We start from the raw sequence: 72,089 nt of genomic DNA on the forward strand, positions 1-72,089 counted from the left end.
TTAGTCACTCTTGATGAAGTGGACGCAACCCTCTGTCCCCCCAACCCCACCTTCCAGCCTTGATCTCTCATCCTCTATTTTCCACCAGCAACAGTGGCGAGGTTGGTTCTGACAAGTGGTATTTCTACCATTCCCTTGCTTAAATCGAAAAAGAAAAAAAAAAAATACATATCGGTCATGGGAGAAAAGGACTTAGGTCCTTGTCATGCCGACCTATTCTTCGAGAAAAGGTGGAACCACCCTCGGGAGTAGGAGAAAAAGAAAAAGAAAAAGAAAAACGAAAAGAAAATAAAAAAAAAAAACAAAACAAAACTGTTATGGGAGAAAAGGAAGCAATTCCCTGTCATAGCAGGCCTCGTTTCAAGAAAAGGTGGCAAATACCCTTGGGTGGGAAGTTGGCTGTGGAAAAGGTGGCAACACCCAGCAGTCCAGAAAGTGGATTCATCAATGGATATCCCCAGGATCCAATTCCGAAGCTGCCTCCCTTGGTACGCTGTGTCCTGGGCCTCTCTGTAGAGCGTCTAACTGTCCTCTAGCAGACGACATGACCTATCCAACACAACGTTCGATTTGATGGCTACTTCCCTGGGTACGCCTTTTCAACAACTGACAACGCGATCTTCATCGACAATCCCTTAAGTGATGTGAGCTTTCATCCTAACCGGATGGGGAAGTGAGTATGGTTGCCCTCTGTAACTATCAACAACGAGTGAGACAGAGGGTGGGTCGAGAGACCAGTCTTTTCCCTTCAAATCAAATGAGAGGTGAGAAGTGTGAATGAAGTGTTGCATGCACGGGATGGACCTCTCAATGCACAAAGCACAATTTGTTTATGTGCACTGCACCATAAGGCTCCTTGGCCTTCCTTCTCGCACCGTATGCCGGCACAGGGCAGAATGCACAGTTGCACCATCAAATGCGCACAAGGCATACAACCTTTGCACAAGTGACTGTGAGGATAACATCAATGGGTTTCAGGAAAGGGCTGCCCTCCTGTATCTATCAACAGAGTGTGAGACAGAGGGTGGGCTGAGTGTAACTGGAGTTTCTTCAATCAATTACTGAGAGGTGGGATTGAGGGACGTTACGACACTTGGAGTCAGGTATGTTCATGTTTCCCTATGCACCTATGGGATGGGTCTTTGCCGTCATCACAGGACACATCACCCTGTTCTATACACTGCACTGTAAGGCTCCCTTGCCTTCCTCCTTGCACTTATGCCAGATGGGTTGGACGCACTAATGCACCATCAACTGTGCACCCTGGCATACTTCTTCTGCACCATTCCCCCTTGTTGATTCCTAAACCGGGTATGCGATATGGGTTTCAATCCTTATTCCTCGAGTGATATTAGTCCTGGGGCGAGTGACAGTTCTTTCATTCCATTTGAGTGACTGTGAGTTGAGTGCAATATCCCTCGACATCGACTCGATTCGATTCCTTTAACCAGCTACCTCCCTGGGTGCTGTCGCGTGGTCCCTGCCATGAAGGATCTATGCTGTGAAGATGCCTTGGTATCTCCTGCAGCCAACAACAATACAGGATGTGCCATCGACAATCAAACTTGATTCCCGACAACATGGGCTAAGTTTTTCTAACCCTACAACTTCTGTTTCTCAGTGACGATCATGTTTTAAGTGTGGGGACGTTAGTGGATGGTCTATTATATGGTCCTAGGTCCATGTTGCTCGGTTCACCCTATCCGTTAAGGTTTTAAGTGTGGGGACACGTCCCTATGCGTCTACATTGCATACCCTTCTGCATATGTCTCCACCTACTAATGCCTCTATGCCATGACTTGCTTTTACCCTGATGGGGTCCCTTCCCACCCACCTGTCCATTGTCACCCCTCCCTTGGGGCTGTTCCTCCTCCATTTCTCTTTTTCCCTTCTTTTGGTGTGTTTTTATGTGAACGCATTCTACGTTCACCGAAGTCCAAATCTAACCTTATAGCCCTATTCCTCCCTTTGAATTGATCATTTTTCCTTTTTACCTACCCCTATTCCGGTGCACGGTTTTCGAGTTATTAATTTTTGAAGCATTTTGCGCACATTAGCCGGTTTTCCATGTGAACGTGCTTTGCTTGCTTCAGAACCATGATCTGACATCATAGCCCTGACAACCACTTTCCCCTTGACATTTTTTCTTTTTACTTTGTGTCATTTTGATGCACGGTTTGTCCAATATTAATTTTGCAGGTTTTTAAGACTTTTTCGTGCTTTTTTTGATATTTTTCCATGTGAACCTGCCCTGTTTGCATCGGAATTCCAATTTGATCTAACAACCGTGTCCCCCGTGCCTTCTCCCACCTTTTTTCTTTTTCCTCCACCCTCTTTCGCCTTCTGGATTTATTATTATTAATTTTTAAATGTATTTTCGAGTGTATTTTTGGTGTTTTTCGCATATGAACCCCTCCTACTTCCGCCGAAACTGCATTTTGACATGACAAGCCTATACCCTTGTTTCCTGCGGACATTTTTCCTTGTTGCTGTGCATCATTCCGGCGAGCGGTTCGTCCAATATTAATTTTCGATTTTATTTTCGGGTCTGTTTTTTGGGTTTTTCCCATGTGAACGTGTTTTATCTTCGTTGGAACTATGTTTTGATGTGATAGGATTGTTGGGTACGTCTTTCTGCACATTTTTCCTTTTTTCTACACCTCGTTCTGATGCACGGATCTTTTGATATTAATTTTTAATTGCGTTTTTTGATCCATTTTTTGTGTTTTTTGCATGTGAACGCCCTATCTTTCCCCCGGAACTCCCGTTTCACATTTTCCTTGTCTTCCCCCTATCGTCTTGTCCACTTTTTATTTTTACACCATTTCGTTTTGATGATCGGATTGGGAGATATTAAATTTTCTTTATTTTTATGTGTTTTCACGCGACTCGTCCCGCTTGTGAACGCGCGCCTGTTTTTGATTTTACGCGTCTTAACGCGCCCCGATCACGTCCGCGTGCCTCGTCCCATCATCCGGGCGCTCTTTCAATCCCGTCACGGCAAATTGTTTTACCCCGTCCCACGCACGGGCGCGGGACGGGGGTATGCCTTTCTCCCCTTGGGCCCCCCGCCCATTCTTTCCCCTTGGGCGCCCCCTCCCTTGGGCATCCCCATCCATGGATTCACCCCGGGCGCCTCTAGGTACCCCTACCCACCCCATGACCTCCTCCCGCCCATTACCCCTACCCACCCCTACCCTGCCCCTACCCCTACCCACCCCATGACCTCCTCCTGCCCATTACCCCTACCCACCCCAACCCACCCATTACCCCTACCCACCCCATGACCTCCCCCTGCCCATTACCCCAACCCTACCCCGACCCCTCCCCACCCTAACCGCCTCCCTCCCTTCCTCTTCCCTCTCACTGCGTGTACTCCCCCTCCCTTGCTCCTCCTCCATTCCCTCCTCCTCCTCTGCTCCTTTCTCCCCTCCATCTCCTTCTTCTTCCCCTCCTCCACCTCCCTCTTCTCCCCTCTCCCACGACGCGTGTAGCGCCTGCTGCCCGCTGGGTTGCCAGCCCTCCCTGCTCCTGCCGCCCCTCGCCTGGCTGCCCGCCCTCGACAGCGCCGTCCCCGCTTGTGCTGCCGTCGTGGACGCCGTTTGTGCCCCCCCACTCGCCATTGCTTCCGCCCCGTGCAGGCCGCCCTCGACAGCGTCGTCCCCGCCTGTGCTGCCGCTGTGCCCGCCGTGCACCCTCCTCCCCGCCTCTGCAGCGCTCTGTCCTCCCCGCCGTGCCCCCGCAGCCCGTGCCGGCCGCCCGACAGGCCGTTGCCTTCCTTCTTCTCCCCTCCTCCACGTGCCCGCCCACCCACACCCCCCCTCTAAGCCCCTTTCCCACCACCAACACCCCATCCCCACCCAGGCCCCCTGTCACACACAAAACACCACCCACCCCTACCTAAACCCCGCTTCCCCCACCTTTATACACACCCTTCCCCCACCTAAATCCCCCTTCCCACCCTTACACACCACCCTCCCCTCTAAGCCCCCATTCCCCACAAACACACACCCACCCCTCCACCTAAGCACCCCTTCACACTAAACCCACTTACCCCCCTCTAAGCCCCTTTCCCACCACCAACACCCACACACCCTACCCCCTGCAAACCCCCAGTTACACACTCACACCCTACCCTAACCCACACCCGCAGCTCACACCCAAAAACCCACCTACCCCGCTCTAAGCCCCCTGTTCCCCCGCCGCAGCTCACCACACCCCTTCCATAAACCCTCGTCTCACCCGCAGAAACCCTCGCGACGCAGACACACGCGCAGGTGTGTACGCGCGTGTGGATCATTGCGCTTGTTCGTGCGAGTGTGATTGCTCGTGTGCGAGATCGGGTGCGAGCGATTGTTTGTTGGTTGCAGACATGCAGCTGCCATGCAGCTTATTTCTGGGTATTTTCCCAGATTTTTTATTCAAAAACCCGCAAACCCTTAAAAAAAAAAAACAAAAAAAACAAAACAAAACAAACACAAAACAAAACATTGAAAATTTACACAAACTCATTTAAAAATTCTGGAAAACAAATACAGAAAAATCTAGCAAAATTCCTACTATTTTTGCAATCCATGGCCATATTTTTCTCAACCTGCAAATTTAAGAAACAACATTTCCGACCATTTTAAAATTCCAAAATCTTTTAAAAATACCCCACCAAATGAAAATAATTCCTTAAAAATGCTAAAAAATTCTAAATTAATTTTCAAAAAATTCCTAAAAATTCCATTACCATTTTTACTTATTTTTGGACATATTTTCTAAGTTGACAAACTACTTCATGCAACACCTAAATTCATTAAAAAAAAAAACAAAAAAAAAACAAAAACAACACTAAACTCAAAAATCCTTTTTCATCCACATACCCACTAACCCTCCAGAGAAAAAATCCCAATATTTTTGGATTGAGGAGAGCGCATTCGTTGCATTCCCATACACCCACTACCAAGTATTTTCCTTTTATTTTTTATTTTTTTCTCGCTACCCCAAACATCGTGATTAATTTCTTTAAAAAACACAAAAAAATGATGAACCCTAAACACCACCATGGCACGCGCATTCGCGCTAAACACACAATTTTTTTAAAATTAAAATAAACTAGTCGTTCACTTAGCACGTGCTAAGTGTGCTACAGAGGCACTTTAATATTTTTAATTAAAATGAACCAGTCGTCACAAGAGCACGCGCTGGCAAAAAAGCGCTCCACATCACCTTAATTTGAAATACATGAACTTGCATTTAGAGACCCAGTCTGGGTATCGAAGTCCGGGATTCGAATTAAAGCACCGCTTTAACCTAATAATTGGTAATTAAATTTTTAAGAAGGAACCACCGTTTTCTTATTAAGGTTTATCACTTAATAAAAATTCACCCATTTCTTAATAATTTATTAAAATGAACCTTTCATTAAATTAATTCCCCCTCACTGCACTTGATTCCCCTTTTTAATGAATCCGGTTTCGTGGGATGGGTATACGCAGTCTTCGGAGTTCTCTCCATGGTCAAAGTCTGATTCTCAAAAGTTGTGGTCTTGATGTGTGTGGGATATTGTGATATTTTGGTTCAGTTTCTTTGTTACGGTTAAGAGTACGGTGTGTAGTTTTTTTTCTTTATTGCCTGATACGGGGTTTTGGGTGTTTGCATGATGCATGGCATGAAGCTTTCGGTCGCATATGTCTCGAGGTCATGTCGAATTTTTTCTAGGCTGTGGTTTGCTTGGGGATAGTTGGTCGTGTCACGTTTTATCATATTGGTTGTTCTCTTATCCTTGGTTTTTTTTGTTTGTTGCTTTGCAAGCATTCTCCTTAATTGTCTGTGTTTGTGCTGTGTGTGTAACCATCTAAATGGCGCCTTCTCACGCTCCTCCCCCTATCCAGTATGTCCCACTAGTCAGTAGGGATTACTCTTCCCTACTCACTTTTGAGCCTCTTAGGAAGGCGGGACTCGCTGCTTTTGTGGCTACCTCCTTTCCATTGCTTCCAGAGGATCCATCGATGTTTGACGAGTTTTTGGCCTCCTACAGCAAGAAGTCGGAATTGGTCCAGGGTATTTCTATGACTTTGACACCTCGAGGCCTAGGGAAGGCTCTTTCTCTTCCCTCCAAAGGTAAACCCTTTGTTACCACTCGCCAGCTTTTCTCTAATGAAGAGATTTTGAAGCTGTTACAAAAACCCACAAGGGAAATGCTGGATGTTAAGAAGGTGATTAACTCTTCAGGAGTTTCCTTTTCCATGATCACTGATCCTGTGTGGAAGTTGGTCTGTCAGTTTCTCCAAGACAGGTTTATGCCTGCAAAAACGCCATCCCAGTACTTGTCCAAAGAACTTTTCACAGCTTCCAGGATGGTGTTAAAAGGAGTAGCTATTGATTGGAGCACTTACCTACTCACTAAAATGGATCAACATTTCGTCAAAGTCACCAGGGGCAATGTTACTAATGTCACCTATGGATCGTATTTGTTTGCCTTCTTGACCTATTCAGGTTTACAGAAGAGTGTGCCTCCACCTCCTCCATCAGATCCAGTACCTCCTCCTCCACCTTCAGATGAGTCAGAACCCATTGATATAGAGGATGATGATTCTCCGCCTCCCCTGGTCATACAGCGCAAACGCTTGAAGCGGATAGCGGATAAAGCTCCTTCAGTTCTTCCTTCAGTGCCCATTCTTGCTACCTCTGGCAGTGATCTCCCTGGTTATCTCACATGTAATAACCTGTTCAGAGCACATCACGAAGGTTCGTTGGATATATCAGTCCCCTCACTGAACAGTCTAGTCTCGGGAGATGCAATTCCTTTCCTCTGTAAATACATTCAGAGTTCCATTGAATTGTCAGTGACAACCTGTGTTCAACAGCTGTACGCTTCCTTTTATGAAGAACTGATGTAGTCTAAGGACCAGTTGCATAAGGCAACATCCGAGTTAGCCTCTGCTAAGGATATCCTAGCAGATTTGTTTAAGCAGATGGAGCAACAAACCCAACTGGTTGCAACCCAAAGAGATGAGATATCTTCTTTGAAGATCCAGTTAACAAAGGCTCAATCAGAGATTACTAGCCTTTCAGAGGAGAAGGAGAGGATGTCCAAAGAAGCACAGGAGTTGCAAACTCTTTTAGATGTCAAACTTTCAGCCTTACAAACTGCTAATGACATAGTGGAATCACAAGCTTCCCAAATCAAGCAGTTGCAAGATCAACTGGCAAAGTCCCGGTATGTTCCTCCAAGCCCTCATGTTCCCTTCATCCCTTCTCTTTCACGGCAGGACTTGGCAACTCCATAGACAGGCTGCCTTGTGTCCTCTATTCCAAGATAAAGTGGAAAGATTACAGTCCAGAATAGATTTGCTATGGTCTACATTTGAGCAGTTTCAGGAATATGTTCCACCAGACCATTCTTTCTTTGTCCACTACCAATTACAGAAGTTGGCCTTCTACATGAAGCTTTCCACGATAGATTTGCCTCTTCCAGAGGATGGATGGAGTGGGGCTTGGTCTGCTGAGTTGCTGACAGAGGTGGTAAGGATGGTGTTTGAAGATTATGTCACGACAGATACCATGTTGATGTCCTACATGTATCTCCGAGGAGACTTGTTGATTCCAGCTGAAGTGGATATGGCTTGGTATGTGGGAGACGTGGTTTTACAAGCTGTTTTGTATGTCAACCATTTGGAGTTGCGAATAGCTGACATGTTTCAGAGTTACTCCTCCAAAGTGGCTAATTGCCCTGATAATTCCTGGCATTCCCTGATTGATTCTGTGGTCTTGAATCAAAGACAAAACACAGCCCCTACCTATGCCCATAGTACTAATCAACTGAGGGTGGATCTCTTATCTTATCTTTCCAAACATAATCCATTTTGATTCTACCGTTTTTTATGCCTATCATAGAAGATCTCTCTTAGGACCTTCTGTTCCTACCCTCCTGTATTACCAACAAATGGCTCACCGATATGATATATATCTTTCCCTCTGTCAAACTAATTCCACAACTATCTTACCCCTTCTTTTCCAACCTTCCTCTTTTCCTCAAACTCCCATCTTTACATATTGTTCTATTATCGAGGATCGAGTATTTTCCCCTTCTCCACCATGTCCTTCTCCATCCATTCATGTACCTTCTACCTTTCCTATTTATCAGTTAACACCCTTTCTTAGTGATTCACTACGCTTTTCAGCCATTCCTTCTTTAAATCATTCTTCCTTTTATGATTTTGCCTACCCCTCTCTTCATCCACTTTTCCTTATTCCATTTCCCTCTCCTGTCACTTCTATATCTCAACCACCTCAGTTGGTTAGTGACTATGACAGGTTTGATCATCAGATTTCCAGAAGAAGGGGATGGAGCTCGAATGATTCCCTTACAGGACCTCAGATAAACTGGCCAGTAATTCCAGGAGAATGGAGAGCTGTCAGTCAAGCATATCAGAACTATATTCATTTTGCTCAGCAGTATTCATAGTCTGCAGATCCTTCAATGAGATTAACTGCTCACTTTGCTTGGTATCCGGCGTATATGCATAGACATTCTCATAATGATTCCAAGCCTATTTCAAAGTTGTGCATGAATGTCAATGTGAGCATTGATTCCCAGCAGCTGGATATATTGTATTTTCATGCCCTTTGTTTGCCTAGCAGATATCTTGTCCTCTTGGAAAGGATGTGCTGTCTTCAGTTTTTTCAGAATCCTCCCAAAACATTTGTAGATGAATCCTTGTCTATGGATCGTTTCCGAAATCATCAATCTTTCAAGAGGGATCATCTTCATTGATACCTTTTCCAATGTATGGTGGATGCTTTTTAATGAAAATCTCTCTTTTTGGAGGAGTCATTCAGATGGTTGTGTTGTGTGTAGTGTTTGTGTTGTGGGTTATTTTATGTAATAAGATCGTGGTGATTGCCTATTGGACTGGCTTTCGTGCGAGCTACATTTTTGAAGAATTGTGGTGATGGGGTCGTGGTTGGAAAGTTGAAGATGCTGAAAAAGAAGAAGACGAAACCTCTTATATCCTTTACAAGTTTGTTGTGATTTTCCAGTTTGATAAGAAGTGTTAATGTATAAAGGGTTTTCCTTTCGTTGTATTTTTATATCAGATACAGGTGATAAGTTAGGGTCGTGGTTGGATGGACTATTTTTGAATATATATTGAAGATCAAAGTTGAGCTTTTTGAATGAACTTGTATTCCCTTTTTCCTGGGTCGCGAGGATGCTTCCTTATTAAGTGTGGGGATATGTTGAGTGTTGAAATGACATGTTTTTTGGCTGATTTTTGTTGTTTTTGAGAGTTGAATGGTTGATTTTATGAGATGATTGGTTGGTTTGGAAGTGGTTTGAGAGTGTTTTGGATGATATTGATTGTGTTTTGGAAGTTCATGATGTTTATTAGTAGAGATATGAGGTTCTGTGATGTTCTGATAGGTTCTGATTGGTTCTGTATACCTCTGTTTTGTTCTGATTGTCTTCTGTAAGAGGGATGGATTGATGATTGATGAAGATTGAGCTCTTGTGAAAGCTTATTGAATAGTTTTTGAGAGTTTGGAATGGTTTGAGTATGATTTATGAGGTTTTGATGACCTTCTGTAACCTTCTGTAGAGCTTTTGTCTCTATTCTATTCTGTACTGTAGCTGTTTTGGTACTATATTGTGACTGTTATGTATGCTTCTGTATGTGTTCTGTTGGATGAGAGTGTAGCTTGGGAAAGTTTTCTAGCCTTGGAAAGAGGTGAATACAAGTGCAAAAGAGCTAAAAGAAGTGAAAGAAGTAGCTGCTGGGGACTCAAGTAAAGACTGAAGTGAAGTGACAGTAGTGAGCTATGAAAAGACACTGTAGTGGCTCTGATGACTCTTCATATCAGACATACCTCTTGGGAGGGGTATCCACGACCTAAGAAGGATTATTGAGAGTGATTTTGAGAGATTGTAGTGAGGATATGATGTATTATTGATGGAGAGAGAGAGAGAGAGAGTCAGAGATAGCCAATTCTACTAAAATAGAGTGATTGTATGTGAGAGATTGAGAGAGAAGACTATGAAGATATTGAAGATGAATACTATGTAATGTATTTCCATTCAAAGATGGTGTATTCCTTTGCTTTCTTTGTTATATTGATGGATTTTGTGAAGATATTGAAGAATGTGGTTGATTCTATCAAATCCGTGGGAGATCTACATGATGCTGCATGAAGATTTGTTGTGCCTGGTGTTCTTTTCTTCATTGTGATCATATGAAATATAATAAACAAGCTTGTTGATGATACAATATAGATTTTCTTGCAAGAGAATTCCTTTTTCCTTGGTGTTCCTCTTGGGGCTCCACAAAGACTCCCCATTTAGTGCCGAATGTAGTCTTATGCCTATCATTAGGATGCACTTGCACCTGATTGTATCCAAAGAAACTGTCTAAAAAACTGTAGGCCTCTTTGCCAACCGCTCTCTCAAGCATGTGCTTGGTGTACGAAAGTGGGTAATTATCTCTCTTTGTAGCTGTGTCTACTTTATTGTAATTGACACACGCTCTAATCTTTCCATTTTTCTTTAACACGATGACTATGGGGGAAACACAATTCATGTGTTCAATTTCGTAGATGAATCCTGCTCTCATTAGCTTATCAATGTCTTCCTTGACAGCGTGGGCATGCTTTGGATTCATGGGGTACTATCGCTACTTGACCGGTGTTGCATGTGTCATGGGTATGTTGTGAGTCACCACACTCAAGTCTATCCCTTTGAGCTCTTCTAGGGACCAAGCAAAGATGTCGATATACTCTCACAAGAGAGTAACGAGACTTGCTTCATCTTTCTTAGCCAAGTCATCTGCTATAAAGATAGGTCATAGGGTCTCCCCTTCCCTAGATAAATTAACCTCTTTGACCTTGGCGGATCCCCCGATTGGTTTGCTTGCTTGCCTGTGTTGTTTGGCTCCCGATAAGATCACCACCCTATCTCCCTTTTTGAACTTTGTGAATCGCTTTGGTAGGTCTTGCAGTTTTCACTTCTCTTATGTTTGCATTTCTTTAGGCAGCTTCCATTTCTCCTCCCTTAACCGTCGGCGTCTTAGGTGGACGGGTAGGTCCCCCTTGGTGCATCTAGTCTTGGGAGGTTGAGGTATTTCAAGATCACTATCTGAGCCGACTTCTGACTCAAAATCAAACTCTTCATCTTTGCTAGAAGAGGGGCTCTCTCTGGGTGGTCGTAGCTCATAGGGTGAGTTCGTTCGTAGTAGTGGTGCATCACTCCGTTGGATTAGGCCTGCCTAGTCGATTGTGCCTGTGTGCTCCAACCAAGTTTGATTGCAGTCCTTGTATGCCTGATTCCTTTCTCTACTCTAAGGGTACTCTACTTACGTGGTATGGGGTCCATTCATATTTGTTTGATCATACGTCCCCTAGTGTCGTATTCTATAGTATTGATTTCCCTTTCGCTCTCATCACTAAAGGAACAACAGTCCTTGTATTCATCGTCAGAGCTGTCTTTGTCCAGTTGCGCATCATTCTCCAAGTTCTGATATATCTCTTCTTGCTAGTCTAGGATTAAAGCCCAATTGTACCTCAAGTTTAAATCGTATACCTTGGACCATTGCCATTCGGGCTTGTCTAAGAGATCTTAGAGTGGCTTAAGATTCGTTGTTGGATTGCCAACCAATTTGTCAGTCAAGTACCTATAATCTCTAGGAGCTCTCGTCTATTGTTCAGGACTTGGAATGCAACAAGGTTGGGTCTTCCACGCAAGCTTCCAATCACCATCCAGACTAGCACTGAGGGTGTGTCCTTGGGCTCACCAGTTGCCTTGATGACTTGTTCATACTCCTCTGTGTCCGAGAATGACAGGTCAATAGTAGCAAGAACATGCATCCAATCTCGCTTGTCCTCAGGGCACAAGATATACTTAGTAAGGCCCCCATAGGATCTCCTAATCTGGCTATCACCCTTCAACGTGGTGGAGATGGCATTTGGGTCAACCGACATAGTTTTCCAAGTGTTCATCTCTACTCTTACAGCCTCCATTTGATTGCCTAAGAAGATGAAACCATTGCCCCAATCTTCTACGACTCTTGCATTACACATCTAGGGTCAACCTAGTAGGATGTTGTAGTCCACTCCCTTCATGACTATAAAGTCAACAGAGAATTAGATTCCTTTCATTGGCCAATTTTTCAACACTCCAAATGGTCTCACCTTCATTCCATTAGCCAGTGTGACGTTGAACCTGTAAATCTCGACTGGGGTTTTACCCCAGGTTTGGAGTACTACATGGCTTAGCACACTCAATCATGCCCTCGTATCCACAATTCCCTTTCTTATAACATCCCCCAGAGCTAGGACTGGCAGGACTGCATGCATTTCTGTACCTTCCCAAAAAGCATTGATGTGCAAGGATTTAGGCATGGAGTGCAGCATCAGACTCGGTATTTGAATTTCTGTGTCATGCTCATGCAAGTTTGTGGTAACTGGCTCATCTGATTCCTCGACTTCCACTGTTTCAACTCCTGCCATAGCATTGAATGCTGCCTAAGCAGGCTGCCTAAGCTTAGAGTCACAAGGGTAGTCACCAATGTATTAAGGATGTTGCTAGTCGCTTGCCTTTATCCTAATTCAGTGGTTCTTGGCCAATGGCCTTGACTAGTTTTTGCTGGCCCGGAGCATTTAGACTTTATCTAGTCAGCCCTATCTATGGTGCCATTAGTTCCCTTGATTTTGGTCGTGGAAGAGAGATTGTTGTGCTTATGCTTGAGAGATCATCAATCTCATCTTCTAGTATGGGCTCAATATTTTAGGTGCTCTTGGGCCTCCTTCACCCACTCTTTCACCTTCTTGATGGCTTTGGGTTGGCACTTCAGGTTGGGGTACTCCCCGGACCTTAGCACTTCCCTTTTTAGCCGTCCGTGGAGCCAATGTTTCTTCCTCTACATCAATGACTTTCCTTCCAAACAGGCAATCTTGTGGCACTTTCGGTTTCGAGCGTGACCTTAGCGTTTGGTCTTTTCTTCCTTCGTCTCCGAATCTTCTTTCCAACTGAGGTTGTGTCAAGGTTGCTACGCCCTGGCAATGATATACCAACCTGCTTCATCTCTATGTGCGGGTCATGACATGCAATGGGATAGGTGTGACCTCCCCATCGAGTGTCTCAACACTGAACAATCCCAATGGGACCAATGGCTTGTTTGTCAAACTAGAGGATGGCCTCCGCCTAGGGCAATTGACAAAGAGATGAATGATTCCACACTTAGCGCATCTTAGGTCAATCTTATCTCTATTTGCTTGCTCCCTCTTGGGGCAGCATGAAAAAATGTGTCCTGGGTGATTGCAAGTCCAAGGGTCTATGCTCCTAGTCCTCTGCCTCTCCCTCTACCTAATGCCATCACCGATATTGGTCGGTAGTCCATAAGGACTGCATTGCCTTCCTCACTGTACAACACATATGGGTTTACATAAAGCTCATCGCCGCTAGGCTCGTCCACATAGTGGACTCGAGTATCACTCGGTGGGTGGGTCACATAGGGTCTAGGTGGTCTGGGGATACTTGTAGGATTTATTTCCATCCTAGGGATGGATGGCTTAGCATCATTAGGTGCCGTGAGAGCCAATGGGGCTCCCCTTTCAAAGAAGTTCGGTGGCCTATTCGCAAAGTAGGGTTGATCGTAAGGCTGTGGGTATGGGAGTCTTTGAGGTAGTCTATAATGCATGGCATCATGGCCAAACCTAACACAATTAGCGCAAGGTTGTGACCTAGGATCCTGACACTTGACTAGAAAGTGGTTTCTGCCAACACAATGCATGCATTGGACATGTGGGCACGTTGGTCGTCTCATCATCTTCTGTAGTTTGGCTATGTCCATCCAAATCTCTACTATCACATCGACCTAGAGCTTGATACCAAGCCTATAAAGCAAAGACAGAGGTGCGTGAATCCAAATTACTTTGCCCTAGTAAAGGCTAAATTGTTCCAGCTCCTTGAAGCTAAGTTTATCTATCTAGTGGCCAATAGTGAATGGGTTTCGTCCATTGTGGTAGTACCCAAGAAGAATGGAAAGCTGTGAATATGTGTGGACTTTCAGAAGCTGAATTCTAAGACAAAGAAGGATCATTTTCCTATCCCTTTCACAGACCAATTGTTGGATATAGTGGCACACTATGAACTCTATTCTTTCTTGGATGGATTCATTGGATATAATCAAGTCCAGATCACAGAAGAAGATCAATCAAAAATGAACTTCACAATCGAATGGGGAACCTATGCTTATAGAGTGATACCATTTGGGCTCTGTAATGCCCCTGCTACCTTTCAATGAGTGATGATGGCTGCATTCCAAAACCATTTGTATGACTTCATTGAGGTGTACCTAGATGACTTTTGTGTCCATAGCCTAATCCATGAGCATTGGGGACACCTAGAGCAATGTTTTGATAGATGTCGAGGGTATGGGATTTGTCTCAACCCTGATAAATGCGTCTTTGGCATCTCTTCAGGATCTCTTTAGGAGTTCTCTTAGGCCACATTGTCTCTACACAAGGGATAGCAATAGATCCTACAAAGATAAAGAAGATTATAGCTTTAAGAGCACTAACCAACCTCAAACAATTGAGGGGATTCCTTGGCCATGTGGGCTATTATAGAAGGTTCATTGCATACTTTGCAACGAAGGCAGCCCCTTTGCATAAACTCATTAGAAAAGATGCAAAGTTCACATGGACAGCTAAGTGTGATGAGGTGTTCAACACCGTGAAGTAGTGTTTGATTGAAGTACCTATCATGCAACCTCCTAATTGGACGAAGGAGTTCTATGTGCACATTGATGCATCAGTCAAAGGCCTAGGTGCAATTTTATGTCAAAAGGGCCCCTCAAAGTTAGATCAACCTATCTATTATGCAAGCTGAAAGGTGACTATCTGAGAATAAAATTACATAGTGATAGAGCTTGAGTGCTTGACAATGGTGTTTGCCTTGGAGAAGTTTCGATACTACCTACTGTTGACACACTTCAAATTTTACGTGGATCATGAGACCCTATTCTTTCTAATGAACAAGGCCAATGTGAAGGGAAAAATGATGAGATGGATCCTTCTGTTTTTCGAGTTCAACTTTGAAGTGGTTACTAAACCTGGTGATCCGTGTGAGAAGAAGAAGCTTCTATTGGAATGAGCCCCTTACACTCTATTAGGTGGTGCTTACAAGAATGGAAAAGATAAAGTATTGCAAATATGTGTTGTACGAGAAGAGATTGAAATAGTATCGAAAGCATGCGACAACAGGACACTTTATAGGAGAAGTGACAGCCATGAAGGCTTTGCTTGTAGGATATTGGTGGCCGATCCTCACAAGGATGCATATAACTACTACAAATATTGTGGTGCTTATCAATGAATGGGATGTGGAAAATCAGAGTGGAAGCAAGAATTGAAGTGTGCACAAGAGGGAGATAAGAGCTCACAAGTACAAGAACAAGTCTTGTATATTCAATTGCTCATGAAAGTACAACTTGGGTCACTCTCACTCAAAAGTTGATGTAGAACCCTAGGCTGTTTATGTAGCCCCAATTGGCTAGGGTTAGGGTTTTCCCTTCCCCTCAAGACCATTCACACTTGCCTACCCTTATCCACTTCTACATAAGGAGGGTTCATATGCCTATAATCTCAACACCCCCCTCAATGCCAAGTGGCATTGGAATACAAAGCATAAGAGAATGTGCCTCCCCCCCCTTAATCCCAAATTAGGATGCCTTTATAGAACATGCTTACAAGGATGGTTATATGCACAAGGGATACAAGACTCAGAAGAGTCAATCATCTGTGGATTGGGAGGCAAAATTGGCCTCCAATTCCTTAGGTACTTCTGGAACACTAGGACACTTATTGGTAACATGCCCAGTGTTTTTGCATTTATTACACTTCATTTTTTCAGGATACTTCTTCCAGCAATTACTTACAATATGCCTTTTTTAATGACAAAAGGAGCACTTTGCAGAATCTGTATGGACTAACACTTGCTCATGGGAAGTAAATACTGAAGAGCCTTCATTATGGTTCCTCTTCTCTTCATCTAGACATGACTGGATGGTACTTGCCAAAGTTGGGTTTGGGATATTAGTAACAGTAGTAACAAGGGTTGGAAAGACCTTTTTTACAAACTTCAGAAGGATGGCAATGGCATCTTCATCATTAATTGGTGCTTGAACGAAGGCTAGTTGTACCATGAGCCCCTTCATATGTGAAATAAACTTACTTAGATCTTCTCATTATTTATACTCCAAGCTAAAAAATTCAAATTTTAAAAAAATCTTGGAGTTCTTTCTTGTAGCGCCATAGAGCCTTTCAAGCTCATCCCACTTCTCCTTTTGGCAGTGGAGATTTGGTCAATATAATGAATTAAGGATTCATCCAAATGAAGAATGATGATGGCATGAGCTCTTTCCTCGTCTTCTAGATCAAGGGGATTTGATGGCTCAATAACTTTGGTTCCTTTAATGAAGGGCCAGTAGCTCTATTCCATCATTTTATATTTTACTATGACTTGCCAAGGATGGAAATCTTTTCCATTAAACTTGTGGATTTGAAGCCTGACATCTGCATAGGCCATGGCCATTATAGGAAGGTCTTACCTATTGCCTTAGGCAATGGCAATGTCTAGTCCTTTATAGGTGGCCAAGTACGAACCAAATAACAGAATTGATAACCCTACAAATGATAATCAACTTTAAAGCTGTAAGGATGAAAAAGGTTGAAAATCATACATATATAATATATCAAGGTAAGATTTTGGCAGTCCTATCCTTCAAACAACCCTTGATTTAAGTTTTATTGTTTTCCTAGGTTGTTTAACGAGGTGAACTTTGATTGGGGACTTCCAACTCCTCCCCACCTTGTCATTTAGTATACAAGCATTTGGTTGAGCAAGGTCGATTAATGACTTTGACACTTAGTGAAGAGTCTGAGGAGATTTTAGTCATATCAATATTCATGTTCCGATATAGGGCAGTAGTAATAGTGTCACTAGATGCCTTTTCAGTGCTTAGATGCACTCATCTCAAAATTGAGATATCTAGCTTGACTCATTACTGGTGTTGAGAGCAGGCTTCATGGTGAGCTTCTGATGTCTTTCAAGTGTTGAAGCTATTCAAAAATTAGGAATACACTTTATACCATGTGCTTCAGTGATTAAAATCACTGTTAATTATTTCCAGATTGAAAAAAGTGGAAAAATAGAAAGCTTGAAGCTTCTTGGCTATGGCTGCAAGAAATCCACAGTTAGGGTTTTGCTTACGACAGCCAGTAGAGAAGGAATTAGTTCAAATACTCTTAGAGGGAGATGGCTCACTAGGGGGGCTAACAAAGCCCCATGATAGCTACCAACATTGCATCTTTCTCAACACGCACATTAGCTTGAGATGCGACGCCTACAAATTGTCAAGATTGTGGGAGAGAAGGAAGGAGTCTCACTTGTAGCTTTCTTGCTTGCACAATGGGGGAATACCCACATAGGTGGAGGCTGAAAACTGTTTTCCTCTTCTTAGTTGTGTAAGCCAAAAAGAACTCTCATACAAAGAAATAGAAGAACCCTATATATGGGTCTCAAACCAAACTCAACTAACTAAGGTGGCATAATAGCTGAGCCACGAACTAGAGTAGATAAGGATAGCTATCATCTAGCTATTATTCATGGGCGGTGTACCAACCACATTTGCAGCTAACAAGTCGGTAAACATAAATGCACAACGGTCACCCTGGCATATCACGAGTGGAGCTGGATATCTCAACACAAATCTGTGCTAGTTTTGGAAAAAATGTAATGCGGCCCTCCACTTCACCTAATCCCTACCTTTGATGTGCCACATTGAATTGTGTTGAGTGTTGAAATGACTTGTTTTTTGGCTGATTTTTGTTGTTTTTGAGAGCTGAATGGTTGATTTTAAGGGATGATTGGTTGATTAGGAAGTGGTTTGAGAGTGTTTTGGATGATATTGATTGTGTTTTGGAAGATCATGATGTTTGTTGATGGTTCTGTGATGTTCTGATAGGTTCTGAATGGTTCTGTATACCTTCTGTTTTGTTCTGTTTTGGTCTGTTTTGATCTGATTGTCTTCTGTAAGGAGGGATGGAGTATGGATTGATGAAGAATGAGATATTGTGAAAGCTTAGTGAATGGTTTGTGAGAGTTTTGAATGGTTTGAGAATGAGTTATGTAGTTTTGATGACCTTCTGTAACCTTCTGTAGGTCTTCTGTAGAGCTTCTGCTTCTGTTCTGTCTCTGTACTGTAACTGTTCTGGTACTGTTCTGTAGACTGTTCTGTAAGTGTTCTGTGGAATGTATGTGTGACTTTGGGGAAAGTTTTCTAGCCTTGGAAAGAGGTGAATACAAGTGCAAAAGAGCTGAAAGAAGTGGAAGAAGTAGCTGTTGAAGACTCAAGAGAAGACTAGAGTGAAGTGACAGTAATGAGCTGTGAAGAGACACTGTAGTGGCTCTGGTGACCTTTCATATCAGACATACCTCTTGGGAGGGGTATCCACGACCTAAGAGTGATTATTGAGGGTAATTTTGAGAGATTGTAGTGAGGATATGATGTATTATTGATGGAGTGTGTGAGAGAGAGTCAGAGATAGCCAATTCTATTGAAACAAAGTGATTGTATATGAGAGATTGAGAGAGAAGACTATGAAGATATTGAAGATGAATACTATGTGATGTATTTCCATTCAAAGATGGTGTACTTCTTTGTTTTCTTTGTTCTATTGATGGATTTTGTGAAGATGTTGAAGAATATGGTCGATTCTATTAAAAACCGTGGGAGATTTACATGATGCTGCATGAAGATTTGTTGTGCCTGGTGTTCTTTTCTTCATTGTGACAATATGAAACATGAAAAACAAGCTTGTTGATGTTACAAGATAGATTTTCTTGCAAGAGAATTCCCTTTTCCTTGGTGTTCCTCTTGGGGCTCCATGTTTTTGGTGCGCAGCCGGGGAAACTTGCCATCAACAAGCACCAAAAGAGGCTAAAAATGAAGGAATTGGCATTGCTAAGAAGAGAAGAATTCAATGGATGATTGTAAAGTTCCTTCTTCCACTGAAGAGTTGGAATTCCTTATAATCAAAGCCACTTTCCATAATAAGTTCATCCCACAATGGCGGAAACATATCACCATCATGATGCATGCTCTATGTGGTGGGCAGTTTCCTCTTCCTATTAAAGCAGCAGAAACTTGCATCTTGGTGGCAAACTGTTTGGGAACAAACTGAAGAACAAAAACAGAGAGAATGAACATCCATGGAAGATTTGACATTCATTGAGAAGTTTCCAGACAACATCAAGTGGGAGATTGTGAAGAAGCTTCAGGAGTCTTGGTCTGTAGAGGTTCACAGGGACAAGAAGGAAAAGAGTTGGAATTTGTTCGTGGATGCTCAACAGCAAGATACATGGGATGCTTGGTGTACTGATAATCTTCTGTTTGTTCAATTAGCAACCCACTGGAAGTTGGTAGACAAAGTGTTTTTCACAACATACACTGTTGAAACCATCAGAAGCTGGCACTACTATGATGATGGCACCACCACCATGCTCAGACGTATGCATTTTGACACCTTCAGAACCGAATACCTTCCTCTGTGTAGTGGCATGAAAGCAGAATTTAGGGACGTTGAAAAGAAAGAAGTAGAAGAAATGTTGGCAAGAGAGTCCTCCAGAGACTGAAGCCTTCTGTTAACCCTCTGTGGAGCACTAATAACATAGTGGAGCCAACCCCCTGATGAATGACGCAATAAAAAGGCAAGCGTTAGAACGAGTCCAGAGGTACGTGAGAAGAGAGAAAGCAAGAATCAGAGCCGAGAGCGAGCTCGCAGCAGAAGCCGCCTTTGACGCCCTTGCGGAACTCTTTACAGAAGTCCCAATGGCACATCAAGCCCTTCCTCCTCCTGCTGGAGGTCCACTTCCAAGCCAGATCCGTCCTGGAAATATTGATGACAGACCAGCGAATGTAGTCCCATTGCCAGTTTTTAAGGGAGAGTACAATGAAGACCCCGATCTTCATGTAGCAGAGTTTATGGTAGCATGTGTGGCTAACAATGCCAGAACCCCTGAGCATTGGTTGGCAATATTCCCCGCCACTTTCAAGGGCGCGGCGTTTCAGTGGTATGAGAGACAAGCAGCAGGAACTTTTGGCACATGGGATGACCTGAAGTTGGCCTTCCTCACTAAATTCAGGCGTGAAGGTTTTGAAGAGCGGATGAGAGAGGAATTCATGAACCTAAGTCAGTCCTCTGGAGAAAGAGTAGAAGCCTATGTCTCACGAATGGAATCCATCTTGAAGAGATGGACTAACCATAATCTAGATGATGGCATTCAGAAGGGAGTGTTTCTCAGAGGATTACAACCAGAAGTCCGTAAGTTTGTGGAGCTCCAAAGACCAGCCACCCTGCAAGCTGCAACAGAAGGTGCAAGACTGTACGATGAAGTGGAAGCTAGATTAGCAATGAATACAGGAAGAGGAGTCCTACCTCCTCTGGTGCCAGGAATGATGTATCCACCAAATGCAGTCCCAGGGATTGTTCCCTATCCCTACCAACAGATGCCCCCGGTATCACAGTACAGTGCACCAAATCCACAGTGGCCACAATCCATGCCTCAAATGATGGTTCAACCACAACAACAATGGTCTCAACCAATTTCCTCAATGACAAATCAACAGCAACAGTGGAACCCTACCAACTGGAGTCAACAGTCAACAGTTCAAACAGGAGCCCTGAATCAGAACCAGAACAGAGACCCCTCTGTACCAGCCCAACCAGTTTATGCAGTGATTACAGAGACTCCTCAAAACCCTCCTACCAGTACGTCTGGAGGAGAAAGCTTGAAGGATTATTTATCCAACTCAGTTGCAAACATCAAAAAGGAGTTGATGGATGTGATTACAGAGCAACTACAGACGTTGAAAGTGAACACAGCGAGCATATCCAACGTTGCAGGAGCAGGAAGAGATGTGATGCGGTCAAATACTTGGTGTGGTAAGTGTCATCAAGCAGGCCATTTAGCCACTGAATGTACACGGAAACCAACAATCCCTGGAGCCTTCTGTTCCTACTGTTTGCGGAAGAATCATACAGAGGACATTTGCTCTCTGAAGGAGATGCATGATAGGAGAAGGAAGGAAGAAGACGCAAGATTCAACCTGCTGGAATCCAAAATGACCACACAAGATATTGGACCCAAGCCTAGAGAGTTTGGTCCTAATTTCGGACCCAGAAGATTTCCCTCTCAAAGTTACAGAGGAAGACAGTCTGGCGGTGGTCAGAGATCAGAAGTGGAGTGTTACAGATGCGGAGAAAAGGGACACATCTCACCAAATTGTCCAAATCCTCGAAGGTCGGTGGATTACAAGCCCTTATGCAGTCGATGCAAAGGAGAAGGCCACACTGCAAAAGACTGTCCAAGCCCAGCCCCCGTGAAAAACAGTGCTACTGATAGTCCAGCCAAGGCCCAAGAGCCTACCTCCAATTTGGTGGAATTGGAAGTTGCTGCCATCACGCGTGCAAAGCAGAAGGAACCACCTATCCAGAAAGAAAATAATCCTCCTGCCAGAACAGTGAAGTTTAATCTTCCACCAGAAGAACAGAACAGAACAGAGCCTAACAGTGCCGTACAGAGCCCTACAGTGCCACAGAGAGTTACAGAGACAGTTACAGAGACAGGACCAGAGGTCCAGGAGGCAGAAGAGGAGGAAGTGCCACAAGTGGCAGAAGAAGTTTCTGTAATGCCTCTGTTGGAAGAAAGAGGGAAAATGAAAATGGGTGTTGCCCCATTCCCTAACCGATTAGAGAAGCCAGTGGATCCTATTAAGGAATACGATCTGGTTAGAGATCTAGATACCTTTAAACCAAACCTCACATTCCGACAATTATTGATGTTGTCTCCCAGTTGCCGGAAAAGGTTCAAAAGTATATTGACAAGAAGACGTGGTTTAAGGATTGCTCCCTCAACAGCAACAAAGTCCAACAAGGTTCCAGAGCCTGTAAAAGAAGTGGATGTGGCTAATGCTTTTTTAGATCCGGGTACCCCAGAGACTGGCGTATGGATAGAAGGCTGCTTCATTGCAAATGCACTGATTGATGGTGGTTCATCAGTAAACATTATGACGGATGTGACGATGAAGGATTTAGGCTTACAAGGTGTGCAACCAACCCAATGGCTCATCAGACTGGCGGATCAGAGTAGAATCAAGCCTCTGGGCGTTCTTCCATATGTGAAGACTACAGTGGCTGGAAAAGATTATTGGCTGACCTATTTGGTGGTGAAGCCAAACTCTTATGGTACATCTTATCCTCTGTTACTGGGCAGACCATGGATTTTTGAAGCCCGAGCAAGGACGGATTGGTTCAAAGGAACCTTGACCTTGGGTCAAGGACCCAACAAAGTGGTGCTGAAACTGTATGGTTCTCAAAAAGGACATGGCTCCACCTCCTTGGAATTATCTTCTGATTCCCCTAACGAGGCTACGGATGGAACATCAGCAGACGAAGATGCTGTCAAACAGATCCTTCCTAAGAAAACAGTGGCACATTCCTTAACAGTGGATACAGTAAGCCGACTTCCAAAAGATGCAAAGCCATTATCAATGGGAGAATACTTCCTGCCTGAACCAGGCATGACTTCTGAAATCACTTCTGATAGTGAGATAGAAGCATGGATGTACTGCTCTCCCTGTTACATGGCCACAGCAGAGACAGAGGATGGAGAGGAACCAGAGAATCTGTTCTTCTGTTACAGAGCTCCTACAGAAGCAGAAGCAGAGACAGAAGCAGAGACAGAAGCAGAAGCAGAGACAGAAGCAGAAGCAGAGACAGAGACAGAGACAGACGAGGATGGATATGATATGGATGAAGAAGCTTATGAAAGTGAGCCAGAAGGGTCTATCCCACCTGAAGAGGATACATTTGAGGAAGAAGTTCTAGAAGCATCAGAAGCCGATGAGCTCATGCTATGGGACAGAATGGCAATGGTACCATTTGGTCTGGTAAATGGATCATCTCATATGCAAAACCTTTATAAGAAATGGATGAAGAAGAACAAGCCGTCTTTCAAGTGTGGCTCCTGCCGTCCTAACCCATCCTTGCCAAAGAAAGATGATGATGATGCACCGTGCCAACAAGCACCAGTCCCATCAACCCAACAAGCATCAGAGGGTCCCTGTTATGTGATGTTCCTGGATGTATCATCAGAAGATGAGTCTTCAAGCCAAGAGGTAATTAACTTTGAAACCAAACCCGAAACGGCGCTTATTCCATTCCAACGTCTTAAGGAGCAACCTAAGTCTCCACCAAAAGAGGAAGTTGGTTTTAGTGGGACATCAGAAGAGGACATCACTCCCTTGAAGGAGTCGGATCTGTACCCAGAAGCAGTCCGCGGGACCTTCATCCGTGAAGTAGAAGGTGAAAGGCAGTTAACCTTTGTGGATTCAGAAGGCACTGAACGCCACTTGAAGGTGGGTAGCAGTCTCCCAGAAGAGGAGTTGTCAACCTTGTACAACTTGTTGAAAGAAAATTTGGACGTGTTTGCATGGTCTTACAAAGACCTAAAGGGGATTGATCCCACAATATGTCAACATCATATTGACTTGGAGCCTGATGCCAAGCCAGTACGGCAACGACAGAGGCGAATGAACCCGAATTATTCCACATTGGTGAAAGCGGAGCTGCTGAAGCTTCTGGAAGCCGAGTTTATCTATCCAGTGGCAAATAGTGAATGGGTTTCACCCATCGTGGTTGTACCCAAGAAGAATGGCAAATTGCGAATATGTGTGGATTTCCGAAAGCTTAATTCCAAGACGAAGAAGGATCACTTTCCTATCCCTTTCACAGACCAACTGTTGGACACAGTGGCAGGACATGAACTTTATTCTCTCCTAGATGGATTCAGTGGATACAACCAAGTGCAAATCGCAGAAGAAGACCAATCCAAAACAACCTTCACCACAGAATGGGGGACCTACGCTTACCGAGTGATGCCATTTGGGCTCTGCAATGCCCCTGCTACTTTCCAACGAGTCATGATGGCTGCATTTCAAAATCATTTGCACGACTTCATTGAGGTATATTTGGATGACTTCTGTGTCTATAGTTTGATCAGTGAACATTGGGGACATTTGGAACAATGCTTTGACCGATGCCGGGAGTATGGGATTTCCCTCAACCCCGACAAATGCATCTTTGGGGTCTCTTCTGGAGTTCTGTTGGGCCACATTGTCTCAGCACAAGGGATATCAACAGACCCTGCAAAGATAGAAAAAATCTCAGCTCTGCAAGCACCCACCAACCTCAAACAGTTGAGGGGATTCCTAGGCCATGTGGGTTACTACAGAAGGTTTATAGCCCATTTTGCGACAAAGGCAACTTCCTTGCACAAGCTCTTGAGGAAAGATGCAGAGTTTACTTGGACGGAAGAATGTGACAAAGCCTTCCACACTCTGAAGCAGTGTCTGATAGAGGCACCCATCCTGCAACCTCCTGATTGGACGAAAGAGTTCCACGTACACACTGATGCATCAATTGAAGGCTTAGGTGCTGTCCTCTGCCAAAAGGGCTCCTCGAAGCTGGATCAACCGATCTATTATGCAAGCCGAAAAGTCACTGATAGGGAACGGAACTATACAGTGACAGAGCTGGAGTGCTTGGCAATGGTGTTTGCCCTGGAGAAGTTTCGCCATTACCTCCTATCTACCCACTTTAAATTTTATGTGGATCATGAGGCCCTCTCCTTCTTGATGAACAAAGCAGATGTGAAAGGACGAATGATGAGATGGCTCCTTTTATTCCAGGAGTTTGACTTTGAGGTGATTACTAAGCCTGGTCGTTCCCATGTCCTGGCTGATCATCTGTCGCGTATCCCACAAACTGCAGACGAGGAACGAGATGATCCAGACCTCCCTGATGCTTCCCTATTCTTGGTAGAAACTGTCATTCCCTGGTATGCGGACATTGCCAATCTGCTGGCAACCCAACAGTATCCTCCTGGTATTTCTAGTCGGGAAAGGAAGAAGCTCATGCTAGAATCAGCCCCATACACCTTGCTAGGTGGTGCACTGTACAAGAAAGGCAAAGATGAAGTGCTCAGAAGATGTGTTGCAGGAGACGAGATTGGGATTGTTTTGAAGGCTTGCCACGACGAGCCATGTGGAGGTCACTTTGCAGGAGAAGCTACAGCCAGGAAGGCTCTGCTAGCAGGATATTGGTGGCCTACCATTCACAAAGATTCCTATGATTACTGTAAAAGATGTGATGCTTGTCAAAGAATGGGGAAACCCACCAAGACAAGTGCCATGCCATTGCAACCTATCCTTCCGTTGAAGCCGTTTGAGAAGTGGGGCATCGACTTCGTAGGTCCAATCGATCCTCCTACCAGAAGGAAACAGAACCGATACATCCTCGTATGTACGGATTATGTCACAAAGTGGTGTGAAGCTAAAGCCCTCAAGCGGGACGATGGTAACAGCGTGGCCCTGTTCATGTACGAGAATATCATCACCCGTTTTGGCAGTCCCTTAGAGCTGGTAAGTGACAGAGGCACTCATTTCCTTAACAAAGTCATGGAAGAGTTGACAGAGTTGTATAAGATCCGCCATCGCAAGTCCACTCCTTATTACCCCAGAGCCAACGGCCAAGTCGAAGTCACGAATCGCATCCTCTGCTCGATTCTGACAAGAACGATTGCCGCACATCGTCGTGATTGGGACGATCGACTTACAGAGGCCCTCTGGGCGTACAGAACCTCCCATAAAGCAGCAACAGGACAGACACCTTTCCAGTTGGTGTATGGAACAGAAGCTGTTTTTCCTGTTGAACTGGAACTACCCTCTTTGAGAGTGGCGATCAAAGAGCGTTTGGGGGATGACGATTCACTGCAACACCGTCTCCTGCACTTGGAATGTTTGGACGAAATTCGTAGGATGGCTCTACAGTGCATGGAAGCCACGCAAGCTCGACGCAAGGCTTACCATGACAGTTTCATCAAGCACAAGGAGTTCAAAGAAGGTGATTTGGTCTTAGCCTATGATTCACGATTTGGCAAGTTTCCTGGCAAGCTCCAACAGCGGTGGATGGGCCCCTATAAGGTACTTGCAGTCAACCCTAATGGTTCTGTCCAAATACAGACCGTTGATGCCTCTGATGATCCCTTTCTGATCAATGGATATCGCCTGAAGAAGTACTTCCCTCCTTGGGGATCTTGACAATTACGGTCACTTGATCTTTTCCCTCATTGGCGCAGCACTGTACTTCTTATGATGCTACTTCTGATAGCCGTTCTTCAATCACTCCTGATGAAGTGGACGCAACCCTCTGTCCCCTCCAAACCCCCTTCCAGCCTTGATCTCTTATCCTCTATTTTCCACCAGCGACAGTGGCGAGGTGGGTTCTGACACATGGTCTTTCTACCATTCCCTTGTTCAATTTGAAGAAAAGAGAAAAAGAAAGAAAGAAAAAAAAACGAAAAAAAAAACAAAACATATCGGTCATGGGAGAAAAGGACTTAGGTCCCTGTCATGCCGACCTATTCTTCGAGAAAAGGTGGAAACACCCTCGGGAATACGGGAAAATAAGAAAAAGAAAGAAAAATCAAAGAGAAAAAAAACAAAACAAATCTGTTATGAGAGAAAAGGAAGCAATTCCCTGTCATAGCGGGCCTCGTTTCAAGGAAAGGTGGTAAACACCCTTGGGCGAGAAGCTGGCTGTGGAAAAGGTGGTAACACCCAGCAGTCCAGCAAGTGGATTCATTGATTGATATCCCTAGGATCCAATTCCGAAGCTGCCTCCCTTGGTACGCTGGGTCTTGGGTCTCTTTGCAAAATGACTAACTGTCCTCTAGAAGACGACATATTCCTATCCACCACAATGTTCGAATTTGATGGCTACCTCCCTGGGTACGCCTCCTCAACAACTGATGACGCGATCTTCATCGACAACCCCTTGAGTGATGTGAGCTTTCATCCTAACCGGATGAGGAAGTGAGTATGGTTGCCCTCTGTATCTATCAACAGAGAGTGAGACAGAGGGTGGGGCGAGAGACCAGTCTTTTCCCTTCAAATCAAATGAGAGGTGCGAAGTATGAATGAAGTGTTGCACGCACGGGATGGGCCTCTCAATGCACAAAGCACGATTTGTTCTGTGCATTGCACCATAAGGCTCCCTGGCCTTCCTTCTCGCACCGTATGCCGGCACAGGGCGGGATGCACAGTTGCACCATCAAATGCGCACAAGGCATACACTTTTGCACAAGTGACTGTGAGGATTACATCAATGGGTTTCAGGAAAAGGCTGCCCTCCTGTATCTATCAACAGAGAGTGAGACAGAGGGTGGGTTGAGTGTGACTGGAGTTTCTTCAATCAATTACCGAGAGGTGAGATTGAGGGACGTTACGACATTTGGAGTCAGGTATGTTCCTGTTTCCCTATGCACCCACGGGATGGGTCTTTACCGTCAATACAAGACACATCACCCTGTTCTGTACACTGCACTGTAAGGCTCCCTTGCCTTCCTCCTTGCACCTATGCCAGACGGGTTGGACGCACTAATGCACCATCAACCGTGCACCCTGGCATACTCCTTCTGCACCATTCCCCCTTGTCGATTCCTCCACCGGGTATGCGATATGGGTTTTAATCATTCTTCCTCGAGTGATATTAGTCATGGGGCGAGTGACTGTTCCTTCATTCCAAATTGAGTGACTGGGAGTTGAGTGCAATATCCCTCATCATCGACAACGAATTTCCTACGATTCCTTCCATCAGCTACCTCCCTGGGTGCTGTGGCGTGGTCCCTGCCATGATGAACGTGTGCCAAGAAGATGCCTTGGTCCCTCCAGCGCCGACAACAACACTGGACGTGCCATCGATATTCAACCTTGATTCTTGACGCACCGGGCCAAGTTTTTCTAACCCTACAACTTCTGTTTCTTAGTGATGTTCATGTTTTAAGTGTGGGGAAGTTAGTGGATGGTCTGTGGCATGGTCCTAGGTCCTTGTTGATCGGTTAACCCTATCCGTTAAGGTCTTAAGTGTGGGGACGCGTCCCTGCGCGTCTACATTGCATACCCTTCTGCATATGCCTTATCTTGCTCATGCATGTATACCATGACTTGCTTTTACCCTCCTGGGGTCCCTTCCCACCCACCCGGTTATGTTCCACCCACCCTTGGGACTGTTCCTTTGCAGTTTTCCTTCATTCCCTGATTTTGCGGTCCTGTCCTGTGAATGCATCCTACGTTCACCAAAGTCCAAATCCAACCTTATAGCCCTGTTCCTCCTGTTGAACTGACCATTTTTCCTTTTTACCTACCCCTGTTCCGGTGCACGGTTTTTGAGTTATTAATTTTTGACGCATTTTCCGCAATTTAGCCGGTTTTCCATGTGAACGCGCTTTTCTTGCTTCGAAACCGTGATCTGACGTCATAGCCCTGACCAACGCTTTTCCCCTGACATTTTTCCTTTTTATTCTGCATCTTTCCGATACATGGTTTGTCCGTTATTAATTTTCCGGGTTTTTAAGCCTTTCTCGTGCGTATTTTTGACATTTTTCCATGTGAACTTGCCCTATTGGCATCGAAATTCCAATTTGACTTGACAGCCGTGTCCGCTGTGCCTTCCCCCACCTTTTTCCTTTTTCCTCCATCCTTTTTCGACTTCCGGATTTTTACTTATTACTTTTAAATGAGTTTTCGGGAGTCTTTTTGGAGTTTTTCACATGTGAACCCCTCCTATTTCTGTCGGAACTACGTTTTAACGTGATAACCCTGTGCCACCCCTTCCTGCGCACATTTTTGCTTCTTACTGTATGTCATTCCGGTGACCGGTTCGTCCGATATTAATTTCCGATCCTATTTTCGGGTTTGTTTTTTGGGTTTTTCCCTTGTGAACGCGTCTTACCTTAGTCGGAATTCTGCTTTGACAGGATCGGATTGTCGGGCACATCTTTTTGCCCAGTTTTCCTTTTTTCCGCACTTCCTTCCGATGCACGGATCTTTCGATATTAATTTTTAAATTGCGTTTTGGTTCGTTTTTTGTGTTTTTTGCACGTGAACGTCCTTTACCCCTCTCGAAACCCCCGTCCCGTATTTTCCCTGTTTCCCTCCTGTCGTCCTGCCCACTTTTCGTTTTTACGCTATTTCGTTTTGACAACCGGATTGGGAGTTATTAATTTTTCTGTATTTTTGCGTTTTTTTCTTGCGCTCGTTTTGCGTGTGCACGCGCCCTTTTTCGATTTAACGCGTCTCCACGTGCCCCAGTCGTGTTCGCGTACCCCGTACCGTCCTCCCCGCGTCATTTCAATCCCGTCGCGGCAAATTTTTTTTACCCCGTCCCGCGCACGTGCGCGGGACGAGGATCGCCCGCCCACCTTTTATTTCAAAAACTTAACAAACAAAATATTTCAAAAAATAATAATAATAATAATAATAAAACAATTAAACAAAAAAAAAAAAAACAAAAACAAAAGGGGGTACCCCTCCCGCCAACCGTCTCTCTCTCTCTTTCTTTCTCTCTCTCTCTCTCTCTCTCCCTCTCTGCACGTCTTCTCCCTCTTCTCTCTTCTTTCTTTCCTTCCTCCCCTCTCCCTTCCTTCCCTCCTCCCTCTTCTTCCTTCCTCCCTCCCTTCCACATTCCTCCTGCCCGCCATTTCTTCCCTTCCTTCCCTCCTCCCTCTTCTTCCTTCCTCCCTCCCTTCCACATTCCTCCTGCCCGCCATTTCCTCTCCTTCCTCCCCTCTTCTTCCTTCCCCTCCTCTCCTTCCTCCCCTCTCCTTCCCCTCCTTCCTCTTCCTCCCCGCAGGCGCCGCCGTCGACCGCCTCCTCCTCTTCGTCCACTGGTAGCCCGGCCCCGCGCCGCCGCCGTCGCTTGCGCCCGCGCCGTCGTCCTCGCCGCCCGCAGCGTCGCGCCGCCGCCGTCGCCCGCGCCCGCGCCGCCGCCGTCGCCCGGCCCCGCGCTGTCCGCCGCCAGCTCGCCTCCCCGACCGCCATCGCTCCTCCTCCCTCCCTTCCACCTCCACCCTCCCACTAACCTAGGTTAGTCACCACCTAACCTAAGTTAGTTAATAACTACCCTAAGTTAATAACTAACCTAACCTAAGTTAGTTAATAAGTAACCTAAGTAACTTAACTCACCTAAGTCACCTAAGTAACTTAACTAACCTAAGTAACCTAAGTGACTTAAGTGATTAATGTGACTTGTGACTAATGTGACTTATGTGATTTATGTGATCAATGTGACTTACTTAAGCACAATATTCATTTTTTCATAAAAAAATTTCAAAAAATTTCTAAAAATTCCTTCTGTCTTTTGTTAATTTTTGGACCTTTGTCTGCTAGGAATTGCCTTTCCTATAATTTTAGAAAAATCCATCTTTCCTAAATTACCCTTAAATTGCCAAAAAAATAGGAAAAATCATTTAAAAAATTGTAAAAAATTCTAACAAATTCTAAAAACCTTCTTAAAAATTTCCCTCACCTCCCTTACTCATTTTCCATTTATTCAAACATAACAAAACTACACCTAAAAATAAAATAAAATACATAAAAATAAAAAACCAACATAAATCAAATTAACACATCTGCTAAGGTGTTCATTGTTGTTTCATCAGTGCTTTTTGCTTTTCCTTTCCTGGGACTCTTCCGTGCGCATTCCTGCATTTCATACACACCCTGCCAGGTATTTATTTTCTGTTATTTATTTATTTATTTTCCCCCTTAATCACAATTAATTGTTAAAATAAACTCTTTAATTCACCCACCATGGCACGCGCATTCGCGCTAAACACACATCCTTTTTTAATTAAAATAAACCAGCCGTTCACTTCGCACGCGCTACGTGCGCTACAGAGGCACTCTAAATTTTTAATTAAAATCAACCAGCCGTCACATGAGCACGCGCTGGCAAAAAAGCGCTCCACATCACTTTAATTATAATCAATGAATTGCATTTAGAGACCCAGTCGGGAATCGAAGTCCGGGAATCGTATAACTGCACCGTTTAACCTAATAATTGGTAAATACATTTGTAATAAGGAACCGCCGTTTTCTTATTAAGGTTTATCACCTAATAAAACTTCACCCATTTTTAATAATTGATTAAAATCAACCCTTCATTAAATTAATTCCCCCTCACTGCACTTAATTCCCTTTTCAATGAAGCGTTTCGTGGGATGGGTATACGCAGTTCTTAGTGTTGTTTTCCATGGTCCAATCTTGGTTCTATCACAGATGTCGTATTGATATGTGTCGGATATGGTATGGTTTTGGTTTCATGTCTTTGTTACGGTTACGGGTACGGTATGTAGTTTTTTTCTTTTATTGCCTGATACGGGGTTCAGGGTGTTTGTTTGATGCATCGCATGAAGCTTTCGGTCGCATTTGTCCCGAGGTCATGTCAAATTTTTTTCTAGGATGTGGTTTGCCTGGGGTTAGTAGGTCGGGTCACGTTTTGTTGGTAATCCTCTTATCCTTCGGTTTTTGTCTGTTGCTTTGCAGGCATTCACCTTGATTGTCTGTGTTTGTGGTGTGTGTGTAACCATCTGAATGGCGCCTTCTCATGCTCCTCCCCCTATCCAGTACGTCCCACTAGTTAGTAGGGATTACTCGTCCCTACTTACTTTTGAGCCCCTCACGAAGGCAGGACTTGCTGCTTTTGTGGCCACTCCTTTTCCATTACTTCCAGAGGATCCGTCCGTCTGTGATGAGTTCCTGGCCTCTTACAGCAAGAAGACAGGAGTAGTCCAAGGCATGTCTATGACATTGACGTCTCGAGGCTTAGGGAAGGCTTTGTCCTTACCCTCCAAAGGAGAACCTTTTGTGACCACTCGACAGCTCTTCTCTAATGACGAGATTCTCAAACTGTTGCAGAAGCAGACAAGGGAAGTCCTTGATGTTAAGAAAGTGATAAACTCTTCCGGAGTTTCGTTTTCGATGATCACTGATCCCGTCTGGAAGACCATGTGCCAGTTCCTTCAGGACAGGTTCATGCCTGCCAAAACGCCATCCCACTATTTGTCCAAAGAGCTTTTCACAGCTTCCAGGATGGTGCTAAAAGGAGTTGCCATTGATTGGAGCACATACCTCCTTACTAAGATGGATCAGCATTTTGTTAAAGTCACGAGGGGTAATGTTACCAATGTTACCTATGGATCCTATTTGTCTGCCTTCTTGACCTATTCAGGTTTACAGAAGACTGTGCCTCTACCTCCAGCATCAGATCCAGTACCTCCTCCTCCACCTTCAGAAGAGTCCGCACCTATTGACATTGAGGATGATGATTCTCCGCCTCCCCTGGTTATACAGCGCAAACGCTTGAAGAGGGTAGCGGACAAAGCCCCTGCTGTACTTCCCTCAGTGCCTATCCCTGCTACTTCTGGCAGTGACCTCCCTGGGTTTCTCACTTGCAATAACCTATTCAGGGCACATAGAGAAGGATCCTTGGATATCTCCGTTCCTTCCCTGAACAGTCTCGTTTCAGGAGATGCCATTCCTTTCCTCTGCAAGGATATTCAAAGTTCCATTGAGTTGTCCGTGACAGCCTGTGTTCAACAGTTGTACGCATCTTTCTATGAGGAGCTCATGCAGTCCAAAGACCAGTTGCATAAAGCAACATCTGAATTAGCTTCTACTAAGGATACCCTAGCAGATCTATTCAAGCAAATGGAACAGCAAACCCAACTGGTTGCCACTCAAAGTGATGAGATTTCTTCATTAAAGACCCAGTTATTCGAGGCTCAGTCACAGGTTACTAGCCTTTCAGCAGAGACGGAGAGGATGTCCAACGAAGCGAAAGAATTCCAAGTTCAATTAGATGACAAGCTTTCAGCTTTACAAATGGCTAATGATACAGTGGCCAACCAAGCCTCCCAAATCCAACAGTTGCAGGATCAGCTTGCAAAGTCCCGCTCTGTTCCTCCCAGCCCTCCTGTTCCATTAATTCCTTATCTTTCACAGCCGGACTTGGCTGCCCTACAGAGACAGGCTACTTTGTGCCCTCTATTCCAAGACAAAGTGGAAAGATTGCAGTCCAGAATGGACTTATTATGGTCTACCTTTGAACAGTTTCAGGACTATGTCTTACCAGACCATTCTTTCTTTGTCCACTACCATTTACAGAAGCTGGTCTTCTATATGAAGCTTTCCACGATGGATTTACCTTTTCCAGAGGATGGCTGGAGTGGGGCTTGGTCTGCTGAGTTGTTGACAGAGGTAGTCAGAATGCTCTTTGAAGATTCTGTCACGCCAGACACCATGCTGATGTCATACATGTATCTCCGAGGAGATTTGTTAATTCCAGATGAAGTAGATTTGGCATGGTATGTGGGGGATGTGGTCTTACAGGCTGTTCTCTATGTCAATCATTTGGAGTTGCGCATAGCTGAAATGTTTCAGAGTTATTCCTCCAAAGTGGCTGATTGTCAGGATAATTCGTGGCATCCTATGATTGATTCGGTGGTCCTCAATCAAAGACAAAACACAGCTCCTACCTTTGTACAGAGTACTAACCAACTGAGGATGGATCTCTTAACCTATCTTTCCAAACATAATCCATTTGATGCTACTTTCTTTGATGCCTATCAGAGACGATCTCTCTTAGGACCTTCTGTTCCTACCCTCCTTTATTACCAACAATTGGCTCACCGTTATGCTATATATTTTTCCCTTTGTCAAACTCATTCCACAGTAATTTTACCACTTCTTTTCCAACCTTCATCTTCCCCTCAAATTCCTATTTTCACTTACTGTTCCTTTATTGAGGATAGGGTATTTTCCCCTTCCCCACCCTGTCCTTCACCCCTCATAAATGTACCCTCCACATTTCCTATTTATCAATTAACACCGTTCCTTAGTGATTCCTTACAAATTTCTGCCACTCCTTCTTTAACCTTTTCTTCCTTTTATGATTTTTCCTATCCTTCCCTACATCCACTTTCCCTTATTCCATTACCCTCTCCTAGCACTTCCATATCTCAACCACCTCAGTTGGTTAGTGACTGTGCTGGTTTTGATACTCAGATTTCCAGAAGAAGGGGATGGAGTTCGGATGATTGCCTTACAGGACCGCAGATTAATTGGCCAGTAATTCCAGGGGAATGGACAGTTTCAAGTCAAGCTTATCAAAACTATGTTCATTTTGCCCAACAATATTCACAGTCTGCAGATCCCTCAGTGAGATTAACTGCTCACTTTGCTTGGTACCTGGCGTATATGCATAGGCATTCTCATACTGATTCAAAGCCTATCCCAAAGTTGTGCATGAATGTCAATGTTAGCATTGATTCCCAACAGCTGGAGATACTGTATTTTCATGCCCTTTGTTTGCCTAGCAGATACTTGGTCCTATTGGAAAGGATGTGTTGTCTCCAATTTTTCCAAAATCCTCCTAAAAACTTTGTAGATGAATCCTTATCTATGGATCGATTCAGACAACATCAATCTTTTAAGAGGGATCATCTTCATTGATGCCTTTCCAATGTATGGTGCAAGCTTTTTAATGCCAAACTCTTCTTTTTGAGAAAGTCATTCAGATGGTTGTGTTGTGTATTAGTGTTTGTGTTGTGAGTTCATTTATGTCAAACGAACGTGGTGGTTTCCTATTGGATCTTGTGTACGAGCTATGTTTTGGAGATTTGTAAAGATGGGGTCGTGGTTGGAGAGTTGAAGTCGATGAAGATGTAGAAGAAGAAGAAGCAAACTCTTATATCCTTTACAAATTTGTGGTGATTTTTAGTTTGATAAGAGGTGTTAATGTGTGAAAGAGTTTTCCTTTCTTTGTACTTTTATATCAGAAACAGGTTATAAGTTGGGGTCGTGGTGGATGGATTCTTTGTATGAAGATATTGAAGATCAAAGTGAAGCTTTTAAATGAACTTGTATTACCTTTTTCCTGGGTCGCGAGGACGCTTCCTTATTAAGTGTGGGGATATGTTGAGTGTTGAAATGACTTGTTTTTTGGCTGATTTTTGTTGTTTTTGAGAGCTGAATGGTTGATTTTAAGGGATGATTGGTTGATTAGGAAGTGGTTTGAGAGTGTTTTGGATGATATTGATTGTGTTTTGGAAGATCATGATGTTTGTTGATGGTTCTGTGATGTTCTGATAGGTTCTGAATGGTTCTGTATACCTTCTGTTTTGTTCTGTTTTGGTCTGTTTTGATCTGATTGTCTTCTGTAAGGAGGGATGGAGTATGGATTGATGAAGAATGAGATATTGTGAAAGCTTAGTGAATGGTTTGTGAGAGTTTTGAATGGTTTGAGAATGAGTTATGTAGTTTTGATGACCTTCTGTAACCTTCTGTAGGTCTTCTGTAGAGCTTCTGCTTCTGTTCTGTCTCTGTACTGTAACTGTTCTGGTACTGTTCTGTAGACTGTTCTGTAAGTGTTCTGTGGAATGTATGTGTGACTTTGGGGAAAGTTTTCTAGCCTTGGAAAGAGGTGAATACAAGTGCAAAAGAGCTGAAAGAAGTGGAAGAAGTAGCTGTTGAAGACTCAAGAGAAGACTAGAGTGAAGTAACAGTAATGAGCTGTGAAGAGACACTGTAGTGGCTCTGGTGACCTTTCATATCAGACATACCTCTTGGGAGGGGTATCCACGACCTAAGAGTGATTATTGAGGGTAATTTTGAGAGATTGTAGTGAGGATATGATGTATTATTGATGGAGTGTGTGAGAGAGAGTCAGAGATAGCCAATTCTATTGAAACAAAGTGATTGTATATGAGAGATTGAGGGAGAAGACTATGAAGATATTGAAGATGAATACTATGTGATGTATTTCCATTCAAAGATGGTGTACTTCTTTGTTTTCTTTGTTCTATTGATGGATTTTGTGAAGATGTTGAAGAATATGGTCGATTCTATTAAAAACCGTGGGAGATTTACATGATGCTGCATGAAGATTTGTTGTGCCTGGTGTTCTTTTCTTCATTGTGACAATATGAAACATGAAAAACAAGCTTGTTGATGTTACAAGATAGATTTTCTTGCAAGAGAATTCCCTTTTCCTTGGTGTTCCTCTTGGGGCTCCAAATTGCCTTGAGCTGGGGAGAAAATCTCCAAAAGGAATCAGGAGCTAAAATGCTCTCCTCAGGTCCTCCAAAATAGAGGTGGGTCAAGTTGGCTATGGTGGAAAGGAAGGTAAATGAGAGGGCAAGAGTTCTTATTGTGTACTAAGGTGTGTAAAGTGGTTGAGGAAATCGGAAGAATCAGGGATGGCTCTAATACCATGTGGAAAATCAGAGTGGAAGCAAGGTTTAAAGTGTGCACAAGAGAGAGAGAAGAGCTCACAAGTACAAGAACAAGTCTTGCATATTCAATTGCTCATGAAAGTACAACTTGGGTCACTCTCACTCAAAAGTTGATGTAGACCCCTGGGTTGTTTATATAGCCCCAACTGGCTAGGTTTAGGGTTTTCCCTTTTCCTCAGGACCATTCACACATGCTTTCCCTTATCGACTCCTGCATAAGGAGGGTTCATATTCCTATACTCTCGACATGGGAAAGCCTACCAAATCCAGTGCCATGCCACTGTAACCAATCCTTTCCCTAAAGCTGTTCGACAAGTGGAGAATTGACTTTGTGGGCCCTATTGATTTGCCCATTGGAAGGAAACAGAACAGATACATCCTGGTCTATACAAACTACGTGACAAAGTGGTGTGAAGCCAAAGCTCTGAAGCATGATGATGGCAATAGCATGGCCCTATTCCTGTATGAGAACATCATCACCCATTTTGGTAGTCCCTTAGAGCTCGTAAGTGATAGAGATACTCACTTCCTTAACAAGATTATGGAAGAATTAACAAATCTATACAATATAGGCCATTGTAAATCCACACCCTATTACCCCAAAGCCAATGGCCAAGTCAAAGTTACCAATCATATCCTCTGTTCAATTCTGACAAGAACGATTGCCGTACATTATCGTGATTGGGACGATTGACTAACAGGGGCCCTCTGGGTGTACAAAACCTCCCATAAGGCTACTACAGGACAAACCCCTTTCCAACTGGTGTATGGAATAGAAGCCTTCTTCTTGTTGAACTTGAGCTACTCTCTTTGCACATGGCTATCAAAGAACTCTCAGGAGATGATGCATCATATGTCAGCACAGGGAGGGATGCACTATTGTACCATCAATTGTGCATAAGGCATGCAACCTTTGCAAAAGTGACAATGAGGATAACATCAATGGGTTTCAAAAATAGTTTGCCCTTCTATACCTATCAATAGAGTATGAGCTAGAGGGGGGCTAAGTGTGAGTGGTGTTTTCTCAAAAATTTATTGAGAGGTGAGAATTGAGAGATGTTAATTATTGAGAGGTGAGAATTGAGGAACATTACGACAATTGGAGTCAAGTACATTCTTGTTTCCCTATGCATACACGAGATGGGTCTCTGCCATCACCAAAGGACACATCACCTTGTTCTGAGCATTGCACTACAAGACTCCCTAGCTTTCCTGCTTGCATCTATGCTAGACGGGTTGGGATGCACCATCAATTGTGCACACTGGCATACTCCCTTTGAACTATTTCCCTTATCGATCTCTCAACTAGGTGTGCATTCTGGGTTTCCCTCCTTATTCAATCGAGTGATGTCAGTAATGGGGTGAGTGACTGCTCTTTCATTTCAATTTTAGTGCCTATGAACTGAGTGCTACATCCTTCACTATTGACAATTTCTTGAGACTCCCTCCGCAATGTTGCCTCCCTGGGTGCTATTGAGCAGTCCCTACTATGCTGGGCAATGTATTGTGAAGACATTTTGGCACCTCTTACAGTGGACTATGCTACAGCATGTGACATCAGTAAATCAACCTCAATTATTATTAACCCTCAAACAAACAAGGTGGAAAATCTAAGGTAAAAGAAGAAGGTGAGCTAAGAAAAATATGGAAACACAAAAAGAGTAGAAGAGTTCTAAATCAAGGAGAAAGATGCACAAGAAAAAGCGCAAATCAATACTTTTGTAAAAGAGCGTGAGGCACATCATGATATATTTTAAGAGCGCTAGGTGATTACCTGTCATGCAAATTCTAAAGGTAGATGGGCGGTAGGAAGAAAGCTAGGAAGATAGGAGAACAATGGAAAAAAAGGGCCTAGGCCATAGCGGCCATGTAAAAAGGGGATGACCACCCAAGGGAAAGAGGGTTTTGTATATAAAGTTCAAAAAGTGAAGGAGAGCTCATTCTTTAATGTGTGGCAAAGTGGACTCTGTGCGCTTGAGTGAGGGAGTGTGAGGGAGTGAGGGAGTGAATTTATGAGAGTGAGGGATCAAGGAGAAGAAGCTCCCCATCTACTCTCTTCATCTTCATCTTTTTCTCTTCTCTTCTCTTCTCTTGTCTCGCATGGCTATGGAGGATGGAGCTTGACGGAGAGGGATTGAGGTTGCTTGAGCTTGCATTGAGGACCATGGAGCTACTAGTGTGCAAGAAAGAGGAGGGTACTTGATCGAGCATCAAGGTAAGCTCACTACACTCGTAAAGAGGGATAGCACGTCGACTATGTGAGATGTAGCCATTAGTTCTCGCTTGAAACGCTTGAACAATAAGTGGTCCGTGGGTCTCAATGATTGATACATTTTGGTTCTATGCCGAGACAACGGATTCAAGCTTGAGCATTTGCGCGCTTCAAATCTAGTGTCGAAGTAAGGGCTTGAGATATACATGAGGTTTTGAGTCTTTAATATGTGCTACAAGTTTTTTTGGTTTTTGATGATTTGTTGGGTAGGAGAAATCAGTTCAGTACTTTACTTTTGATTCTTGTTGCATTTAGAGTAGGTTAAGGTTAAGAGATTGGTTGGAAAAGTTTTGGGTTTGCTACTGTAAAACAGGCCAAACAACGCATAGATCTGGAAAAAATGGGAAGGAGTGTTGAAGGGGGTTGAGGTCAACAAGCAAGGGGGAAAGAGTGGCAAGAACCTTGTGAAGGAGGGGTTTAATAGCCAGGAGACCAAGGGGGAGCTCATTTGAAACCCTGGTTGTGTGTGTGAGAGAGAGAAAGAGAGAGAGAGAGAGCTCCGTTGTGTAGATCCACTTCAATTGCATCGCTAACAAGTTTGTTGCCCACTACAGGTATATCCACACCTTCTCCTTCATGTATAGATAGGATCAAGAAGTGCTCAGCTAATGTGAAGCCCACAATCACTTGGTGCGATGAATTTTTTGTCGCTTTGAAAAAACACGCACCACATTTGATACGTCCGAGTTACACTAATTTTGGGCCGAGTCCCAAAATTGACCCTCGATCCTTTCTTGTATTTGGCCACTCGGCCCACTCGACTCAAACTTGTGGAAATTTGGCCCTCGGCCCTCTCCTGTATTTGACCACTTGTCCCACTTGACTCGAATGCCCACCGCTTGGCCGAATCAAACACTCAGACCAACGCCGACCTAGTTCGGCCCAAGCACATTTGAACACTCGGCACTCGGTCGGCCTATCTGAGTCAACCACTTGACCAGATTAGGTACTCAGCATTCGACCACTCAATTGGTCCGAATCAGTCACTCGGCCCTTGTAATTCAAAACTATTGGGCCGAGTCTGATCTCCCCAGAATCCTTGAAATTTGGACTAAGCCACCTAGACACTGGCCGTATGAACATCCGAAGACGATACAGATGCTTGAGACGCCTTTTTGGCACAAGGAGCAAAGGAATCAATGAGAGGGAGGCATAGAGGCAATGCTAGTCGACCACCTAGTGATCTGGTCTATCAGCAACATCAAGCGGAGTCATAGAGCGCAAATGAATCATGACTAAGCAGAGGGCATAGCGGAGAACCCTATGAACCAACAAGAGGACGACTAGAAATCGAGCGTACAAGCCTATCAAGCTAAACTCATGACGAGAGTGCTAAAGCTATCCAAACACTTTGTTTTCTTGTTCACTTTGATTTCTAGCCCTCAAAACACACTTGAGAAGAGCTAAAAGCCTAATTTTGCATAGTGCATAGAAAAAAACACACACACATACATGTATAGAGTAAGGGTAAGTTGAGGACTGGTTGTAATTAATAAGGAATTCACCCAAACTTAAGAATTGGAAGAAACCCACCAGTAAGAAAAGACCCAAAGACATAGAAGGATGATAAAATCCTCAAAGGTAGGACCAAGCAAAGAACACAGCTAAAAATCTGGACCCAACAAGGATAGACGCTATCGTGGAAGTGGATCTAACTGGCCTTATCAAGTTGATCGACAACTTGGTAGAACAAGTAGCCTTGGACATGGAAGAGGGTAGCTCATGTCATAGAAGCAATGAAGAACTGAACCTAGGTGATTTTCTTGAGGCCGTCCATATTGGGGTAAACACTGTGGTAGACATGTAAACACCATATTGGGGAATATGGGAATTTCCCATAAGTTTGGGACACGTGGTCAATCTTTTGATTTGTCATAACTTGAATACTATAACTCCAAATCGAGCACTCTATAGCTCAATAGATTCCATTTTTCAAGGCTTTCCAATGATAGGTCACATCATATGGTTTTGAGAAACTTATGGGCATGTTATCCGTGTGCCACCTTTTTAGTATTAAAAAAATGGGAATTGGGAGATTCCCAAACTCCCTAATATTGTGTTTGTACAGGATGTCATAGTAGATCTTGAGGAGGAGAGGAAGCTGGCACATAGGGCTCTACAAGGCCTAACTATGTCAAACTAGGATCAGCAAACTAGGAGCTTGTGCTAGAGCATGAAAAGAGTGCTAGCGCTAGCAGGTAAAAATTGGCAGAGAGTGAGAGAGCACTAGAAGGAGACCTCACATTGAGCAACTGTTGCTAGATAACACGACAGCAGAGCAAAGTGCTACAACATTAGCGACATCACTACTAGCAGGGCTAGGAGTCAACCAAGGCTCTAAGAGCCAATTGAGAATTCATCTGGTGGCGAAGCACTTGGACAAATACCAAGCAGATGACAACTTGTCCTGGAGCTGTTTAAGTAGGTCTGCATGGCCAATGGCCTCATCGATCCTACTCAACACTCCCAAGCTTTTGGACTATGCTTAGATGACAGGGGACGGACCTAGTATATGAGTTTGGATATTACAGAGTGTGCCAATTTCAATGGCTTGAAAAATCTCTTCATTAAGGGGATTTTCAAACCTGGGTACTTTGATAACCTACTAGTGCGACTCATGAACGTCAAGCAAAGAGAGAAGGAGGATATTTGAGATTATGTGACCCATGTGAGGAGCCTCTTCAAGAGAATCCCAATAGGTGAGAGATCAACCAAAAGAGCAGTATTCACAATATTCATTAGTGGAATACTAAGTGAATAGCTCTACAAAGCCTTGGTCAGCAACTCGAGCTTGTAGCGAGATGCACTGGAAAGGGTCTTTGAAGAAGCTATTAGAGTGGATGACCAGCTCAAGGAAAGAAGCTCCAAAGGCTCAAATCGAGAAGAGTCCAGTTCCAGGAGTTCCAAGAGGGCCTCAACGCCAAGTGAGAGAGCATGCCTAAGTGCGCAGGACAAAGAGAAGGGCGCACCGTCAAATCAATCTCCTTTAGATCTTTTTATGACCATGCAAACACGTCCAAGTTCTCCTTCAGTAGGTCATACAGGACCAATAGTTATTCTTCTGGAAGACTGATACCCACCTTCAAGTGACGTTATGTACCATCAGCATCCACAAACGTTAATTGTTTTTCTTCTTCCACTTTCCAGATGAATGTCCCACAGACGCTTCTGGGTATAGATCCGCCGTCGACTCCTTCAAGGGAGTGGTCTTCTCTTCTCATGATTCACTGGAATCAACTTCCTCTTTCATTGGAGGCTTAGCTTGCTCCTTGGGAAGCTGAAAGGGTATCATTGCGATTTTAAGTTTGGTTTGGGGATGAGTTACTTCTTGGCTCAAAGAATTGTCTTCTATGGATGCATCCAAAAATGTCACATAACAGGAACTTTCTGAGTTCCATTTAAGCTACTGAACTAGTGGTTGTTGGCAACGTGTATCATCATCATCTTCTCATGAGAAGGGTGGATTAGGGTGGCAAGAGCCGCTACTGAAGGAAGGCTTATTCTTCTTAATCCATTTCTTATGAACCTTTTGCATATGACGTGATCCATTAGTCAATCCAAAGGATACCAAAGTCATTCTGTCAAACATCATGGGATCTTTAGCTTCTGAGGCTTCTAGAACTTCTTCCTCATCTCTGCCTCTGCGAGTAAGATAGACTCTTCTAGCATGATTTCATAGTCTTCTCCTTCAATGCCATTTTTTTCCTCTTCAGACTCTATTTCTGCCTCTATGGGGGCTTTGCAAGAGAAGAACAAACTATCTATTATATCTTCTACCTCTGCCTCTGCATCTATCTCTACTTCTGTCTTTTTCTCTATCTCTGTGTCTGTGTTTGGCTCTGCTATGACCATGTAACAGGGAGAACATTACATCCATGCTTCTATCTCACTATTAAAGGTGATTTCAGAAGTCAATTCAGGTTCAGGCAGGAGGTATTCACCCATTGACAATGACTTTGCTTCTTTCGTAATTGGCTAACAATGCCCACTATAAAAAATTGTGCCTCTATTTTCTTAGGAAAGATTTGTTTGACGGCTTCTTCATCTCTTGATGTGCCATCTCTTATTTTGTTGGGAGAGTCTGTTAAGACTTCAATGGAAGTGGATCCATTGCCTTTTTTTTATCTATACAACTTCAACACCACTTTGTTGGATCCTATGTGCCTAGGGTTAGGGTTCCTTTGAACCAATCCGTTCATGCCCTTGCTTCAAAAAGCCATGATATTTCCAATAGCAAAGTATATGAGGTCCCATAGGAATTTGGTTGACCATCATATATGTCAGCCACCAATAATCCCTTCCTCCGAGGGTTGTCTTCATGTATGGGAAAATGCCCAAAGGCTTAATTTTGCTTTGGTCTGCCAGTCTGATAAGCCACTACATAGGTTGCATTCCTTGCAAGCCTAGATCCTTCATTGTCGCATCCATCATTATGTTTATTGATGAGCCTCCATCAATCAATGCATATGCTATAAAGCATCCTTCAATCCACAGGCCAATCTCTACGATTCCTAGATCTAGGAAGGCGTTAGCTACATCCACTTTCTTCAAAGCCTCTAGGGCTTTTTTAGACTTGGTTGCTATTGAGGAAGTAATTCGTAAGCCTCTTCTTCTTGTCAATATGCTTTTGAATTTCTTTCAACAACTAGGAGACAACATCAACAACTGTCGAAATGTTTGGTTTGGTTTAAAGGTGTCTAGGTCTTTGACCAAGTGCTATTCTTTGATAGGATCTATAGGTTTCTCTAATCAACTAGCGAATGGGGCCACACCCACTTTTATCTTTCCTTTTTCTTCTAGGAGTGGCAACATTTGTGCTTCTTCTCCATGAGGAGGTACTTTGGCATCCTCTATCTCTTGGATCTCTGGTCATGTCTATGCAATTGTCTTTGTGGCTCTTTGTGGTTCTATAATGCTTTGTACTACATTGTTTTGTGCTGCACTGTTCTGTTTCTCCATAGGAAGGTTGAACTTCACTGTCTTGGTAAAGCGAACATTCTCTTTTGGAACTACAAGTTCTCCTTTCTTTGCACCCATTATTGCGGCAACCTCCAATTCCACCAAATTGGAAGTAGGTTCTTGGATCTTCTGTTAGGTATCAGGAGTGGATTTCATAGGGGCTAGACTTAGATAGTCTTTTGCACTGTGGCCTTCTCCTTTGCATCGGAAGCATAAGGGCTTGTAGTCTATAGATCTTCTAGGGTTTGGATAATTTAGTGAGATATGTCCCTTTTCTCCACATCTGTAACACTTCACCTCTTATCTTTGGCCACTTCCAAACTGTCTTCCTCTAGTAAAGCTGGGCCGAATACTTCATGAGATTGGGGAGAAAAATCAATACATAGCATATGTAGCTTATCCTTTGGATTTGGGTGCGAACTGATGGTAGGATATCCATGGTTCTTTGAGAGAGAAACCTCCTTGGGCCGAAATTAGGACCGAATTCCCTAGGCTTTGGTCCAATGTCTTGTGTTGAAGTTGAATCTTCCTTCTTCATCTTTCTTTCTTATTTCGTGCATCTCCTTCAGAGAGCAGATATCCCCTTTATGGTTCTTCCTCAAATAGTACGAACAAAAAGCTCCAAGTTTTTGGGTACATTTCTGTTTAAAGATAAGAGAGAGAGAGACAGGGAAACTCAATCTCCATGAACCTTCAGGTTCCCATAGCTTTCTTCATTATTTCACACTAACTAAGAAGCACTCAAATACAATGTAAAGTAACCTAGTCTTAGTGTTGACTAGACTGACTAACTCTAGTCAGGTCACCTACTAACACAAACCCGACTTATTCAATGTAGTCACATGGAGACAACACACACCTAGTTGTCACAGATGTCCATCATACATAAAGACGTACCTACTGAGCTTGACTTCTAACACTCCCTCTCAAGCTTTAAAAAAAAACTCAAGTCATCTGCATCACTCCGAGTAGCTGTCTAAAGTGAATGAACTTATCTTTACCAAGTGATTTGGTAAAGATGTTTGCTACCTGGCCTTCAGTCTTCACATGCTCCAAGTCAATCTGATCTGCTAAAACCATTTCCCTGATGAAATGGTAGTGAACCTCAATGTGTTTCGATCTTGCATGATAAATAGGATTGCTTGCTAACATGACACTGCTCAAATTGTCACAGTACAGCTTGACTTTGCTGTCCAAGTGTACTCCCAAGTCATTCAACAATTTCTGTAACCACATAGCTTCACAGGCCGCTAAGGCTGCACCACGATACTCTGCTTCCATACTGGACAGTGCAATTGTAGGCTATTTCTTACTCTGCCCAATGACCATGCTACTATCCAATCCAAATGCATAACCACTGGTTGACCTCCTGTCATACGTGCAACTAGCCGAGTCAGCATCAGTATACCCCATCAAGTCAAGGGGTTTCCCATATGCATAAAACAGCCCATGATCTATGGTACTCTTTACATATCTCAGAATTCTCTTGACTGCATCCAAGTGTGGTTTGCGAGGCTTCTGCATGAATTGACTGATCAGCCCCATAGCATAACTCAAGTCAGGTCTAGTGATCGTGAGATAGATCAAGCTGCCTACCATCTGTCTGTACATGGTAGCATTCTCAATCTCTGTCCCAATATCAATTTGCAGCTTGACATTCTGCTCTAAAGGCATATCCATAGGCTTGTAATTAGCCATACCATATTTTTGTAACATGTCGTGAGCATACTGCTTCTGTAGCAGCCATATGCCTTGAGGTGTATAGACAACCTCAATCCCCAAAAAACATTTCAGCTCTCCTAGGTCCTTGACCTTAAACTCAACCTGTAAACATGTCTTTACTTCAGCAATCCTGCTTTCATCATCTCCTGTAATGATTTAGTCATCAACATAGACCACTAGAAATACATAGCCACGATTTGTCTTCTTCACAAACAAACTATGATTAGCATCACCCAATCGAAAACCATGTTGCTGTAAATAACTGTTGATGCGAGCATTCCATGCTCTGGGTGCCTGTTTCAGCCCATATAATGCCTTTTTCAACCAGCATACATGTGCTAGAAATTCTGGATGCACATAGCCTTCAGGCTATTCCATGTAAACTTCTTCCTATAACTCTCCATTCAGAAAGGCATTCTTTACGTCCATCTGCCATAGTTTCCAGCCTCTAGTTGCTGCCAAAGCAATCATAATTCTAACTGTAGCCATCTTTGCTACAAGGCTAAAAGTCTCCTCATAATCAAGACCATACTGCTGCACATACCCTTTTGCAACCAGCCTGGCCTTGTATCTTTCCAATGATCCATCTGATTTACATTTTACCTTATACACCCACTTGCAGCCAATAGGTGTTTTGCCCTCAGGCAACTGTACCAAATCCCATGTGCCATTCTCAGCCAAAGCTGAATATTCCTCATCCATAGCAGCACACCAATTCTCATCTGCAAAACTGCCACATCAAACTTACTTGGTTCTCTAAAACCTGTTACTTTCGTCATATAAGCATAATGACGGGCTGAATATCCAGTGTAAGTATACCTATCAACAGGTTGTCTGACCCTCTCTGATCTCCTGAGCTGTGGCTCACTGTGAGCTTTCCTCTCATGAGGCGGCACATAACAACTCTACCTAGCACCTGGCGTCATAACAGACGGAATCCCCAATTCATTGTCTAAGCTGTCACTGCTAGATGAATCATAACTTGCAGTGAGTGGACCTGTTACAACTTCAAAAACCTTTTCTTTTCCCTTATCTGTTCTCCCCCTCACTGAAATATCCGTGTCAGTGGATGCAGTAGTGTGACTGTGCAATCGTCTTGTCCAAGGACTCACTGTAGATGATATATCACCTGTTTGACCACTCATGAAAGTACTCTCTGCAAGAGTATTTTCAACATGACTCATACTAGGTGAGCCATCAGTAGGCACTGCAACAGGATTCCCATACTAGGATGCTAACTCATCAAATACCACATCTCTGCTTATGAGTGTTTCATGCGTAGAAGGTACATAACACTTATAAGCTTTCCGTTCCTATGCATATCCCACAAACACACTCTTCACTGCCTTAGGATCCAATTTCTTCCTCTTCTCATCCAGTATATGCACATATGCAATGCTGCCAAATACCTTCAAGTGCAAAATATCAGGTTTATGACCATACAGCCTCTCATATGGAGTGACATCATGAATCCCTGCTGTAGGGGTTCAATTCAGCACATAGACAACAGTCATCACTGCTTCAGCCCAATAACCATTTGGCAGACATTTCTCATTCAGTATAGCTCTAGGTAATTCCATCAAGACCCTGTTTTTCCTCTCTGCAACACCATTTTGCTGCGGTGTATAGCTACATGTGAGCTGTCTTCTGATCCCATATTTAGCAAGTTACATGTCAAAGTAATTAGAGACATATTCACCTCCTCCATCTGATCTCAAACAGGATATGTAGCAGCCCAACTCATTTTCATCATGCTTCTTGAAGTCTTCGAATGCATCAAACACATCATCTTTATGCTTCAAAACATAAAGCCAAGTGTACCTGCTGAAATCATCAATAAATGAGACATAATACCGTGCACCTCCAAAAGAAGCATTATGTGAAGGACCCCAGACATCAGAGTGCACCAACTGTAAAGGCCTAGTGCTGTTTTTTACATGTTTCATGAAAGAAAACCATGCCTACTTCCCAAACTGACATGCAGGGCATACATGACCAAAGTCATTATACTTGAATTTAGGTAATCCAAGTACTACTTCCTTCTGCTGCATAGATTTCAGCTTTTGTACATTGACATGTCCAATCCGCTTGTGCCAAATCTCTACATCACTCTCATCATGAGCAAACATGGCTGCCTTAAGTCTCGAAATGGTCGCATCCAATGTAAACATCCTGCCATCCCTTGTGCCCTTGGCAATTAACTTGCAGCCATTTCCATACTCCTCAATGAAGCATCCATCTTTGTTAAATCTCACTTGTAGATTCCGTTCTGCCATTTGACCCACAGACAAAAGATTCTTTGTTATAGTCGGTACATGTAATACATCATGCAGACCTTTCTTCTTGCCATTAGGCATCATAAGAGGAACAATCCCTTTATGCTTTATGTCATGTTGGGTGTCATCCCCAGTACATACATGACCATGTGTACCTTCAACCATCTCATCGAACCACTCTCCATGCAGTGTCATGTTGTTTGACACTCCAGAGTCAATGTACCATCTATCATCTCTATCATGTCTCGATGCATTTTTGGATACATGTTGCATGGCAAAGAGTCTATCAACTTTCTCATCATGAGCACCACGGGAAGATGCATAGTGCCCATGCTGTCTACCCTTTGCCTTCATATCTCCTGCTTCTTGTAGCAATCCCATACCTGCCACAATAATGACAATCTTTGTCCTTGTTGGACTGATCAGAAGACTACCATGAACCAGATCCACCACCTCTACCTCGGAGTGATCTCCCCCTGCCTCTAAACCCGCTAGATCCACATTGGCCTTGTGTATTTGCACCATGCCAATTACCCTTCTGTTGATGCTGTCCATAAGCATTACGAGTGTCACCACGACCTCGAAATGAACCACGACCTCTAAATCCTCTGCCATGCTGGCTAGAGTATAACACAATGTCTCTACTCTGAGATGCACTGGAACCTGTATTCAAACCAAGTTTGACCTCCTCATGCAGCAACAAAGCAACTAGCTCTTCCTAGGTAGGGGGCTCTTCTCTAACAGAGATGGATGTGTCAAAACCTTTGTACTCTTTCCCTAATCCATTCAAGGCAACAACAATCATATCATCTTCTGATACACTTGAGCCAATGGCAGCAAGTTGATCAGCTATGGTCTTAATCTCCGTGGTATACACCTAGATGCTCCTACCATTCCTAGACACGTTGTTGAACTGTTGTTTCAACTGGATCTTTCGTGCATGTGTCATGGTTCCATAATTTTTCATCAGTATGTCCCAAGCATCCTTCGGAGTCTCACATCCAGTGATTTGAATTACCATAGCATCAAATATACATAGAGAGAACCAATGCAGCACCTTGCATGCTCTCTCATTCCATAGCCTATAAGCTCTTTTTTGTTCATTAGTTGGATTCATTGCAGGCAACTTAGAAGCAACCTCATCTCCTGTACATAGATCCCAATAACCTCTGCCAACCAGAAAGTTTTTCATCCTAAATTTCCATAATGCAAAGTTCTTGTTGTCTAACTTTTCTCCAACTATCTGAGTGATATTGTCAGTCCCATGTGCATTAGCCATGATGCAATAGACTGTCTATCAAGTGCTTGACTCCCTGCAAGTCGATAAGTATCACTAACCAAGTTCAGTCAACAACAATTTATGAAAATTTTTTACAATTAATTGCAGTAAAAAACCAAGGTATTTCAGCCCACTGATAACCCAAAACATCCCACAAACAAGTGGTCTCAGCTGTCGGTATAACTGTCAATACATAAGCTATGTACTTGCTTCAGCTTAAGCTTTTGCAACCTCACTGCCAGGGTGAATACATGCAGTCTAAAAACTGTAAATTGTGAGTAACTAGCAGCAATTCCAATGTCAAACCTGAGTGTTATTCATGTCATACATGTCCCAAAACTTCCCAGATAGCTGCTAGTACATTTGGCAGGCAAGACATAAGCACAGAGGCACAAAACAGTGCATAACCAGCAAGTATAAGTGACATAAATTTGCTTACAGATCACCAACAACCAATATTCTAGCAGCCAAGATGTATTTCAGCTTCAAAAGTCTTCAAGACATGTCATACATTTACTTTGTAGTGGCAAGTTCAATGAGCATTTGAGTAGGCATAGACAACCTGTCTTCATTAATCACTGTCAAAGAGTACATGACTGTTCATACCCATGACTATTCACAACCAGCCCAAGCACTATCAAGGGACTTATTTTAGGTTCAGATTTGAATATTCAGCAGCATCCAATGCTTTCCTCAATCCTCCATACATTCAGCATGCATATATAAGTTCATATAGGTGATAGAAGCTCCAAAGTGACATGTATTGCTTTTGCAAGATACAATGCTTGTCATTCACTGTGTATGACAGTTTTCAACCATTAACATATTTTAGATCTGAATTATTTCAGTGAGCAACTTTAGCTCAAATGCATTTCATCAAGTACATATGTCCTCTTGGCATATACCTTTGCTCCATCGATGCTTTTGGGTATGTTTGAAGGCTCCAGATTCATGTCATAAATGCATACATGCTTTGTAATGCCTATATACAGCAAGCCACTGTTTGTTCCAGACCTACAGTCTTTGTTCTCAACTCATAGGTGAGCTCTCACATAAGCATTTACACCTTGTACTCTTCAAGTACCTTCCACTAGTCTTTGTCAGGTATTTAGTCACTTCATATCACTTGCATATGATGTTTTTCAGCCACGAAGATGTCTGCAGAATACAGGCACAGTTTGTGCAGATCTGTCCTCTGCTCCAGCAGCTCGATTTGATGATGGTGATGATGATGAAGCACACACTAGTGCTTAATACCCCCTTCACAAGGCTCTAAACAAGCCATAGACAATAGCTTGAACCATAGAGTAAGCAATCACACAATGCCTACCTTCCATCACAATGACAGCTTGCTTGATCTTTGAGAACCCTTGATCTTCCACTCCTGCAAGTCTTCTTGACTTCCTCCTGCTCCAAAGTGCTCAACCTGGCAATGCTCTAATACCATGTTCAAAGATAAGAGAGAGAGAGAGACAGGGAAACTCAATCTCCATGAACCTTCAGGTTCCCATAGCTTTCTTCATTATTTCACACTAACTGAGAAGCACTCAAATACAATGTAAAGTAACCTAGTCTTAGTGTTGACTAGACTGACTAACTCTAGTCAGGTCACCTACTAACACAAACCCGACTTATTCAATGTAGTCACATGGAGACAGCACACACCTAGTTGTCACATATGTCAGTCACACATAAAGACGTACCTACTAAGCTTGACTTCTAACAATTTTGTGGCTAAATGTCTCACTTGATGGCAATTTCCACACCATGTATTAGACTGCATCACATCTTTTCCACCTCCTGTAGGATTGGATATGCTAGATATGTTGGCGGTATTCACCTTCAATGTCTGTAGCTATTCTGTAATCACATCCATAAGCTCCTTCTTGATGACTGCAACTGAATTGGATAGGTAATCCTTTAGATTTTCACCTCTTGTAGGACTTGTAGTAGGGTCCTCTATTCTGGTTCTGATTCAAAGCTCCTCTTGAGACGGGGGGTTGTTGGTTCCAATTGGTAGGATTCCACTATTATTGAGTCATCATTGGGGGAACTGTCTGAGGCAACTACTATTATGGTTGAACCATAATTTGAGACAGTGTCATTTGGCATGGAAGGAGGTAGGACTCCTCTTCTTGAGGTCATCGACATCCTTGCTTCTACTTCATCATACAGTATTGCACCTTCCACTGTAGCTTGCAGATTGACTAGTCTTCTTAAATCCACAAACTTGCAAAACTTCTGGTTGTAAGCCTCTAAGGAAAAGTCCTTTTTGGATGCCTTCATCCAAATGATGGTTGGTCCATCTCTTCAGTATGGATTCCATTCGTGAGACATAAGCTTCTATTCATTCACCAAAGGATTGTTGACTTAGTTTCATGAACTCCTCTCATATCCGCTCTTCAAAATCTTCATGCTTGAATTTAGTGAGAAAGGCCAACTTCAGGTCGTCCCACATGCCAAAATTTCGTGTTGCTTTTCTCTCTTACCATTAAAACGTTACACCTTTGAAAGTGGCAAGGAATATTGCCAACCAATGCTCAAGGGTTCTGGCATTGTTAGCCACACATGCTACTATAAACTCTGCTACATGAAGATCAAGGTCTTCATTGTGCTCTCTCTTAAAGATGGGCAATGGGACTAAATTTGTTGGCCTGTCATCATCAATATTTCTAGGACAGATTTGACTAGGAACGGGACCTTGAGTCACCATGGGGATTTCTATAAACAATGCCGTTAGGGCGTCAAAAGAGGCTTCTATTGCTAGCTCATTCTCAGCTTTGATTTTTGCATTCTCTCTTCTCACATTATGGGAGGGGTTTTATCAATAGGTCATATCAACTAGGGATCAGAGATAGAAAGAAGTAGAGATAGGAGATGAAAGAGAAGGAAAATAATACACAAGAGGTAAACAAAATAAAGAAAAAGCACAATGAATTGAATCAATATGTATTGACAAAACTTGAAATCCTTTGTTTGGCACTACTCAAAAACAATCTCCAGGCATTAGATCTCTTGGAGCTTCTTGGTAGAACAAAAACGTAGATCAAAATAACAGCTCCTTCTCTGTTGCTCGGAACCCAAATCTGATGGCTTCGTTGGCTTTGAAAGGGGGGTAAAATTGCAGGACACCTCTCTAGGATCTCTCAGATCACTCCTTCCTCTTCCAGTTCAAAGTGTAGTTTTTAGCCTGTCAACTGCAATCGCGACCTGTGCGATTTCGCCAATCTTTCTTTTTTATGAAAAATCAAAAAATAACTAAAAGAGCAACTTGCTTTTTGCATGCCATCCTAACCTAGAATTTTTTCTAGCTTTTTCGGATATTTATAATAAATAATTTCAAAAATAGACTAAAATTGTCCAAAAATCTAGTATTTTTTGATCATCTATGCCAAGACACTAGCACTAATGACTCATATGTCATTGACTCTATTGATCAATAAGAAAGTCAGATGACGATGCACTCCAGAGTTTTTCACACCGTGCCCACGTTGTCGTACTGCTACGCATCCAAGGTGTGGAATCCACCAAAAAGTTGTGTGAGTGACATTTTTTACTTTGTACATATTTAGTTGTTGTGTTTGCATTTTTGTTCTGCATGGGTAGTATAGTGGAGAGGGGGTTGGAGCAAGAGGAACTTATCTGTAATGCTCTAGTTGGCATGTATGTCAAGTATGGAAACCTACCAGATGCTGATGCTTGCAAAAATATTCATCTAGACATATTTATTGAGAATACCATGATCTCTATATACAGCAAGTGTGGAAGCATTGCGAAAGCAGAGATTGTGTTTGATGGCTTATCAAATCCAAATGTTGTCTCGTGGACTGCAATGCTCACCACTTATGTAGAGCTAGACCAGGGGGAGAAGGCACTTCAGTTTTACAGACATATGTGGTCGGGCTTCAAGCATGTGGCATTCTAACACAGAAGGATAAAGCCATGGCTGAGACAGGACAATTGAACAGAGCGATAGCACTGATCATATGTTGAGATGACAAGCTCAACACATGCAGACATTGATGATGGACTGCCTGGTTAGATGGGTCCACACGTCTACACTTAGCACATCGGTGGTCATTATGACTCTCACATGACCACTGACTCATTACTTATTATATTCAGGTTGTTACACCTATCTACAGCTGGCATAGTTATAGTGCCAGTTGACTAGTGTAGTCGATTATGCATTGTTTGACTTAGTAGGCCACTTTCCTTTATGTTGTATCTTATCTATACTTTGTGTACATTGAAAACTGTGTGGAAGAAAAAGAAGAAATCAACAAGAAAACGTTTTGGCCTCCATCTCTCTTCTTGTCTCTTGAGTGAGCTTCTCCTTGTGCATTCTGTGTGTGTTCAACGCAGCATCTTGAGTAAGTCCCCCCACCACGCGATTCTTGACATGGTATCAGAGCCGCACCACTGAGAGAGGCTGATTTCAAAGGTTGAAGCAAAGGAGAAGAAGCAAGGTTCGAGCAAGCAAGCCACGGGTAAGAAGCTCTCCCATCCTTCCACTCTTTCTCTTGGATAGTGCCTGTGGAGGCACCGGAAGCAGGGCAGAGCAAAAATCTCGGATTACAGTGAGATTTGGTGTGCGGAAAAAGTGCTGTGTTTTCTGCAGGCAAGCCCTTTAGGGCTTGTCCGTAGTTATTTCCGGTATCTGAGGTCGTTTCAAGGCCCATTTTAGAGCCGCAAGGTTGCGGACAACAGTTTAAGGGTACACCACGACTTTGATTGTATTGACCGAAAGTGGGTGCGCAGGTTATAGATTTCAGATCTGTAAGTTCAAAGGTGTTTACCATTGAGTAAACACAAGGTTTATCTGTAGACAGGTTGCAGATTGCATGTATTGTTGAGCAGACAGTGAAAAAGGCTGTCTGGTGTATTGCTGTGTACTACAGGTCGAGGGTTGCAAAAGATTAGCTTGCTGTTGGTATTAATTTTGTGATAATGGCAGAGAACAGTGGAAGCCCCATCATTGAGAAGCTTGACAAGAACAACTACCCATCATGGAAGTTTCGTGTCACGAACTTCCTTATTGGAAAAGGCCTCTACGAGTTTGTTTCAGCTGAAGAAAAGGAGCCGGAGGTGAGTGATCCTCCAACTGCAGAAGAGACAAAGGCACGGAAGGAATGGAATGCAAAAGATAAAAAGGTCATGTATTGGTTGTCTACAGTAATTGACAATAATATACTGGGACACATTAGAAATGCAAAGAATTCATATGCAGCTTGGACCATACTTGAAAGTATGTTTTCTGTAAATACAAAGGCACGAAAGATTCAACTCAAGCAAGAGTTGAATACATTAAAGAAAGGGAAGATGTCTATCAATGAGTATGCACTGAAGGTAAGAAGCATTGCAAATGCATTGGCAGCGATTGATGCAATGCCCGATGATGATGATTCGGTGTCGTCTACCTTGGGTGGACTTAACAATGAAAAGGCTTGGAAGTCTTTTGTAACTTCCGTATATGTCAGAAAGCCATTTCCAGATTTCGATGAGTTGGTCTCCCTTATGATCACTGAAGAGATCAACATGCAGAGTGAGACATCTGAAAGAAGTGGTGAACAGGTCCAAGCTTTCTACTCCAGTTCAGGAAGGGGACGTGGCAGGTTCTCTTCAAGAGGCCGTGGTACAGGACGTGGTAGTGACAACCAGCAAAACAGATTGAATCAGCAATTTGGTGATATGCAAGTTTCAGGAGGTCATGGTAACTTTAGAGGCAGGGGGAGCTTTAGAGGAAGAGGTGGATGGCAGAACAGAGGTTCTAACAACTCTGGTATTGTGTGTCACTACTGTGGCAAAACAGGTCATATTGCAGCCCAATGTTATGCTAAGAAAGATGATATTCGCAGTGGTAAGTTGCAGCAAGGAAACTATACATCGTCTTCACGACAGAATGAAGACAAAAATGAACGTCTGTTTGTTTTGCAGCATATGCTGAATGCTGTTACAGGAAAGGGAACACATGACGATGTTTGGTATGTTGATTCAGGTGTATCCAATCATATGACCAGCCATGCAGAATGGTTTGGAGAGATGAAGGATTTGCAAAATGCAGGTTATGTGCAGACGGGTGATGATTCATGCCACCCAATTTCACACATTAGAAAAGTTCCCTTGTCCTTGCATGATGGTAAGACAAAGAGTCTTTCAAATGTATTACATGTGCCATCTATTACAAAGAACTTGGTGTCAGTCGGTCAAATGGTAGAGTAAGGGATGCAAGTCAGATTTAATGCAAAGGGATGCTTTGTAGAAGACTTCAATGACAAGTACAGGTTAGTTTGCAAAGAGAAGTAGAGTTGGACGTATGTTTACTCTGGATGCTGGAATTCCTACTATGAATGCTGCTATGTATGCTAAAGGAAAAGGTGTTGTTGCAGACATTGAAATTTGGCACAAATGCATTGGACATGCAAATGTACAAAGGCTAAAATTAATGCAGTCCAAAGGGTTGGTTACAGGTTTTCTACATTTAGAGTTGCAGAATTTCATAAGGTATGTATGCGAAGCATGTAAGTTTGGTAAGCAGGCAAGACAACCCTTTTCACATGACAGAGATGTAAGCAGAAATATCCTTGATGTTGTGCATACAGACATTTGGGGCCCTACACAAAATGTATCTCTTGGAGGCAGTTCATACTTTGTCACATTCATTGATGATTGTTCTAGAAAGCTGTGGGTATATTTTATGAAGGAAAAGAGTGAAGCGTTTGAGCACTTTAGAACTTTCAAGGCTGCAGTTGAAAGAGAAACACGCTTGAAAGTAAAGTGCTTGAGGTTAGATGGAGGGGGAGAGTACCTCTCGAATGAGTTCAGTGATTTTCTGAGGTCTCATGGGATAAAGAGACAGTTCACATGCAGGTATACCCCACAGCAAAATGGGGTTGCAGAAAGGAAAAACAGGCATATTGCAGAAGTTGCACGCGCCTTGATGGCTAAAAAGAATATGCCTAAGCATTTTTTGTCTGAGGCTGTTCATACTGCTGTTTATATTATGAACAGAACTCCCACAGCGGCAGTTCATGGTATGACCCCCGAATAATGTTTTACAGGTAAGAAGCCTGATGTTTCACACTTCAAAGTGTTTGGTTGCATTGCATATGTTCATGTGCCAGATGAGTTGCGAAAGAAACTAGATCTAAAGGCTGAAAAGTGTGTCTTTATTGGATACTCTTTAGAGCAGAAAGGGTATCGCTGTTATAACCCTGTCACATGTAAGTTCAGAGTGAGCAGGGATGTCATCTTTGATGAAATGAGCAATTGGTATGCATCTAGTGGTGATGCATTGGATGATGATGATGATCATGACATTCATGTGCAGGCTGAAAAGCAAGAATCATGAACTCTTAGTGGACCAGAGACATCATCTGGTAGTCCTTGGTCTGGGAGACTAAGGAGTACCTCTACATCTTCAGGTGCATCTAGTAGCACTAGAGGTAAAGACAAAGGAAAGAATAAAGTGTCAGAAGGCGTTGATGCAGTTCTTGATGGAGACTCCAGTGGCTTAGAGAGCTTGGATGATGAGCTTGACATTCATTCAGTGAGAACTCCAGGTGTGTAGAGAGCACGCATTAATGCAAAGACTCCATTGAGTGATCTAGTGGTACGCAGGTCTAGTAGGGTGAGATACCCTGTTAAAAGATTTGGTTTTGAAGGTTATGCAGCTCACCATTATGCTTATATGGTGAAACTAGTTGAGGATGTTGAGCCCACATGTTTTGAGGAGGCTGTTGGTCATGCTCATTGGGATGCAGCAATGGATGAGGAGATGGCTGCATTAGAGGCCAATAAGACTTGGGATCTAGTATCATTACCGAAGGGCAAGAAAGCCATTGGATGTAAGTGGGTTTATAAGATTAAGCACAATGCAGATGGTTCTATTAGTAGGTACAAAGCTAGCCTGGTTGTAAAAGGCTATGCCCAAACATATGGCATAGATTATGATGAAACCTTCAGTCCAACTGCTAGGATGGCAACTGTCAGATGTGTGATTGCTTTGGCAGCAGCCAAAGGTTGGAGGTTGCAGCAAATGGATGTGAAGAATGCCTTCTTACATGGTGATTTGCAGGAAGAAGTGTATATGGATCAGCCAGCAGGTTATGAAGATTTAGAGCATCCTATGTATGTGTGTAGGTTGAAGAAGGCACTCTATGGGCTCAAGCAAACACCTAGAGCATGGTCAGACAAGATCAAAGAGTATCTTGTCAATATTGGCTTTTATATTTCTGATGCTGATCACTCACTTTATGTGAGAAAGGGAGATGCAGGTTTGGTCATCATAGTCATCTATGTGGATGACTTGATTATTACATGTGATAGTGATAGTGGGATTGCTGAAGTCAAGGGAAATTTGAAGAAGAAGTTTGAGATGAAGGATTTAGGTGAGCTAAGGTACTTCCTTGGCATTGAGGTGATCAAATGTGATGATGGTATATGGCTGTCCCAAAGATAGTATGGCTTGGATATGTTGTCCAAGTATGCTATGACAGCATGCAAACCACTTTCAGTCCCGTTGGAGCAGAATGTAAAGTTGAGTGCTGATGTTGGGGATGAGATAGAAGACCCTACTATGTTCAGGAGGATAGAGGGGAGTTTGATCTACATGACCATTACAAGGCCAGACTTGAGCTACGCTGTTGGTCTTGTGAGTTAGTTAATGCAAGTACCTAGAAAGCCACATTTGGATGCAGTCTAATGCATATTGAGATATGCGAAGTCCACATTATATTATGGACTTTTCTATGAGGCAGGTATAGATGTACAGGTGTTTGGATACACAGATGTAGATTGGGCTGGTAGTATGTCTGATAGAAGATCTACCAGCGGATATATGTTCTCTCTTGGTAGTGTAGCAGTTGCTTGGAGCAGCAAAAAGCAATCTACAGTTGCTTTGTCGAGTACAGAGGCTGAGTATAGAGGTGCTGCTATTGCAGCATGTGAGGTAGTATGGCTGTAAAAGTTATTGGCTGATTTGGATGTGCAGGTGGAAGGTCGAGTTGTCATTTATTGTGACAATATGAGCAGTATACAGTTGGCTAGGAACCCTGTGTTCCATGCCAGGACAAAACATATTGAGGTACACTACCACTTTGTGAGAGAGAAGGTACTAGCAGCAGTGAGATTGACTTGGTGTATGTCAGCACACAGGATCAGATAGTTGATATCTTCACGAAGGCATTGGGTACAGAGAAGCTTCAAAAGTTTCGAAGCTTACTTGGAGTCGCAGAGATGCAGTTGAGCTTGAGGGGGAGTGTTGAGATGACAAGCTCAACACATGCAGACATTGATGATGGACCGCCTGGTTAGATGGGTTCACACATCTACACTTAGCATGTCGGTGGTCATTATGACTCTCACATGGCCACTAACTCATTACTTATTATATTCAGGTTGTTACACCTATCTACAGCTGGCATAGTTATAGCGCCAGTCGACTAGTGTAATCGATTATGCATTGTTTGACTTAGTAGGCCACTTTCCTTTATGTTGTATCTTATCTATACTTTGTGTACATTGAAAAGTGTGTAGAAGAAGAAGAAGAAATCAACAAGAAAACGTTTTGGTCTCCATCTCTCTTCTTGTCTCTTGAGTGAGCTTCTCCTTGTGCATTCTGTGTGTGTTCGGCGCAGCATCTTGAGCAAGTCCCCCCACCACGCAATTCTTGACATCATAGGGCAAGCATTTCATTCGGATGCACAAAGGAAAGGTTGAGCATAGACGACCCCATGCCATTGCTTGGGAGGGTGTGATAGAGGCAGCAGAATATCAACTTGATGCTAATTTAATAGATACTCCAAAGTTCAAATGGGGGAACTTGGAGGATGAAGATATCACAGAAAATGTTTTACCTGGAGTTCAACTAGAAAAGCATATGGAGAATTCCTTTGACAGCATGCTTATCGGTAGTGAAGATTCTACAATACTTTTAGAAGGAGGAAAACAGAGCTCTACAAAGGAGTTGAATGGATTAAAATGTGAGGATACCAGAAAACCACTCTTAGATTATGACCAGATATGTGATATCAACACCCCTTGTGGATTCTAGGACCCAAATATTGTCGCAAGTTGCAATAAACCTGATCCAACCAAAAGTGAATTTACAGAGCACACTGCAGAGGTAAATGTTTGTGAATCATCCTCTATTGCAGAAGATATCAATAGTCTGATGCATTTACATGAAGAAAAGGATGAATCACCTGATGAGGTGACAGAAAACATCTCTAATCAAACAGATACTTCAAAGTTGTCTATGGATCCATGCTCCAGTAAGATGTCCACAATGACTTTAAAGGCAAGAGAACAGTCACCTCAATAGGAGACTATGCAGTCTTTTCTTGAGAATGTCAATCAGAATGCAGATGAAAAGAGAACGTTGAATGAGAGAACTTTGGAATTCAGTGTAACAGCGAGCATGCTAATGGAAAGATTTGAGGAAACTGAGTCAGGTGAAAGTAAAGAAAGGTTTGGACAACGACTTTGGTGCTATCTGTTTGAGAGCTTGAATAGGGGATTGACAAATTTTGATGCTTATCACATGGACAAAATTCTCAATTCATGGTGCCCTGTCGTTTCCAATCAGATGTTCCTGAGTTGCTGGTGTGTCAGAGCATACAAGATTGTAGCTATAGATCTGCAACGCTTAGGGAGTGGGATATAACAGTTGACATAAGAAAAGACATCCTAACTCTGGAAACTTAATCAGAAGCTGACGAGCATACTTTCAGATTCCAAGCTGTTGGGCTTTCTAATCACATAAGCCTCATACATGAAAGGACTGACAAGTGCGAAATCATCCCTTCCTTGTGTGTTAGAGACCTCTTTTCTGATGGCTATTGTGGGAGGAGGCCGCTTTTCTGGGGAAAAAGGGGAGGAGCCTAAAGAAAAAACAAACAATCGAATGTTTCTGGGGGGGGGGGGGGGGGGGAAGAAAAAGCAAGAAGGCGATTGGGAAAAAAGCATTGGGGGGAGAAGCTTTTGGATACAGGAGGAAGGAGAACGATCAGTACGTGATCAACAACAATGATGACAAAATTCTAGAGGAGTGTCGAAGGTTTTCAATTGCAGGAGAGAAGAAGATCATGCAAGGATATGGAAGTACGCGGATGGAAGAGACAGAAGTCCCAAAGTATTGCATCTGAGAATGTTCATTTAGTGATGGACAAAACAAAGTTTTACTCTCACTGGATTGGGTGCATTTGCTAAAGCTGGATTTGAAGGATTGTGAAACAACCTCCAAAGAAAATGTCACACATGCGTCGAGTAGAGAGGAGGAAGACGAGAAAAAACGGACAGGTAGCGGGCTTTCAAGAGATTCGTCGAACTCTTCAAACCTTATAAGCTGAAGCTATATTCAACCACTTTGTTTTTTTTAAGGGTCTTCCTTGTCAATATCATAAATTTTTCTGTAGAGTGGATTTTCATTACAGAGTGCAGTTGCAGAGGAGCTTTTCCATGTTATCTGACACAATCGATCAAGGAACAGAGCATCCAGCCTTCATTGCCCTCGGACTATTTCCACTACTTGGATGGAGTTGAATCAGCTTGGAGTATTCAGTTAAAGCCGCTCACAGATCATATATTATACATTATAGATTCTCCATACCACCAGAAAAAGTATTAACATTGCACGTGCAATCACCTGGTTCTCACTTTCAGTACTATGGAGCAACCAAATTCAGTGCCTTTGACTGCAAATATTAGTCTCGCAGTTGAAGATGTGCTTTCTCTTCCTGCTATCAATGCTACTCAACAACAGCAGATTGAAGCCCTAGCAATGCCAATGGGTGAAAACCTGCTCAATTTTATGCAGTCTTTTTGTTCCTTTGGGAGAGACGGGCTGTTTATTGTTCCAGTGGATATGATGAATCAGTGGTTTTTTTTTTTAAATCCAAGAGAAGCTTCATAGGGATTCAGACTACATGAAAAATTTGTTGACATGAGTTTTTGTCAAGCCGTTTATTGGAGATGCTCCCAATCAGATGTAGCTGATTGTATGTCTCATATTATCTGAAATTGAGCTTTCAAATTGAATCTGATCTCGCTAGATTGATCTTCTATCTTGAAATTTGTCAAGGTCTTCTGTAGACGCGACTTTACTTTTGAAAACCCTTCGACATCTCTGGTGAACCCGATGTGAAAGCATTGCATTTAAATCTTAGGATGGGAGATACTTCAGCATCCATTTCAGCCTCTTCTACAATTCCTGCTTTGTCCTCTCCTTCGGCTTCATCATCGACTTCTGCTTCAAGTACTTCTACGAATGATTTAAAGTAGATTTTGCAGAATATGTCTATGTATATGCAGCTTCAAAATCAGCAGACACAATTGTATATGCAGCAGCAGCAACAGTTGCATCAACAACAGTTATCTTAGCAAAGGCAACTATATTCGAAGCAAGAGAATGCAATCAGTGCGATTAATGCAATTGAAGCAGTTGAGAATGAAAAGAAGCTATTTGATGGCTGTAATGTTTCAGCTTATTTGAAGATGTATGAGATCAAGATGGGATTTTTTGGAGTACAGACATGACTTATGAGTAAATATTTTCTTCGCCTTGTCACACCTGCCTTGAGGGTAAAAGTGACTGATCTTTTTCTTCAAAATTCACATTGGCAAGATTTTAAGAAGGCCCTGAAAGAGGAGTATTTTCTTGAGGACTTTGGGATGGCTACACAGCGATCATTTCAAGAGTTGGTCTACATGCCAAACAAAGGTCTAGCTGCTTCAAAATTGATACGAGAATTTGAAGAGAGGTATAGTCAGCTTGATGCCATTGAACAAAGAGCATTGGATGTTGAGAAAGTTGAGCTTTTCTTGCAAGCTGCAGATCTTGCTCTTTAGGAATAATTAGGAGAGCTTCTTGAGGATTGCACGAAGCCTATGGGTCTTAAAACGGATTGGCAAGATACCCAGGATGCGGTCTTCACTTTGACCAAGAGGAGGATATGGAAGACCCGCCTACAGAATGGACCCATGACACCAACGCCATCTTCTACTCCTATGTCTATTTCTACCCCTATCATTTCTTCTCTTCCTCAACCAATGACTTGGCCTATGCCAGTGCCTATTGTTTCTACTCCTCATGTTCCTCCTGTTCCAAGACTGATGCCGGCTCCTTCTGCTCCAAAACCATCCGCTCTGTCAGTTCCTTCCTCACTTGATGACATAATCAAGGGCATAACGGATTTGACACTAGAGTCAATTAAAGTAGAATTGGTGGGGAAATTGAAAGAGCAGTTTGCTTTGACTGTGCCTACTATTTCTTCTAGTGCTCCTAGTGCACCTAGGAGAGATCGAAGATTTATTTGGTGTGATAGTACGGACCATCAGCATTGCAGGGATTGTGAATCTTTTCAAGATGCAAGGAGGAAGAATTTAGTATTTTGGGGACAAGATGGCAAGATCTGGTTGACTAAAATAGGAGCTCCGCTTGCTACCAATTTTGGGAAAGACGGAATGAAGAAATTAGTAGATGATATGGCTGTGCGTACTTCTTATGTGGCAGCTAGAGGAGATGCCTCTGCATATGGAGTCCAGATTGAGAAAGGTTCAGAGAATCAATCAGCATTATGGACCTATGCTATGGAGACAGCAAACAAAGGGAAAATTCAGCAGAGTATTTTGAATAGTGCAGGTTCTAGCATCACATCTGAGACATGTTGGGATTCGCCTGTTGACAGGTACACTATTTATGCCTACTTGGCTAAGTCTCAAGGAGCAGATGTACTTGTTGAGGAGAAGCGTAAGAGGGATGAAGAGAATCCAAATGCAGCTAAAAAGACTAGAGGGGGTGAGTTTGTTACTCCACCTACTGCAGGGTCGTCTTTGAGACCAGGGCTAGAACGACAGATGGAAGATGCTCAAAAGAAAGAAAAGAGGCAAGAGCCTAGAGAGAAAGTAGCCAGGGTTTAAATTGATGTCCGATATTGAGACATCTACGGACATGAGGAAAATCTTTAATGATAAGATACATGGCAGTGAGGTGACTTTTACTATTTCTGCGATTTTGGGTATCTCGAAAACAGAGTTTCAAGATCGGTTCCAAGAAGTCCTGAAGAGAAAAAGACATGCATTGCCTACTACTAATACACAGGGAGTTTTGATTGGGGAGTTGGATGAGGATGAGGATGAGGTTATGGTTGAAAATGCTTATGTTTTTCCACAGATAGAGAAGAGGGTTCAGCCTATGCATTATGCTGAAACTGATGAGCCTATCTTGATACCGCATAGTCATTTTTCGTGGAGTCATTGGGCTAGGGCAACTACATAAACAATGGTAAAAATTGGAGAGAAACAGGTGCCTTATGTTGCTTTGGTGGATCATGGTTCAGAGATTAATCTCATAGTTCGTGGAGTTTATGAAAGTAATAGATGGCCTATGGATGCAGAGCATGGGTGGCGTATGAGAGCCGCCAACAATATTGCATGTGATTTGTATGCTGCATGTCCCAGTGTCAGGATTTCTATTGGAGATGTAGAGGAGGATTTCCATTTCTTTGTGCAGGATTCATGCTCTTACCCCATAATCCTTGGACAGCCATTCATCACAGAGATGCGCATGGAAACAAAAGTAATGGATGATGGATCTACTTATGCACGAATTCATAGTGAAGATGGTATGAGAGCAGTCCAGTTTATGACTATGTGTGTAAACCATGCAAGAAACAGAGATACTCTTCGAGATGCACCTTTGCCCACTGTGAGGGATTCGGGTTTTCATTAGGTAATGCTGTCCCGCGAGATGACGGTGGTATAGAGCAGAGGAGATTGGAGTTCTTGCCTCGTGGCAGCAATGTTTTCTCCTCCAGTTTTGTTGGAATTTCAACAAATAGTTCGATGAGTTATCAGAAGATTTCTAAGTTGCTTAGAGCTGCCAGGCAGTACATATGCAGGAAGGAGAAAGATTTGAAAAATGCAGGTATTTTAGAGAATGATGAGCATATAGATGGGATGTATGATAGTATGGTTTATGCAGATACAATGATAGAGATGAAAAATATGCTGAAAACTGATATGCAGAGTTGTCACAGTAATGTATCAGTGCAATCACTGGACGTATTTCATGAAATTGCAAATTTTGTGTCACAGATAGAGTCAGAGGCTGAGGTGACTCAGCAAAAAGTGTTGAGTGCTGAAGAAATTCAGCAAACAGAGTTTTCGGCTGATTATGATTAGCCTACAGAGACACAGAGGGCTGAAAACTTTCAGCCAACAGAGTTTACTGTTGAAATATTTCTGCATCCAGAGTTTAGGGCTGTTCCTATGTAGTCCATAGAGCAGAGGGATGAGGATATTTAGCCACCAGAGTGCAGAATTACTGATTTACAACAAGATTTGAGTAATGTAGAGGATCATAATGAAGCCACGGTTGACACGAAATACAAGACTATGGATAAGAAGGTGAAGCCAATTGCTGTACCGCTTCCACCTAACAGTGATCAACAAATAGAGAGGGCTACCAAGCAACCAATTTTGAGGAATCTAGAGCATATAGGCCATAAATTTTCAGTAGAGACTCTTGCTGAATTAAAATTTGAAAATGGTGATTTCTTGCTACCCACAGAGAAGCAATGTTTTTAGGATATGCTTGAGTGACATGGAAGGGGGTTTGCTTTTTTCTCGCATGAGATTGGATGTGTGAATCCAGATATTGTTGCCCCTATGGTGATCTTTACTATTCCTCATATTCCATGGAACCTCCGACCTATTCCAGTGCCTAAGGCACACCTGCCAAAGTTAATTGACTTGTTGAATGAGAAAATCAGGATGGGAATCCTAGAGCCTTCATCTACACCATACTCAAATAGGTGGTTTACGGTTCCAAAGAAGAATGGTACTTTCTGATTTATACAGGACATGCAGCCAGTAAACAGAGTTATGATTAGGAATTTTGGTATAGGTTCAGTTGTGGATGAGTTTGCAGAAGCATTTGCTGGACGTGCCATCTATTCTTTAGGTGATTTGTATTTGGGATATGATCAGTTTCAGCTGGCTTTGAAAAGCAGGAACATAACCACTATGAGAACTCCTATTGGGCTTGTCAGGATGTGTACCTTGCCTCAAGGTGCCACTAATTCTGTTATGCATATGATGAATGCCATGCATAAGGTCCTTCGTGAGTACATACCTCAACTTACCATGCCTTTCTTGGATGATGTGCCCATTAAGGGGTGTACAGAAGAAGAGAAGAATGAGAGTCTAAATGAGCAGGGATGCAGATACTTTGCAGCTGATCATATTTCAGCTTGTGAAAAGATTTTGGCCAGGTTAGAAGAAGTGAACTTGACACTATCAGGGCAAAATTTTGTTTTTGGAGTAAATGAGGTTGTCATTGTTGGACATATGTGTGGGTATTATGGCAGGAAACCTTCACCTAAGAAGGTGGATGCTATAGGCAAAATTACGAAGTATTGTTCTACCACTTCAGAGGTACAAAGATTCATTGGAGCATGTGTGTTTTATATGATTTGGATTCCCCATTTTGCACACATAGTAGATTGTTTATATTAGCTGCTTTGAAAGGGGCATAAATTTTATTGGGATGAGAGCCACACTAGAGCCATGCGAAAATTGAAGAAGTTATTGCAGATTGCTCCTACTCTCAGGAAAGTGGATTATAATTGCGGAAGGCCTATTGTATTGACAGTTGACACTAGTCCAATTAGCATAGGTTGGGCTGTGGGTCAAGATGATGCAGATGGAAACATGTATGCTATTCGGTTTGGAGCAAAAGTCCTAAATGAGGGACAGAGGAGGTATCCGCAAATCAAGAGGAAATTACTGGGAATTGTTACGGCTCTCAAATGTGACAAGGAGTACTTTATTGGAGCCTCAATTGTGGTAGTGACAAATTGCTTGCCATTGATAGGTATGATTACGAGTTGCTCTACTCCGGATATAGCTATGCTGAGATGGATTGCATACATCAAGTCATTGAATCCAGAATTTAAACACATAGCAGGGAAGGATAATCCAGTGGTGGATATGCTGTCTAGAGCCAAATATGGTGATGAGGAGACACTACTTGCAGAAGAGGATGATGGAGAAATTTCAACCGCTATGGTTGATCATGTTTGCCATGTCTATGATATTGTGGCTTTTATAGAAGAACTCTATATTGGAGATTGGTTGCAGATTGGCAAATATCTTAGTACACTAAGAAAAAGAGATGAATGGACAAATGAAGATTTCAAGAAGATAAGAAGAAAAGCCTATGGTTATTTCCTCAAAGACGGATTGTGTGAAAAGAGGTGGATTACCCTTGCCGGTTGTCTGCGATAAAGAGACCCAGTTACATGTGGTGAGAGAGTTTCATGAGACTCCTTGGGCTGGCCATAGAGGAGTGTGGGCTACTTATGAGAAAATCAAGAAAAAATATTGGTGGAAAGGCATGTACAGGATGTTTCTCACTTTGTAGAGACTTGTAGAGACTGTTAGATGTATTCTGTAGTGCGTCATCGAGATGAGCTTCATCCGACCTATCCGCTATGCATTCATTATAAGTGGGTAGTTGACTTGGTTACTATGCCGATGGGTCTATGGCAAATGAGGTATATTGTTTTGGCTAGAGAGGATCTTACCAATCATGTTGAGGGCAGACCTTTGAGAACGAAGACCACTAGTGCAGTGTGTAAGTTCTTATTGGAAGAAATTTTCTGCAGGTATGGCTGTGTGGGTAAGATCATTGCAGATCGCGATGAATTGGATGCAGATGAAGCTAGGGAGTTTTTCTCTCTACTAGGAATCAAGTTGGCTCTAACCACAGCATACAATCCAGAGGGAAACGGAAAGAGTGAAAGAGGGCATCCACCGATAGTGAAAGTATTAGCCAAAGCATGCAGAGGACGGATTGGAGAATGGCTGAGACTTCTACCATTTTCTTTGTGGGCTAATCATACGACTCACAGTGTTACCACAGGATATATGCCCGCAGAGTTGATGTATGGTCAGAAACTGGTTATGGCGACTGAGACTTGTGCTTTGACTTGGTCAGTTTTACCTTGGCAGGAGGATTTGACGAGAGAGGAGCTCTTAGCTCTTCGGATCCGGTAGTTGAAGACCAGCGGATATTCAGCTAACTATTGACAGGTTGCTAGACTAAGAAATAAGGACATGTTTGATAGCAGGCATCGCTTGCGACCTAGAGCAATAGAAGAGGGAGATTGGGTATTAGTCTTTGATAGCAGCCTTGAAATGCAACATACTACACTTCAGAAGATGGTGAAAAGATGGTTTGGGCCGTACATAGTCGACAATGTAACATATGAGCTCACAGAATTGGATGGGACAGTGCTTAGAGTGCCTATTGCAGGAAAAAGAATCAAGATTTTCAAGAAAAGAGATGATGAGGATTATCCATTGGAAGAATTTGCAAGAGAAGAGCAACGAGAAGAAACTCCAATAGAAGAGATAGATGATATGACAGATAATCTTGTTGATATACCGGACATACACAATGAAGAGATTGATCTGTTCGTGGATCTTGACGATAATGATCATGGGTAGTTGGCCCATCCGAAGGATGTGCAGGATCAGAGGGGGTGGATGTCGTACTACTGTGCTTCCGAGGTGTGGAATCCACCAAAAAGTTGTGTGAGTGACATTTGTTACTTTGTACATATTTAGTTGTTGTGTTTGCATTTTTGTTTTGCATGGGCAGTATAGTGAAGAGGGGGTTGGAGCAAGAGGAACTTATTTGTAATGCTCTAGTTGGCATGTATGTCAAGTATGGAAACCTACCAGATGCTGATGCTTGCAGAAATATTCATCTAGACATATTTATTAAGAATACCATGATCTCTATGTACGGCAAGCGTGGAAGCATTGCGAAAGCAGAGATTGTGTTTGATGGCTTATCAAGTTCGAATGTTGTCTCATGGGCTACAATGCTCACCACTTATGTAGAGCTAGACCAGGGGGAGAAGGCACTTCAGTTTTACAGACATATGTGGTCGGGCTTCAAGCATGTGGCATTCTAACACAGAAGGATAAAGCCATGGCTGAGACAGGACAGTTGAACAGAGCGATAACACTAATCATAGGGCAAGCATTGCATTCAGATGCACAAAGGAAAGGTTGAGCATAGATGACCTCATGCCATTGCTTGGGAGGGTGTGATAGAGGCAGCAAAATATCAACTTCGTGCTAATTTAATAGATACTCCAAAGTTCAAATGGGGAAACTTGGAGGATGAAGATATCATAGAAAATGTTTTGCCTGGAGTTCAACTAGAAAAGCATATGGAGAATTCCTTTGATAGCATGCTTGTCGGTAGTGAAGATTCTACAATACTTTTAGGAGGAGGACAACAAAGCTCTATAAAGGAGTTGAATGGATTAAAATGTGAGGATACCAGAAAACCATTCTTGGATTATGACCAGATATGTGATATCAACACCCCTTGTGGATTCTAGGACCCAGATATTGTCGCAAGTTGCAATAAACCTAACCCAACCAAAAGTGAATTTACAGAGCACACTGCAAAGGTAAATGTTTGTGAATCATCCTCTATTGCAGAAGATATCAACAGTCTGATGCATTCACATGAAGAAAAGGATGAATCACCTGATGAGGTGACAGAAAACATCTCTAATCAAACAGATACTTCAAAGTTGTCTATGGATCCCACTGCCAGTAAGATGTTCACAATGACTTTAAAGGCAAGAGAACAGTCACCTCAACAGGAGACTATGCAGTCTTTTCTTGAGAATGTCAATCGAAATGCAGATGAAAAGAGAACGTTGAATGAGAGAACTTTGGAATTCAGTGTAGCAGTGAGCATGCTAATGGAAAGATTTGAGGAAACTGAGTCAGGTGAAAGTAAAGAAAGGTTTGGACTACGACTTTGGTGCTATCTATTTGAGAACTTGAATAGGGAATTGACAAATTTTGATGCTTATCACATGGACAAAATTCTCAATTCAGGGTGCCCTGTTGTTTCCAATCACGTGTTCTTGAGTTGCTGGTGTGTCAGAGCATACAAGATTGTAGCTATACATCTGCAACGCTTAGGGAGTGGGATATAGTAGTTGACATAAGAGAAGACGTCCTAACGAGCATATTTTCAAATTTCAGGCTGCCGGGCTTCCTAATCACATAAACCTCATACATGAAAGGACTGACAAGTGCAAAATCATCCCTTCCTTGTGTGTTAGAGACCTCTTTTCTGATGGCTATTGTTGGGGGAGGCCGCTTTTATGGGGAAAAAGGGGAGGAGCCTAAAGAAAAAAACAGAGGATCGAATGTTTCGGGGGTGGGGGGAGAAAAAGCAAGAAGGCGATTGGGAAAAAAGCATTGGGGGAAGAAGCTTTTGGATACAAGACGAAGGAGAACGATCAGTACATGATCCACAACAATGATGACAAAATTCCAGAGGAGCGTCGAAGGTTTTCAATTGCAGGAGAGAAGAAGATCATGTAAGGATATGGAAGTGCGCAGATGGAAGAGACACAACTCCCAGAGTATTGCATCTGAGAATGTTCATTTAGTGATGGACAAAACAAAGTTTTACTCTCACTGGATTGGGTGCATTTGCTAAAGCTGGATTTGAAGGATTGTGCAACAACCTCCAAGGAAAATGTCGCACATGCGTCGAGTAGAGAGGAGGAAGACGAGAAAAAATGCATAGGCAGCGGGCTTTCAGGAGATCCGTCGAACTCTTCAAACCTTATAAGCTGAAGCTATATTCAACCACTCTGTTTTTTTTTAGGGTCTTCCTTGTCAATATCATAAATTTTTCTGTAGAGTGGATTTTCATTAGAGAGTGCAGTTGCAGAGGAGCTTTTCCATGTTATCTGACACAATCAATCAAGGAACAGAGCATCCAGCCTTCATTGCCCTCGGACTATTTCCACTACTTGGATGGAGTTGAATCAGCTTGGAGTATTCAGTTAAAGCCGCTCACAGATCATATATTATACATTACAGATTCTCCATACCACCAGAAAAAGTATTAACATTGCACGTGCAATCACTTGGTTCTCACTTTCAGTACTATGGAGCAACCAAATTCAGTACCTTTGACTGCAAATATTAGTATCGCAGTTAAAGATGTGCTTTCTCTTCCTGCTATCAATGCTACTCAACAACAGCAGATTGAAGCCCTAGCAATGCGGATAGGTGAAAACCTGCTCAATTTTATGCAGTCTTTTTGTTCCTTTGGGAGAGGCGAGCTGTTTATTGTTCTAGTGGATATGATGAATCAGTGGTTTTTTTTTTAAAAATCCAAGAGAAGCTTCATAGGGATTCAGACTACATGAAAAATTTGTTGACATGAGTTTTTGTCAAGCCGTTTATTGGAGATGCTCCCAATCAGATGTAGCTGATTGTATGTCTCATATTATCTGAAATTGAGCTTTCAAATTGAATCTGATCTCGCTAGATTGATCTTCTATCTTGAAATTTGTCAAGGTCTTTTGTAGACGTGACTTTGCTTTCGAAAACCCTTTGACAACATACGACATCCACCCCCTCTAAACCTGCACATCCTCCAGTATGTGTGACCGTGCACACCACTCGCATCAAACACCCATAATGTCAACTTGTTGCTTATCATGCATATAAGAAAGCATGCCCCTAGTTCATAAATCAAAATACTCAGCATTTGTACAACTCTTGAGCCATACCTAGTACCCCGTCTAGGGTCATAAGGCCTTGGATACATACCATACACTAGAGGTTATTGAATCTCCATATACATGCTATCAATGCACCCATCAACAAATACATAGCAACATGCCTGCTCTTTCAAAGTCCATCACATGGGAAGTTGCTTTTGATAACCTTTTTGCTCCTCATCCCAACATAATTTGAGTCTCACTTGCATTCAACACATTCTCACCATCACCAAAAATAGTGAAACAATCCATATCTTGAAGCATCTTAGAATTGTCAATGCCTTTAACAAAGCATCCGAAACATTTTCCAGCTATAAAGCATTACATCTAACATCTTGTAAAGGCATATCCTTGAGCTCATGAACTGTTTCAGAAACAATAACTGTATAATCTTGCAAATCATGTGCGTCCAACAAGTCACCAATCTTTGTTTGAGTCCTTACATCAAGTAAAACATTATCTTCACAAACCTCTTCAGATGCATTAAGAAAATCTATAGGTGCAATGGCTAAATCTTCCAACACAGGATCTTCCAAGGTATTTGTGGTTATCTCAATATCAAACTGCAACTTATATCCCAACTATTTGCCCTCTTGCTTGCTATCTTGTTTTTGGTCCTGCTCAATCTCTTCCATAACATGCTCAGGAGGTGGCTAATTTACAGCTTTAGGCAAATCCACAATTCTTTTTGTCACTTCCTTAGATATCCTTGCATTATCTTCATCTCTCTTCTATTTCTCTTCCACAAGTGCATCTATGTTTTGTTCTTTTTCTAAATATGCATCCATTGAATATGCATCTACATGTGATTCCCAACTAGTTATGTGATGAATATCTTGCCATGCATGAGACATTTTATTATCAATAACCTTTCTCTTTTCAGCTGCATGTAAAGCATATGTCCATATTTCAGCCTTTGGACCAACCATCACTTGGCCATACATTCTATCCAAGTGTAGACCAAAAGTAGAAGCATGTACAGTCGCATAAGCATTTCAAACAGCCAAGTTTTCCAACAACTTCTACAAAACTCCCTTTCCAAAATTCAAAGCAAGAGGCAATCCCGTTTCTTGTGCATGGATCTTGCCATCTTTCCAAAAGATGAGCCATTGTGCCAAGGCCTCCTAATTTAGACAACACAATCCTTTCTCTCATGCTGCAAATTATCACACCATATACATATTTTTCCTAACTTAGAGGCTGCTGCCCATCCCCTTTTCTCTTGTCCTTTTTCATCCAATTTTGTGACCTTCAATTGAAGATCCTGCATCCCTTTGACCAATTCATCTAATACATCTTTTTCACTAACATTGGGAACAATAGCAGGTACAGCCATAGGGTTATCCATAGAAGTGGGTGGTTACTTTATAGTTCAACTGTTTTGCACGTAGCAGTGGGCAAGCTAGAGACATGTAATCTTTCTCTTCTTCTATGCATTTTCACAAGTGCACTAACAGCTTCCTTGACATGTCTTCACTCTATTTTAAGACCTGCCTCTATAGTCTGATCCTCTAGCAAATGATCAAGCTTCTCTTGAAGCTCAGGATTTGTTGCTTGTAGAAACAATTCAATTTTCTAACTTGCAAGAGCTTGTTGTTCTACAAGATCCAACTAATCAAATCGACTTTCAAATTCTCTTAACAATTTTGTAGCCATAAGACCCTTATTGGGTTGTAAAACCCACTCCTGAAAAGTCTTGCATGTAATCAAATTGGTATCTTCA

Source organism: Lygodium microphyllum, chromosome 3 (assembly GCF_053477565.2).
Source record: "Lygodium microphyllum isolate KBCC chromosome 3, Lygodium_microphyllum_v1.1.10, whole genome shotgun sequence".
Lineage (NCBI taxonomy): Eukaryota > Viridiplantae > Streptophyta > Polypodiopsida > Schizaeales > Lygodiaceae > Lygodium > Lygodium microphyllum.